Source organism: Oryctolagus cuniculus, chromosome 3 (assembly GCF_051225735.1).
Source record: "Oryctolagus cuniculus isolate XC-2025 breed Fujian yellow rabbit chromosome 3, ASM5122573v1, whole genome shotgun sequence".
Lineage (NCBI taxonomy): Eukaryota > Metazoa > Chordata > Mammalia > Lagomorpha > Leporidae > Oryctolagus > Oryctolagus cuniculus.
In genome coordinates, this window is record NC_142869.1 from 162,159,676 (window position 1) to 162,231,764 (window position 72,089).

A 72,089-nucleotide genomic window follows, 5' to 3' on the forward strand; every position below is an offset into this window, starting at 1 on the left:
GACTTCAGAGAGCCTAGGAGAATATTTTTACTCAAATAGATATATACATTTAGTGTATTCCCAATCAGCATTCAAGCAGGATTTTTCCGAAGTAATTAAAAGCTTATAGCATTTATGTGAAATAATTTGTAAAGTGGAGAAGAAAGTTGCAGGATTTAATCTCCCTTATTTAAAACTAAACAAAAGCTGCAGTAATCAAGACCATTAGCATTGAAAAAAAGATAAAGCTTTACATCAACAGAACAGAGAGGATTCAGATCGACCAACACATAAATAATCAGTTGACTCTTGGCAAAGGTGACAAGACCACTGCATTAAAAACATTTTTCAACAAATATTGAAGTATTAATTCAATATCTGAATACAGAAAATTAAGAAACCAAAAATTTAAAGGTTTGGATACATTACAAACTCTCAAACTCTGAAATTCAAGGAAAAAAAAAAACATGAGAAAGCATTGACTATTTGGGGTATATAAACCTTTATTGGAACCCCAAAATCTAGATTCAGAAATGTGTTAAAATTAATCCATTAAAAGTAATGTGACATAAATCTCAAATATTATAAGTAACAAAAGATATAAAAATAGACAAATGAAAGGTGATAGGTTACCAACAGTGGAAACCTATGTAAAATGTAATTTTAATTCTTATTTTATTTTGTAACAATATTGAAGCATATTTAAAGTCAAGAAAATTATGTAATATAACTGCATAATGTCAATTCTGACAAATAAAAAAATGCTTGTAGATCCTAATGCTTTAATCCAGCCTTGACATCTATCTCCTGGACAAATTTTGGTGCCAAAGAATTGGTGTTTCTGGTCTATTACTGGTATTATTTATTTACTAAATATTTACTAGAATGTCCATGTTTGTGATAACCTATCATTGCTCATTTACTTGAATAACAACAAGTATAAAATTCTTGAATCATATTTTAATTATACAGAAACTTCTAATAATTGTGCCTTTGGATTCAGGCAATAAGGATTACTACTGAGAAATCTGAGACCAACCAAAATTCTGCAGTTTTTATGTTATATGCTCTTACTAGCCCCAGACCATCTTATTATATATTTGTTTATATTTCCCAGGTGAATTTTTGTGAGATACAAATTTGAATCTTCCCAGAAATCTTTTACCTAGTCTCTCTGTATTTGAAAATTCACAACCTTACCAAGGTGGACTCTTTATTTTAAAGACAGAGTCAGAGAGAGAGAGAGAGAGAGAGAGAGAGAGAAAGGGGGAAAGAGATCTTCCATCACTTTTCATTCCCCAAATGAGCAGGCTGAGCCTAGCCTAAGCCAGGAGCCAGGAGCCTCCTCTGGGTCTCCCACGTGGGTGCAGGTGTCCAAGGACTTGTGCCAACCTCTGCTGCCTTCCCGGGTATATCAGCAGGGAGCTGGATCAGAAGTGGAGCAGCTGGGACTTGAACCAGCACCACATGGGATGTCATGCAGGTGCTGCAAGCCATGGCTTTAACCTACTTCTCCACAGTGTCAGCCACAAGGTAGACTCTTAAAGATAGATAGATTGACACAGAGAGATGAGTGGTAAAGAAAGATATGATAGATCACAGATAGATATGAGGGAGGGGAGAGGAAGGAAGGATGTATGGATGGAGGAGGGGGAGGGAAGGGGGAGGGAGGGAGGAAGGAGGGAAGGAAGGAAGTTTCACAATCTCACTTGCCACTACGGTGAAGATATGCAAATTTATTTCTGATGCTTGTATTTGTCATTTATGTCAGGAAAGAAATGACAGTTGGCATTATTTTGTTAGTGTTCAAGATAGCATATCAGTGGCAATGAGACAAGACATATTTCCCAATAAGAAAAGACAATGTTGTCTCTATTCAGGAATGCCAGCAACTCTAATACTATATATTTGATTATTTCATTTATGCCTGAAAGTCTGTAACTTTCAGAATTATTTTTTTCTGTAGATAAAGAGGGGGGAAGTGGAGATTATTTTAATCATATTGGACTTTCTTAATAAAATATCATAGGTAACTAAATAGAAATTAATCTTATCAGTCATCAGCCATCAGCTTGGCTGAGTTCTAGAGGGCTCTTTTTCTGCCATTCACATAATCAGCCTCTTGCGGTGTACTCATGAAAGAGAGAGAGAGAGCGAGAGAGAGATAGAGGGAGAGAGGGAGAGAGGGAGGGAGGGAGAGAGGGAATTCTTGTGTCTCTTCATATAAGGTCATCTCACAATGAAATCTTGCAACAATACTGGCCTTGTCTAAAACAATTATTTCCCAAAATCCCCACCTCCAATACATACATTAATTTACAGGTTAAGGTTTCAATGCATGAATTTTTAGGGGGTCCAATAGAGGCTGTAACAGGGCTAGTTGCCTTTGTCTTATTAGTATTTGCAGGGATTTCTTGGAGGTGGCGGCAGGAAGATCCTCTCTAACTTTGACACACTGCATGCTTTGCACTCTGTCTCACCAATTTTTAGTAAAAATCATATTGAAGAATACCACTCGTATAGTGTACTTCACAAATTACCATGGTATCATTTGATAGTTTCTAATAAATATATATGTCATACGAACACCACCTACTGATCAATTTCTTACTTCTTTTACTCCTCTGGTAGATAATTGACTGAGACATCTATTGACTGATGACTGGTGCTTAAAATTTTGAGTTTTACATTTGGACAATGGTGTTGTGATATCCATTTAAATAATGTTGGCTTTAATTCTTGTGCAATTAAGTTATTTAGAGGACTGGGATCCTTTCAAGACTTGCTTGAAGATTTGTCAGGGTCCAAAGATGCTGTTAGAATGGAGATAATTTACTCACTGTTGTTCAGTAATCTCAGATCCTACATACTTTGTGAGGCAAGAGGCCTTTCCATTCTGTGTGGTGCAAAAAAGGATTCTTCCCAGCTCTGTGTAAGCTCTGAGAATTGACCAGATGACACCTGATGTCCCTTTTATGGCTAACAAGGTATGATCCAGGAGCCAAGGTTTTCTCTAACGACTGAGTGACAATTAAAATTATTATCCTTTGTTTAGTGGCTTTTTACTAGATTTTACACATTTTCTAATCCTGACTGATTGTGTCAGATATTGCCATTCTTGACAAGTTCTCTGAGGTTTACACGGAAGTAATTCGTGGAGATCTGAACTATCATCAATCAAACTTTGGAACTTACACTGGTGTGCAGACCTAATTTCCCATAGTCCTTGTAACTAAGATGAGAGTCCAAAGAAACCAGGGCTGCTTGAACTCAAAAAAGAATGCATGATTAGAGACATCTGTACACAGAATGCAAATATTCCGCAGATAACCCTCATCAAATATTCAGCAGACAAATGATCAGTGCATATATGTGGGTCAGTATATTACCTTGGGCTGGAGAAAGAACCCTCAGAGAGATTTAGAAAAACTAGTGCACAGCTCTCAAACAGGATTGAGAATCTAGTTTTACACTACCAATTTAATTTATTCCTTTCCAACCATAGTGTCCCAATAACACTGTCTAAAACATTAAATATAATATTTAAAAGAAGTATTGAAATTATACATTCTCTTGGTCTGAATATTATAAGGAAAGATTCAGTGTTTTACAGTTCAGTGTGACTAGTTGTAGGAATGTTAGACAGAGTAGCATTCCAAAAAATTCCATTCTGTACTTAAATGTTGAGCATTCTTATCATGAATGGATATTGAATTGTAATGCATGATTTCTCCTGCATTTATTAATATGATCATCCTTCCTATTTATTCCCCTAAAATGACATATAATAATCAATGAATTTCAGGTATTAAACTATTATGCAAACCTGGAATGAAAATTCCACTTGATTATGGGTGAATTTTGTCTGCAAATATTTTGTTCATGTTTGTATAAATGCCTATGAGTGATATTAATTTGTTTTCTTGTGATGTCTTTGGCTCTATTATCAGGATAATAGCAGCTTCCTTCCTTGAATTTCTGAATGATTGTGTGAAAGAACAATTTCTTCTTTAAATATGTGGAAAAAATCACCAGTAAAGTCATATAGACTGAGCTTTTTATTTGACAGAATATTTTTTTTTATCTTTTATTTAATGAATATAAATTTCCAAAGTACGACTCATGGGTTACAATGGCTTTCCTGAAAAGCCCATGAGAGTATTTCAGGCATGGAAAGCCAAGACACTCTGGCAAAAAGATCTCTGTGAGTGAGATCCCAGTGGAAAGAACAGGTCTTCAAAGAGGGAGGTGCCTTTCTCTGAAGGGAGGAGAGAACCTCCACTTTGACTATGACCTTGTCTAAACAAGATAAGAATCGGAGAACTCAAGGGGCTTCCATAGCCTTGGAAACTCATGACTGGTGCATGGGGAGATTATTGATGCCATAAACAGGAGTGTCAATTTGTAAAGTCAACAACAGGAGTCACTGTGCACTTACTCCTCATGTAGGATCTCTGTCCTTAATGTGCTATTTGACAGAATATTTTTAATTACTGCTACAATTTCTTTCCTTGCAACTGGTCTATATGGATTTTCTATTTCTTTTAATCAGTTTTGGTAATAAATAACATTCTTGGAATTTTTCTGTCTTATAATTGCTTAATTAAGACCCAAAGTTGAATGTGGCATTTCTGTAAAATTATTTTAATCTGTGTGTGTTAGGTAATTAGATCTCCTTTTCATTCGTGATTGTTGTAGCATGTTTTCTCTCTAGTTTTCTTGTTTAGTCTAACTAAACATTTGTCAATTCCCTTGAAATTGTTTATGGGGAATACAATGGTTATATTTGTATATGATTTGCAATTGTCTGTGTAGAAAAATCCACCTCTTTTCCATTACTTGGACATTTACTGCTGCATCTGATTTTTGGCTTTGGAAGAATTAGAATGTGGAGACTAAATTCTCTCAAGGAACATTTCTTCAATCATTGCAGTTTTGCAGCTGATATAGTTCATCTTGTGCTTAACTGTTGAAACTAAACTTTATGTCAGTTTGAGATATCTCATGATGAATAAACCTCTATTCTATTCATAATTGAATAAAAACCTTAAATGATATTAATTTTTACAAGTAAATGAAATGCAAGGCATGTAACAATATATGGTATATAAACATGTAATCAACATAAAACTTCAGCTATGTCAGGTCTTTGTTTAATCTTGCCTCATTGATTTGAGCTCTCTTTTAAAATCCTTTTCTTCTCCTTCCTACTGAAATTGATTTCCTTTTCTCTTCCTTCCCTATTCCTATTCCTTCTCTTTCCATCATATTTCTTACCTTTAATATCTTTCTTCATTTCCTTTTCCTAACCCTGACTTAGAAGCCAAGTAATGCTTGACATATATATATATATATATATATATATATGTATATATAGAATGCATGAATTCAAATCTGATTTTATATATATATATGTAAATATAAAAGGTTTTTGAACAAAAATAAAAGTCATTAAAAAAATCAAATGAAAGGTCAGTATAGTAGGCTGAGCCTCCACTTATGGCACCCTCATTCCATGTGGGCACCAGTTCATGTCCCAATTGCTCCTTTTCCAATTCAGCTACCTGCTAATGTGCCTGGGAAAGCAGTAGAAAATGGCCCAAGCACATGGGCCCCTGTGCCCATGTGGGAGACCCAGAAGAACTTCATGGTGTCAGATCAGCTCAGGTCCGTCTGTTGTGGCCATCTGAGGGGTGAACCTATGGATGGAAAACCTTTCTCTCCATCTGTTACTCTAAATATTGGAGTGATATTGCAGATGGGGAAAGAGACTATTTAATAGTCAGTAAATGATATTTTAGAATTTATCATTTTTTTTGACAGGCAGAGTGGACAGTGTGAGAAAGAGAGACAGAGAGAAAGGTCTTCCTTTGCCATTGGTTCACCCTCCAATGGCCGCCGCGGCTGGCACACCGTGCCTATCCGAAGGCAGGAGCCAGGTGCTTATCCTGGTCTCCCATGGGGTGCAGGGCCCATCTCTTGGGCCGTCCTCCACTGCACTCCCTGGCCAACGCAGAGAGCTGGCCTGGAAGAGGGGCAACCGGGACAGAAAATATTATTCCTTTAAGTAGAATTTTCACCACTTGCTCTTTTATCTAATCTCAATTAATTCGTTTTTTCTAATTGACTAGATATATTCAAGAAAACATTTTCTAAAATAACAGGCCTTTCTATGGTAGAGTCTTCTCTTCATTTCTCTCTGAATTGCACATTGCTTTCTTATGACGAGTTATTTTAAATTATCAAAAATATCATTTTTATCCTCCATCACTAGTGTGATCCTTGAAAATTTTCAACTTGAATTTGCAAGTTATCTATAGTTTTTTTTTTTTTTTTTTTTTTTTTTTTGACAGGCAGAGTTAGACAGTGAGAGAGAGAGACAGAGAGAAAGGAAAGCTATAGATTTTGTTACAACAAATCTGGAAATTATTTCAGTTGATAATAAAAGAAAAACCCTGGAGCTAGAACTATTGCAAACGTGGTTTGTGGTACAGCAGGCATGCATCTCACATGGGCAATTGTTCTAGTTCCAACTGCTCTAGCTCTGGTCCATTTCCCTAATGGACTGGGAAAAGCAGAGGAAGATAGCAAAAGTGTTTGGGTTTGTGCCACCTTGTGGAAGATCCAGTTGAAGATCATGGCTCTTGGCTTCTGCCTGGCCCAGGCCTGACCATTGTAATCATCTGGAGAGTGAACCTGTGGATGGAAGATCTCTCTCTCTCTGTCTCTCGTTCTCTTTCTGTAATTCTATAAAGTCAATATTTTTTTTAAAAAATCTTTAAAAATGAAGAAAGATTTCAAATAGGCTGCCACTAAAAGAATTAGAAAACCAAGAACTACCAAAGCCCAAGGTTACTGTAAGGAAATAAATTACAATGATCAATAATAAATATATGAGCAAAATAAATTAAGTAGAGACTAGAAAAACAGTAAAAAAATCAGCAAAACAAATAATCTGATCTTTGAAGATAAATAGAACTGACAAAACCTTAGCTGGAACAAGAATAAATAAAATCAGAGGTGCAAATGTAAACATTACAACTTATAACAAAAAATATAAAAGACTACAAAAGATTAAAAAATATGTTATAAAAATAATAAACCAATAAATTGGAAAACCTAAAATGAAGAGATACACATGTTTGCATAGCATAAACTAAGATTAAATAAAATAAATATGTTTACTACTTAAGAAACTTAAAATTGTTTTCCAATTAGTCTGGTAACATTGTAGCTTACTGCCAGCAATATGTGAGTTCCAATTATTCTTTTGTTTTAAAGATTTACTTATTTATTTGAAAGGAAGAGTTATAGAGTCAGAGAGATCTTCCATCCGCTGGTTCACTCCCCAAATGACTGCAATGGCAGAATTGGGCTGATGAGAAGCTAGGAACCAGGAGCTTCTTCCAGGTCTCCCATGCAGGTGTAGGGGCCCAAGGACTTGGGTCATCTTCTACTGCTTTCTCAGGCCATTGGCAGAGAGCTGGATCAGAGGCGGAGCAGCCAGGACTCAAACCAGTGCCCATATGGGATGCCGCCACTGCAGGTGGTGGCTTTACCCACTATGCCACAGTGCTGGCTCTTGATCCGATCAGTTTTTTAGATACTAACTATTAAAGCAGTGGCACCTCATTGTGGTTTCAGTTGAAATTCCCAAATAACTAACATTGAACATGTTTTCTGCCATTTTCAACCACAGTTTAACTTCCTTCATGAAGTCTCTGGTCAAAAAATTTACCCATTTTGAAGTAACATCTTTGCTTTCTTATTGATCTTTTGAGAGTTTGTTAAATATTCTGGATATGAATGTTTTGAAAATTTTTCTTCGAACTCTGTGTCTCACCATTTCATTTTCTCTACTTTAATGTAGATTTCATTGAATTGCTCATGGTTTTTGGAGCCTTGAATTTGATAACATTTTGCTTACAATTTTTTTTTTTTTTTTTTTTTTTTTTTGCTATTCTTATCTGTGCTTGATTCAGGTGAAAGTTTCTTCCGTAAAATAAAGTGGAAGAGGAAGATCTAGTGTTCATATACATCCTAAAATATGTCAAATGATTGTTGTGGCTACTCTGAAAAGACATGCTGGAACCCGGTCAAAATTTTTCTTCAGATGTTAAGTGTGGTGATCATGAACAATACACAAAAAGAACTTATATAAAGCTTTACAGTTTATATAATTGAGGCTATCTAGAAACAAAGAGGTAGGTATTCCCAGATGGTCAGAAAATGGTTTGAGAGAACAAAGAAAGGATTCAGGATTTTGGTTTGAGAAGTGATTTGAACAGTTTGAATCTCTTGCCAGCTTTCACCAAAGAAAACAATATATAGATTTTTCTCTTCAGTTTTTTTCACATTTTCATTAATATAAAGAGAACAGATTTAATGTAGTTCATAGACACATCAATCCTCTTCCTCCCACCCTCTTCCTTCCTTCCTCCTCCTCTTCTCTCCTACCTTCCTTCCTTAGAAAACATATCTGCTAAGCTACTTTATAGTTAGGGTCGGCACCATGGCTTACTTGGTTAATCCTCCGCTTCCAGTGCCGGCATCCCGTATGGGCACAAGGTTCTAGTCCCAGTTGCTCCTCTTCCAGTCCAGCTCTCCGCTGCGGCCTGGGAGGGCAGTGGAGGATGGCCCAAGTGCTTGGGCCCCTGCACCCGCATGGGGGACCAGGAAGAAGCACCTGGCCCCTGACTTTGGATAGGTACAGCGCTGGCTGTAGCAGCCATTTGGGGAGTGAACCAACTGATGGAAGACTTTTCTCTCTTTCTCTCTGTCTTTCTCTCTCACTGTCTATATCTCTACCTGTCAAATAAAAAAAAAAAGAAAGAAAGAAAGAAAGAAAGAAAGAAAGAAAGAAAGAAAGAAAGAAAAAAGTTACTTTATAGTTAAAGGCTTAATGCCCCAGTAAATAAGGAATTCAACAAGAACAAAGTTAAAAGACCACTGCTCAGCAGAAATATAGATAAGAACTATAAATAATAAATCAAAAATATCAGTTTCACTCATGCAGTAATGTTTTATACTCTATATATTAACTAACACAAATCAGAGAAAATGTGATATGTGTGTTTATAAGTCTAGGTTGTTTCACTAAGCATAATCCTTAAGACTTTATGCAGAGGTAAGCTAGCAAGGAAAGGAAGAGATGAGTCTTACAAGGTGACAGTAGGGGCCAGCATTGTTGCCACACCGTCATCCCGTATTAGCTCTGGTTCATGTCCCAGCTGCTCCGTTTCCTATTCAACTCCCTGCCAAAGACCTGAGAGAAGCACCCAAAGACGATGCAAGTGCTTGTGCCAACGTGGAGAGCTCTGCACCAACGTGGGAGATCTGCAAGAAACTACTGGCTCCTGGTTTCAATCTGGCACCGTTCTGACTGTTGCAACCATCTGGGGAGTAAAGCAGTGAATGGAAAAGATCTCTCTGTCTCTTTCCTCCCCCCTCCCCCCCTCTGTTTTCCTCTCTTTTTGTAACTGTGACTCTCAAATAAATAAATAAAATATTTTTTAAAAAGCTGCCAGCAAACAGACATCAAAAAATAATGCCTTGCCAGAGCCGCAGCTCAATAGGCTAATCCTCCGCCTGCAGTGCCGGCACCCTGGGTTCTAGTCCCAGTCGGGGCACCAGATTCTGTCCCGGTTGCTCCTCTTCCAATCCAGGTCTCTGCTGTGGCCCGGGAGTGCAGTGGAGGATGGGCCCAAGTCTTTGGGCCCTGCACCAGCATGGGAGACCAGGAGAAGCACCTGGCTCCTGGCTTCGGATCAGAGCAGCGTGCTGGCTGCAATGTGCTAGCCTTAGCAGCCACTTGGGGAGGTGAACCAACTGAAAAAGGAAGACCTTTTTCTCTGTTTCTCTCTCTCACTGTCCACTCTGCCTGTCAAAAAAAAAAAAAAAAAGCCTTACTATCAAATGCACTTTTTCAGATGAACATTAAATTAATTGTAATTATGGTAAGGTATACAACTTTCAGTTTTTGGCTATATTGATAAATATTTTAGCATTTAATATTTTCATCACAGATCGTTATATGAATACATGTTGTATATAAATATATATATATATATATATATTATATGAAATACTCTCCTTCTTTGTTTCACAATTGCATATGTAGTTGGTACACTTGAAGTTGTCACATTGAGTGTCCGTGCGTATTTATCCATTCTTTTTTCTCCAAAGCCAAGAAAATATTTCAGGTAGTAAAGTGGGGGCAAATGAAAGTCTAGTTTTTCATTCTCTATCTCTTAATAATTCACTACTTGTTACTCAGTTCATCATTTCACATATATTGTCCTCTTTGTGTGTTGAAATCAAGAGGATTATTCTCATAGTAGTTAATATTACTTAGACCCAATTTAAACTGTGTGGATATTCTGTATTTATCTCTGTTTCTTCATTCCAAGAACAGGGCAAATACATTATTTTACTATAATTTTTATAATATAAATTTTATTTTGATAATAGTGATCAGTAAATGTAAACAAATTTGGTGGACAGTAGACAAGTAAATTATTTTACTATCAGAAAGTTTTTAAAATCATGGAAGGTAAATCAAGGAAACTTAAAGAAAACTTCAAGAATTTTCATCATGAGTCCACTACAAAAATGTTAACCATCCAGCCTTAGCTTACACTGCATCATCGATGGACTACAGTGTTTGAAAGACTTAGATTTCAGCTGTTTCCAGCACAAAGAAAAAAATCTTGCATTTTTTCCATTTACTACAAATAGATCACAGAACATTCACAGAAATAAAGATTTCATATACACTTTAAATGGAGCTTTAAACCTTCTTCCTTTTGGAAAATTAAGGGTGTAAATATTATATAAGTACAAAATGAGTACCTGTGAAATAGATAGATTAAAATTTCATTTCAGCCCTTCATGTGAAAAACATGCATACAGAGTAACTGGTGCAAATGATGTGTTATTTTTCTAATGATTTGTGATTCCAAGGCTTCATTGACTTCCTGCTATCTAATGGTACCACTTTCTTACATAACCCACCTACCATAATAATGTCAGTAATAATTATGCCCCACTGGCTTGTCTTACAATGCTCTATGCAGTCTTTCATTATACTTCTTGCTGAGCTTTTTACCCCAGCATTTCAGATTTCACACTGCCTTTATTTAAGGTCACTGAAGCATATGAGCAAAAAATATCACTTCCTTTGAAAATAGCTTTTTGAAGCCACTAAAAAATCCAAAATTTCTCCCTCATTTTTGGAAGATAAAGAAATTTAAAACTCAATGCTATTAGCATAATTCTTCTAATGAAAGACTTGTCCATAAAACACATAGCTGTTTGAAGGATTACCCAGAACTTTGCAAAATACTGCTTAGAGTAAATATTATCTTTCCACATGGTTAAAATAGCACTACACAGAACACAGTAGAAAGGCTTACAATATTTGCACAGCAATAAAAATATATTGTAGGTATTTCTTGATACAAAGAGAACAGATTAAATCTAGTCCATAGTTATAATTCTAAGAATATAACAATATCCCCTTAACACCATCCGATCTCAAATCTAGCTTTGGGGATTTATATATTTATATTCTTTTTTGAACCAACAAAAATGCTGTCTACTAGGACAAAGTACAATTTCCCCTATTGTTGATTTCCAGGTTCAGTCTATTTAGTACAGAAAAGATCCTTTTCAGGATTTATAATGTTTTTGAATTTTTAATATTTGTTTTTAAGTCTACATATGATCTACCCTGAAGAATGTTCCATAGGAAGAATGCGAATGTTGCAGCTGTTAAATGGAATGCTCTTTAAATGTCTGTTAGGTCCCTGTAGTCTGGAGTGCAGTTTTGAACATTTAATGATGCCTTGAAAAATTCTGTGACCATTCCGAGTCACAGTCCATTTTCTTCTCTCTCTCAGGATCTAAAAACCATTAATTTAGCTTTTCTCTATGGATTTTCTAAACACTTCTTATAAATGGAATTTAATGTTTGTAGGTAATATGTAATCCAGTGAGCCTGGCTTCTTACTTCACTTGTCTCCGGGTCCAAAAAAAAAAAAAAAAAAAAAAATCCAACTCCAAAATACTCCACTGATGTATCCATATCTCCCACATATAACTACTACAGATCTTCATCAAACCAACCTAATTGCTTATCCATTTTATTGCTAGGTTAGTTTCTTTATTATCTTATTGTTTTATATCAGATTTTCTAACACTTTTCAAAGGTAGTGAGAGACAGGGAGGGAAGGAAGGAAAGAAGAGAATGGACAGGAAATCAATGAATGCTCATATTGGTTTTCCATTGGGCCATCGTCATGAGTTACACTGACCTACACACAGTAAATGATAAAAATGTGTCATGTGTGTGTGCTTCATACATTTATGAAGAAATGAGTGAATGAATGATAGGAGGAAGGATCGCATGTAGGACTGGAAAGAGATATCCAAGTTTACTACCCGGTACATTGTTATCACAGTGATTTTTCTTGATATGCACATGCATCATTTTTAACTGACATAAATATTTATAAACACTTACGGTACACTGTGTCATGTTTGATATATGTATACATGTGAGAGTACTTCACATAGTTCATGCAAAATGGAAGTTAAATAAATTTATTTTGATGGAAACAATTTAGGTGTGAGCATTATGGCATAGTGGGTAAAGCACATCCCATTTGGCCACTGGTCCCTGTCCCAGTTGTTCCTCTTCTGATCCATCTCCTTGCTAAAGGCGTGGGATAAGCAGCAGAAGATGGCCTAAGTGTTTGGACACCTACCATCCACATGGGAGACCTGGATGAAGCTCGTGGCCCCTGGCTTCAGCCTGGCCTGTTCCTGGCTATTGAATTCATCTGGGGAATGAATCAACAGATGGAAGATCTCTCTCCATTCTCTCTCTCTCTCTCTGTCTCTCCCTGTCTCTGTAACTCCAATTTTAAAATAAAGAAATAAATCTTAAAAAAAAATTAAAACCCATAGTATTTTATATGTATTTATTTTAATGTATTGATCTTTACTTTTAAATGGCACATAAAATTACACATATTTCCATACATGTATATATTGTTTCATGCCCATGAACCTTTTTGAAGTCCCTTTGTATTTATGATTGTATGCATAATGGCTTTGGAAAGACATTTGGCAAGCCTAATATTTTCATTTTTTATTTGTATGAAATGGGCAAGATAATTAACATCTCAGAGTCTAATTTACCTTGAATGAAAAAAAGGATTTTATATATTTATATATGCATATATATTTATATACACACATATATATGTGTGTGAGAGATTTGGTGAGTTAAGATACAGGAATGATGGTGTCAATTTCTGAGTGCCCGTTTCTCTGATAATCGCTTGATGTAACTCATTTAATCTCCATTGCATCCCTATGAGTTACTGTCTTCTCTATGTGAGTGTGAGAAGACAGCTGCCTAGGATTATGCAGGAAGTAAAAGATAGGATTAGAGCACAAGCCAGAGTCACGGATTAACTACACAATTACAAAACGTCCTATTGCAAATTCACCATGCTATTAGGCCTGACTTCCGGACAATCGTGCATACTGGGACGAATGTACTGATTTTTCAATAAAGTCCCCTGCTGAGACTATAAGAAATGATTCACTAGTGGGTTGTGTGACTGCCTTCACCTCTTTATCTTGGATGAGAGTTACTACACTAACACTTTGCTATACTTCTCTTAGGTTATCATATGGAACCAATATTATTATTCATGCACTGCAAAGGCCACAATACTTGTACATAATAGTATGAAAATAAATTGAAGTTTTCTGGGCAGAATGTTAGCAAATAATGTTGTTCCCGTTTATTTTCTGCAGAATAAAAGAATGCATTATTTCAAATTTAAAATCTATTACTTTTGAAATGTAATTGTACTATTTACAGATCTCCCTGTTGTTGATATTTATTGAAGGACTTTAAAAAGGCTATATTTCTATAAGTAATAAGGAAATTCTATAATGCTATGCAGGAATGGGCTGATTCCTGCTGAATCTCAGACCATTCTCTGGGTGACCTTGAACAAACTCAGTCCTTCTCCACCACCAATCCCTCACTTGCAGTTTTCAAGAACAACTGAACAATATCCTGGGGATGAAATATCCTGAGAGCAGGAAGAATTGCTGAAGAGGTCAGACTTGGTTCCTCTCTTGGTGGCAGGATTTCATTTAAAGTCTTCCCAGTGTATCGCAAGGCCCCTGAGGCGTGTAACCCAGAGTAGGCTGCCTTTCGGGGCCCCTCAGCTGTGATGTAAGTGGGCTATACACAGTCAGGTCTCCATATGCCCCAGGAAAGCGTTGTCGATCCTAAGGGAACTGACCCACAATGGATCCTAGTCTATTTTGTCCCTTTGCCTACCTGTGAGTAATAAACCTGCTTCATGTAATTTTTCCATGTGAATATGTTCTGCTCATTGGACACAGACAAGTAAGTAGCCAGGGCATGATGAGCCTGCTTCCCACTGAGGATCTCCCTGAGATTAGAAGCAGGTTTTTCTGTTGGACTTTCTTTTAATTACACATATTTGATGAATTGTCTTAGCTTGCTTTCATTATGTTTATTTTTAAACTGTATGAGCAAAAATTCAGTAGTCTGTCCACACATATTCCTTGACTGGACACAGATGTGTAATGTAAAGCAATGCTTACTCCAAATTCACTTCATTTCAACAGACAATGTGAATGCAGAGGGGGACGGAATCTAATAATAATAATAATAATAATAATAGAAATAAGGATGCTATTAAAAAAGTTCTACAGAATGCCAAAAATGCTAATCTCAAGCCATCCTGGTTTCTCATTTCATTATATGACAGATATGAGAATCTCTCCCCAGTCTTTACTTAATTCAAGGCTTGATCTGCAAAATAATTAGTTTTGCTATTTTTCCATGAGATATTTCAATAAAACCAAAAGTACTTGAGAAAAAGTAATTAAAACTTTTGAATTCATACGTCATTTATAGAATAAGTAGTTGAATTCCTGTCTTTAACTCTGAAGTCACATCACTGCTAAACATAACCTCTGTTTCAATGAGATTATGTTACAAAAATTTTCTTTCAAACTACAGTTCTGTAAAACAAGAATAGTTTTTCTCTTGTTCTTGTAATATACCCATGTGGGGACACACGGAAGAACTCAGAATAATGGAACTGCCACTGTCTTGAACCTATTTTGTTGTTCTTGTTATTTATATGTTATTTAGTTCTGCTCTGATTTTCATTATTTCTTTCCTTTTGAGTTTGAGTTTGGTTTGTTCTTATTTTTCTAGTCCTTGAGATGCTTAGGTAAGTTCTTCATTTGACATCTTTCCCTTTGATGTAGGCACTTGTTCTTATGAACTCCCCTGTAAGTATTGCTTTTGCTGCATCCAAATTTTTTTGTAAATTATTTTCAATTTTACTGTTTTAAACATTTTGAATTCCTTCTTTATTGTTTAATTATTCATTGTTCATTCAAGAGTATGTTGTTCCATCTCCATGTTTTTGGATCATCTTATTGGGTCTTTTGTTGATTTCTAGCTTTATCTATTGTAGTCATCAAAGAGAGATGATATGAATTAAATTTTTTGAAACATTTTTTTATTACCTGATATTATATATCTTAAAGAATCTATCATGTACTAATGAATGTTTATTCTGAAGCTACTGGGATCATCTGTAAATGTCTATTGAGTATTTGGCTTTTATTATACTTTAATTTTAATATTAATATTTCTTTGATGATTTTTATCCAGTAACTATCCATTGACAGTGGTGTTCAAGTCATTACTCCATTATTGTATTGTATTGTATCTCTTTCTATGGGTCAAATAATGCTTATTTTGTAAAAAAAAAAATGAGTGCTTTGGATTAGATAAATTTACCACCATCATATCTTCTTGAATATCTTCTTGATCCTTTGATCATTATATAGTGAACTTATTTGTCTCTATTTACAGTTTTTGTATTAAAGTCAATGTTATCTGATGAAAGTATAGCTGCTCATGTTGGCATATGGTTTTTATAATATGCAAAGTGGTTTCAGGCCCTTTCATTTTCGGTTGGTTTGGCTTTATTCTGAAAGTGGATTTCTTACAGAAAATATGTTGGATTTTGTTTCTGATATACATCAGGGAGTCTATATATTTTAACTGGCTAATTTAGACCATGCATATTTAAAGCTATTTGATAAGTACTGCTTAGGTTAAGTTTAAATAATTTTAAATAGCATACCCAAAATATCTTGTGGTCTGTCTACTGTTTCTGCTTGTATTGGGAAGTCTTTACTCTTCCTTTATTTATTAAATATTGCTGCAATTGATATATTTTTTCTGGATTATCAGTGCTTTTCTTCAGAATTTTGAATGTACTATTCCATTCTCTTTTGGACTGTAAGATTACTGTTGAAAAATCTACCAATGACATGAAGCAGGGAGTTGCTTTAAAAGTGCCCCTGTGCTTTTTCTTGCAAATTTTAGAATTTTCTAATATGGTTGCACTTTTTTATTTGAGAGTTAGCGAGACAGAAAGAGTGAGCGGTCATCTTCTGCTTCAATCCTCAAATGTCCACAATGGCCAGAGCTGGGCTGTAATAAAGCCAGGGGCCAGGGGCCATCATCATGGCACAGCTTAAGATGCCACTTGCAATGCATCATCCTCTATCAGACATCTGGTGTCCTTCCCTCCATTCCACTTCCAATCCATCTTTCTGCTAATTTACCTGGGAAGTCAGCTGATAATGGCTCAAATCCTTGGGCCTCTGCCACCCATCTGGGAGACTCAGACAGAGTTCCTGTTTCCTGGCTTTGGACTGGCCCAGTCCTGGCTATTGCGTCATCTTTTGATTTGTTTTGAACCCCAATCCTCTGGCCAGAAAATCAATCTAGGTCACTCACATGGTGGCAGGGACCCAATATCAGCTACCTCCCTTTGTGTGCAAGACTCTGTAACTAGAAGCTGGAGCTCAGAGCTAAACCCAGGTACTCTGATACAGGATACAGGCATCCCAATCAAGAGCTTAATGGTCAGGTAATTACCTTTTGCTCAATCTCTCTTAAAATATAGCTTTTATGGACTAAAAGCTTTTCCTTGATGATATGTCTTTGGGTGTCATTTTGGTAGGCTATTTTGTCTTTATTCCCATTTGGGTACTCATTTTCAGTTTCTCTATATGTGTTTCCATTGTTATTAATGGCAATGGTGGCAGGTTTGGAGGGCTTCTTTAAGTAACAACTGGGATATGGAGTCCCAGTAATAGTGGTCAGTTTGTGGCCATGGCAGCACATCCAGGGTAGGTGTGCATAGCTGTCTGCACCCATCAAAGCATGAGCAGTCTTGGGAAGGTGGGACAGATTCTGGACCAAGTAGGTAAAACTACCCAAACTACCCCTGTCCATTGAATCCAGGTCACTCTTTCTTTTGGAACCATGGTAGGATCACCCCAAGTCCATGATGCCATGCAGTGCCCTAAAAGAAAGGAAAGAATATAGGGTGATAGTCTCTAGTCTACAACATCAAATTTCCAGTTCTAAGGTCCTTGGATTAGACCCCTCCACTGCTAAATCAAACTACCTGCCCAGGTAGTACAGGACACTGCTTGAGCTAATGTGGTGAAGTCACTGTCGTTACTTGATCTACTTGGATTTGGGAGGCTGTATGATTTTTCCTAGTGTGGAGAAATGCTGGAGATTTGTCCCCTAGGGCAGCATCAGGTCATCAAGATGGCATTGCACTGCCACAGCCTGTGGGGCAACACAACATGACTTCCTTCTCTGGAGCAAAGGTAGTGTTTGACTGGATAGCTCCCCTCACAGGGCTTCAATCCAGTGATGACTACAGAGCCTTTCTGGACCTAAGATTGCTGATGTCCACTATCCCTGAGGATGGGGTCTGCTGCAGTCCTCACATTTACCAGTTCTCCTGCAATGGGGATACTCCCAGTCATGGGACCAGCGTTTCAGCTTGTTCCTCTCTTTAGGCTGGCATCATAGGCTTCTATAGGGTTCCCTGTCACCCTTGTTGAGTTCCAGTTTTCTCTCTTGGGCACTCACCTTGGAATGCAGTGAGTTATTTACTTATGATTGTGGCTCTTCTCTGTGGAGGAGGAAAGAAATGCTAGACAGTTCCATTTGGGCATCTTTTTTTATTTTACTAATTTTTCATATAAACAGTTTGATCCAGATATGCATCATAAAATTTGAATCAAGCAATATGCTGCAGACTGAAAACAAATCAAAATAACAAAAAGGAGCAAATTTATTGGACGATTAAATTATTAGTGCCAGCTACAAAATGAGTGAGTGGAGTTTGTGAATGTGTATATGTGTATGCTGGTGTGCAAGCCGAAGAGAGTGAACCTTTCACCAGGTTTTGGACTTTGTCAGTTCTAGAGAAAACTAAAATTAATATATTCATAATTTCATTTTCCACAACCCTTAAAGTACTAATAGGATGCATTTTATAACTCATTTTGGTCATGTTTGTATTCACCAAGACAATACCTGCTAGTCTAATACAAATACACAATAGCAGATTCCCTGCCTTCCCAATAGGCAGCAATGCAGTGGAATTTCAATTAGTCAAGTGACAGTCAGCTGCAACCCCAGAAGAATGACATCAAACCATGTCAAGCATGATGTCCTTATTTTGGTCTGGAAAACTTAATCACGAATTCCATTCAGTTGTCTGGCTATTTTAATATCAGTGTGGATGCTGTTTTATTTGTGAATTCTGAAAATACATTTTTCTTCCTTTGGATATCTCAGTGACCTTGCATTTGTAAGTGTGATTCAAATAGCTCACGGATCATCTGGAAAAGAGAGAGAAAGAGGCAGCAGACAAAAAAAAAAAAAAAAGCTGCCTCATGCCAGCAACCTTGAGAGTCTTCAGAGGAAGAAGTCTCCTTTCATTTCCTACTTAACAACTGTGGCATTCGTTTTATTACAAGTGTGATCTAATTCATCTGGTGGTTCCTGCTCTAACCCAATCTATGCCTGAAATACGAAATTAATAAGGAGAGTGGAAGGGATTAAATAAACCTTAGATGAATACAATTTGAGAAATTTCAAAGAGGAATTTATTTTTCTCTTTCTCCAGGGAGGCATGGTTGATTTGCTGACTTTGATATTTTTAAAAATGACATGTGCTTGGGCCGGCGCCACGGCTCACTAGGCTAATCCTCCGCCTAGCGGCGCTGGCACACCAGGTTCTAGTCCCGGTCAGGGCACCGGATTCTGTCCTGGTTGCCCCTCTTCCAGGCCAGCTCTCTGCTGTGGCCAGGGAGTGCAGTGGAAGATGGCCCAAGTGCTTGGGCCCTGCACCCCATGGGAGACCAGGATAAGTTCCTGGCTCCTGCCTTTGGATCAGCGCGGTGCACCAGCTGCGCTGGCCATTGGAGGGTGAACCAATGGCACAAGGAAGACCTTTGTCTCTCTCTCTCACTGTCCACTCTGCCTGTCCAAAAAAAAAAAAAAAAAAAAAGAAAAAATGACATGTGCTCTGCCTTCATTTTGAATCTATTTTTTTGAAAAAGAAAATAAATTTTATTTTTCTTCTTGATCTATTTTTAGATTGCTAAATTGTTTCTAAATGAAGTAAGTGTTGCATTGATGTTTAAACATATTGTGCTCCCTCTACTATTCCGCAACTAATTTTGATGAAATTATATTTATCATTATATTACCTTAAGATAGAAATACATATGTGAATATGTAACTAAATAACTAACTTATTTTATGATATACTTCTAATAAGATAATCATACTTCTATCCTTTCCTCCCTGTATCTCTCCCTTCCTTCTTTCTTTTCTATAATTTTTGTAATGAAATAATTTTAATTTACTTTATAATCACAGGCTTAATGTCCCATTAACTATAATGTTCAGTAAGAAAAAGTAGAAAGACCATTGTTCCACAGGAAAATAAAAAGGGCTAAAAGCAGTATTCTTTATCTTTTCTTGAAGATATATTGATTTATTTGAAGAGCAGAGTTACAAAGGACAGGCAGAGGCAGAGAGACAGAAGTCTTCCATCTGCTAGTTTACTCCCCATATGGCTACAATGGCCAGGGCTGAGCCAGACCAAAGCCAGGATCCAAGAGCCAGGAGTTTCATCTGACTCTCCCATATGAGTGCATAGACCTAGGAACTTAGACCATCCTTTGCTGCTTTCCCAGGTCATTAGCAGGGAGCAGGATTGGAAGTGGAGCAGCCAGGACTCAAACCAGCATCCATTTAGGATGTTGGCATCGCAGGAGGAGGCTTAACACCTTGCACTAGCACTGGCCCCAACAGTATTTCTGAAGGCTATAATTACAGTAGGCTATGTAGTTATATAGTAGATTATATAATTATAGGACTTAAAGTTATCAAAGATTGGAGATAATTTTTCTGACGTATTTATTGATGTTTGCCTCAGTCCTAGTAAAAAACATCAGGCACTAGATTGACTGTACCAGATATTTATTACATCAATGGGATAAGCACAATAAAAATAAACATCTTAAAATATATTATTTTCAGTTTAACAAAATATTTACCCTTAAAATAGAGTTACCCTTAAGATCATTTACCCTTGAATAGACTAAGCCAATACTACTGAAAATTTCTCCTGTGGAAATTTTCTTCTAATAATCTATTCTAATAATTTTCTTATAATAATTACAACTCATAAATAGAAAGTGCATTTACAAAAAGCTTTTTGAAAATACAGTCTGCCTCTATAACACATTGTCCAGAAATAATGATTCTTTATCTTCATGGTCACTATTTCTAGATAATCTCTAAATAATCCTGAAAACTCATTGGCTCTTCAGTAAAACAGAAAGATATCATCAAAATATTTTGTTTGCCTACCTCAGTAGAGGTACATGAGCTGCTTTTTAAAACTGTATGAAATAAAAAGCAATTTTCATAAACTAGTTATACTATTATAAAATATATAAATTATGTACATTCATAAATAATTATGGATTATTTTATAGAAAATTGTGCCCCATTAGAATTTTGTTTGGCTAACAACAACAATCAAATGTGCTCAGTGCTGTATAGTGAGTAGGAGTTTTCTCCATCACACCAGAACAGGATGGATTTCTGGCACAATGCAACAAATGAGATAAGCAGTATTTTCTATATGGCTCTGTAAAAAGTTTATATATAATTATTTATGTTACTTATATTATTTTAATATTTTGAATATTCTTTGAGTTTCATCTAAAATCATATAATATGTGCTTAAATCCATTTTAAATTATTTTATGGAAGCAATAGAAAGGCTGTCAATATTTTTTAGCTTTAATATTATGTGTTTGTGTTGGATGTACATATGTATTTTTAAAGCAAGATTTCTTTGACTTCTGTGCCAGGAAGCCATCATGAATATTTAATTTTCTCTTGTTACTGGAAAATAACCCTTTCTATGAATGTTGGATTTATTTTCTACTTATAAAACTGAACTCTTCCTAGCAAGGCAGCATACTTAATAGTGATTTTATTGTCATTTTGTATTATCATATTTTGCACAGTATTTAAGAGAAACTGATCAAAGGAATTTTAAACCAAGTGTTCCTATCTGCCTCTCAGGATATCCTGGAGTAATCACTCACAGAACTTTTGACATGTCCATGTCAAATAATGTATATTAAACTATTTAAAATTTACCTTTATGAAAAAATTCATATGTTAAAAATTAATAGAATATTTGTTTCTGAAGATTTTAGTCCCTTCAGGATACTGTTAACATTCTCAAAGACAAGAAATATGCCATTTTTACTCTTATTCTGCTATTATTTGTACACGTATATCTCCACAACAGTTTTGTCTATTTTTTAACTACATGAAACAGCTCTACTGTGTCTGAGTATATGAGTGTATTAATTGCTTTACTTTGTTACTTAGCAAAATTACATTTTTATGGGAAAATTCTTCTGATGTGTTTAGCATTTCTTTATATTTTGTTTCTATTGTGATATTAATATAAATATATCAAATTTAATGTAGTTGATAGAAACAGTTCTTAGAATATAACATTTCCTTTCCTCTCTCCTCTCTCTCTCTTTATTAAGATTTCTTTATTTGTGTGAAAGTCAGAGTTACTGAGAGGCAGAGGCAGAGAGAGAGAGGAGAGAGAAAAAGAGAGAGAGAGAGAGAAAAGAAAGATAGGGAGAAGGAATGAGGGTGGGAGGGAATGAGGGGGATAGAAGGAAGGAGGGAGGCAGGGAATATCATTATGTTATTATATTTGTGTCTACAAACCACACTGAATCTGTTAAAAACTAATTAAAAATTAAAATAAAAATAATCAGAGTTATATATAGAGAGAAACATACATGATAGACAGAGACTGAGAGAGAGAGAGAGAGAGAGAGAGAGAGAGAGGGAGAGAGAGGGAGATCTTCCTTGTATTGGTTCACTCTGCAAATGGAGTCCATGGCCAGGGCTGGATCAGTCCAAAACCAGTAACCAGGAGCTCCATCTAGGTGCCCCAGGTGCATGGCAGGGACTCAAGTACTTGGGCCATCTTCTGCTTTTTCCCCAGGCGCATTAGCAGTTAGCTGAATCAGAAACAGTACAGTAGGAACCCAAACTAGCACTCTGACATGGGATGCCACTCTCAGAGGTGGCAGCTCAACCCGCTGTGCCACAATGCGGGTTCTTCCTAATGCTTCTCAAAATCATCCCTCTTCTATTCTATTGTAAGGGTTGGTTTGTCTTTTGACAGATCTTTTGAAATTCATATACAGTTTAGAATCAACTCATTATTTTAACAAAAACCTGCTGGTCTTGTGGGAATTGAATTGAGATTACGTTGTTTATATTAATTTGGAGAGAACTTACAATTTAATGGTACTGAATCTTTTGACTCTTGAGAAAGCTATATCTTTCCATTGATAAAGGTAATTTTTAACTTTCTTGGTAATATTTTGTAGTTTAAGCATATAGATCTACCCATATTTCATCAGATTTATCTCTCATATTTGATGCAGTTTTGGTGTTTTAAATTTGTTTATTGCTAGTATATTATAGGAAAACAGTTCATTCTTTTTAAAGATTTTTTTATTTATTTATTTGACAGGTAGAGATACAGACAGTGAGAGGGAGAGACAGAGAGAAAAGTCTTCCTTCCATTGGTTCACCCCACAAATGGCCACTATGGCCAGAGCTACGCTGATCCGAAGCCAGGAACCAGGTGCTTCTTCCTGGTCTCCCATGGGGGTGCAGGGGCCCAAGCACTTGGGCCATCCTCCACTGCCCTCCAGGGTCACAGCAGAGAGCTGGACTGGAAGAGGAGCAACCGGGACTAGAACCCAGGGCTCATATGGGATTCCAGTGCCGCAAGCGGAGGATTAGCCAAGTGAGCCACGGCGCCGGCTCCCAGTTGATTTTTTTTAGATGCTGATTTTTTCGTCTCCAATCTTGTTAAACTCACTTATTTCTGTAAACTTTTTTTGGTAGTTTCCTTCATTTATCTTATTGTGGACCAAAGGTTTTCAAATCTTTTAGTGCCTCAAAGTAATATGTTACCGAATTTAGTAAATGTTGCAGATTTGTGGCAGTGTCAATACATTCTCTGCAAGACATTCTGGAATGACAGCATACACATTTAATATATAAATTAATGTACATATCTGTGTTCCAATAAAAGTTTAAAAGGACAACTAGAAGCTAGCCTCAAAAGTTGGTATTGAAAGTGCCAATTGGAAGTGATCATTGTTGTGAATACAGATTTAAATCTCCCTTCCCCCAAAAAATTATAAGGAATGCATATGACTTGTAAGTATATAAAACAAGGCCAAAGGACAAAAAATCAATATAAAATGAATTTGATTTATTTTAAAATTATTTAATTTTTATTAATAAAAAATATTTGATGTGCTTCATAGATTCTAAGAATTCTAAGAATGTAGTGATACTTCCCTTCCTCCTTCCTCTTTCCTTTTTTTCTTTTTTAATTTTTGTGATAGCATGTTTCTATTTATAACCACAGGCTTAGTGCTTCACTACATAAAGAGCTCAACCAGTAAATGTAGAAAGATCACTATTCAGGAGGAATACAGACAAGTAAATAAACTATAATCAAATCCACACACCAGTAATAAACACATGGGATTTCAAATTTTAATATATATATATATGCTATTTCCAGTAACACTACAAAGTTAAATATTTAGGCACAGTCATTATATAAAATGTACTCTAGATCTATATGCTTAAAACTGATTGCAGAAATAAGAAACAGTACACACAAGTGCAGTTAGATGTTTTTTGACATAGGCACACAGATAATTTAAATGACAATATTTAAGTTAAATTTAGACGCCTAAGAATAATTGTGTGTTAATTGAAGAGTTCAACCAATGGTATTAAGTAGAACAAAAAAATACTAAAACGAATAAAATAGTAAGTTGTTCCTCAACAGTCAGGACAAGGGCTGATCAAGTCATTGTTTCTCATAGTGTCCATTTCACTTCAACAGGTTTCCTTTTAGGTGCTCAGTTAGTTGTCATGGATCAGGGAGAACATGTATTTGTCCTTTTGGGGTGCAAACTGTTGACATCTTTACTTAGTATATACTAAGTTGATCTGTATATAAAGATAACTGAAAATGAATTTTGATGAAGAATGGGATTGGAGAAGGAGTGGGGGATGGAATGGTTGTGGGTGGGAGGGAGGTTTTAGGGGGAAAAACTGCTATAATCCAAAAGTTGTTCTTTGGAAATTTTTATATTTATTAAATAAAAGTTAAGAAAAAAACAAATGACAGTATTTTCAACAAATATTGTTAGTAAAATGGTGCAGTCTTATCTGTGGTGCAGTCTACGCCCTGGACAACATCCTATGCTCCAGCCCCCACTGCCATTGCTGGAAGCCAGGTGACCACATGGCCCAACCACAGGTGTTAACTCTACCTCTAATGGGATTACTGTTCCTACTTCCCTGACTGCCCCCTGCAAAGGTTTAACAGGACCTGTTGCTGAGCATGTGTCTCCCTTTCTCAAGCTCTTCTTAGCTCTCCTCCTCTCTCTCTTTTTCTATCCTCGCCCTTTCCCTCTGTTCTGTTAGGTTTCCCCCAATAAAAGCTCTTTCCCCTTACTCTGGTGTTTGGTGTGTTTTGTGGCAGCCTTACAAATATTACTGGGCAATTGGATGTCTATATATAAAAAAATGATGTCCTTCAACAAAGACCTTACACCTTTCACAAAAATTAACTTGAAACAGATTAGACCTATACATTAAATGTGATAGAAGATATTTCTACAATAAAACAGTAAAAAATCTAAATTTCATTGCTTTTGTTGATGATTTTTTAAGATATAATGAAAAAGTGCAACTCAGGAAAGAGGAATGTGTTCTGATTTAAAACATAAGTTGAATTGCGTTTTTCTTTGAAGTTTATCCAGTATTTTTCTTTTATCCTATTGTTCTTTCTCCTAAGCCTTAGATATTCCTTCACATTCAAGAAAGACCATCTGGATTTTTGACAGAGATTTTCTATGCTTATGTAAAATGGTTGGATTTCTCAGAAGAGCTCTCTCAGGAGCAAGGATGACAATTTGGAGCTCCTAGTGAGGCTGGGGAGGGATAAGAGACACAGGATTTCCGCTGGCAGCCTTCAGTTTGTGTAGAAGAGGCAGCAATTTGGTCCAGATATAGAATTCTAAAGTCCAACATAATGCATCATTACTAAACAGTGGTTTAAACTACCTTATGGGAAAACCATATTATTTCACTTTGTAAATTCACATGTTTGCTTCTTCTAGCTGAGAAGTCTGCATAATGGGACCTAATACAGCTGTTATGGACTCAGATTTTCCCTCAATCCCCTTATTTTTAATTTCTTGGATGGGGAACCTTTTATTTGCCAAATGCTATTTGGATAATTATAACACCACTCAGGGGCCATACAAAATTACCAACTTAAAATTTTTCCTGCTATAGATTTATTGAATTTCAAATCCCACCTGCAGTTGCCTTGGCAGGGTCAGACCAAAGATTTCCAGGGCCTTATACAGCCTGCAGACCAGATGTTCCTCACCCTTGCTAGAGCACCTGCTTATTTAAAACATATAGCATCCTATCCATTCACTGCTTTGCTCAATATCTATTTAGATAGCAACTACGATGAGCAGACCCTATTTTAAATGCAAAACAAAGGTAGATAGGAAATCCAAGGTCTTTTCTGTCATAGAATTTATAACTAGTGGTGGACACATAAGAAATCTTAAAGCAAGCAACCAAAAAAGTAGTTTATATGAAATATAATAATGACAGTAACGGACCTCTGAGGATGATGTGGTAGAGGGTATTTTGGATGTGCCACTGGAGCTGATTTTTCTATCCCTTCAACAAATATTTAGCGGGGGCCTCCTGTGAGCCTGTGACTGTTAGTGATACTGAAAATGCGTCAGTGAGAAATGACCATTGTGGACCCTAAATTATAGAGGAGGGAATAGAAAATAATGATGTGGATTAATATCATGTGTGAAAAAAGTAAAGATCAATGATAGGGGCTGGTATAGCCTATGAGGATCAGACATTGTAATTCATGGAAGGTATTGAGAGACAATGACATCTAAGCAATGTTTAAAGGATCACAAAATCCTCATTTTTTAATTTTATATGTTCCCTATGTTGTGGGCTATATAAATTTCCATTCCAGGCTCTTGCATTTTACTTAAAGAAGCATTCTAAGTACAGGCACAAACATGACATGAGGAAAATGCACACACACACACACATGTGGGCATTGTTTAGGGGAGAGTGGGCCAGGAAAGGATAAGATAGATCCCATACCCTGTTCATTCTGGGTCCACATGGAGAGAGAGTCATTGCCCCCTTCCTCTACCAGGCTTTAATGAGCTTAGAAAAGGGAAATGGTTACCTGATACTGCTCCCTGGTCCCAGGTAAGGGGAGGTACATCCTGAGGAAGGGGTCATCTGATTGATAGGTGGGTGGATAGATTACCTGGGATAGGAGACATGTAGCTTGTTCTACATCACCTATGTTTTATGAGTTATCGCAAAAGCCTTATTAAATATGACCTTACCCACAAATGCTGGCTGGTGATTCTACTTCATTTCTCCTCCCAGAGCAGCCCTTTTCAAAGAACTGACTGGAATTGGGATCTATGTAGCATTTTCCCCACCTGTTTGGTGGGGTGATTCCTGGAAAGGGTTGCACATTTTCCATGGCCTCTCAACGGAATTAAGCTTCAAGCATCCACCATGCTAGCTATGTGGTTAAAAGCATGTCTACATTGGCTTCCTCTCCTTTCTTGATTACTTTCCCACATTACAACTGTTCCCTGTGCTTCCCCCAAATTAGTCCTGCCATTTGATCCAGCAATTACAGTACTGTGTATATATATACATATATGCAAAAAATGAAATAATTAAATCCAGAGATAGTGGCATTCTCATGTTTATTGCAGCACTCTTCACCATAGCCAAAACATGGAAATTACCATGGTGCCCATCAACAAATGAATGGATAGAGAATCTGTGATATGTACATATACATTCAGACATGAAAAAGAAGGAAATCTTGTCATTTGCAGGTATGTGGATGTAACTTAACGGCATTGTATTAGGTAAAATATTCCAGGCACGGAAAGACAAGTGCCACATGTTCTTTCTCAGATGTGGAAGATTTCCGAGCATTAAATAGTGATTAGCAGAAGCTGGAATGGAGGAAGGAGGGGGGGATGGTGGAAAATGGAAGGATTAGTACCAAAATGCAGTCCGATAAAAGGGATAGCTTCTAGTGTTCCATGCACAATGGGGTGCTATAGATCACATTATCTATTACCTATTTCATGTGCGAATAAAAGAAGATAGAAGCTCAAAGCCTCCCAATATAATGTCAAGGGGAAGAAATGTTAAATATCCAGATTTGATCAACACATAATGTATACATTTACTGAAATATAACACTGTACCCCAAAATATGTACATTGTTAAATGTTAATAAAACTATAAAAATAGACAAATGAGACAATGTCAAGCTCAGAAGCCTCTGCACAGCAACTAAAATAATGAGTGAAGAGACAAGCCACAAATCAGAGAAAATGTTTGCAAATTATGTTTCTGACAAAGGATTCATAATTAGAATATATCAGGTATGCACCAAGGGATTAAACAATCAAGTTAAGAAATGGTAAAGGAGCCTGAATGGATAATTATCAAACTAAAGTCAAATGTGCAACAAATACACACAAAAAAATTCTCAATCTCTCTAGCAAAAAAGAAAATGCAAATCAAAACCTAATGTGATACCATCTCACCCCAGATCAAATGACTATTACCAAAAAGATAAAAGATAAATACTGGCTAGGAAAGAGGGATCCTAATAAACTTGGGTGGGCATGCAAATTAGTACAGCCTTTAGGAAGAACATTATGTAGGTTCCCCAAAAATAGAGTACCCTTATGACCTAGCTATCAATGTCTGGGTGTATACCTGAAGGAAATGAAAACAGCAGATGAAAGAGATACCTACACTCTCATATAGATTAAGCACTATTCACAATTACCAGTATATAGAATAAACATGGGTGTCCATGGATGAATGATTGATTGAAGAAAATGTAGTGTATGTACACAATGGATTATTATTTAGCCATAAAAGAATGAAATACTAACATTTGCAGCAACATGGATGGAACTAGAGATTATTATTTTAAATGAAATAAGCCATACATGGAAAAAGACTTCATGTTATTTCTTACTTGAGAGATTCATATACATATATATATATCACATATATAATATAATGCATCATATAATATATAATGTATTACATAGAGAGTCTGTATGAATTTAAAACAGTGATTACTGGGAGCTAATAAGTGTAGGAGGAGAGAAATTGTGTGAAGTTTGATAATGGGTACCAAAATGCAATCAGGTGAAGGTAAGGAGTGTGTTCTGCAGCTCTATCTGGTGACTACAGATCATGAAAATATCTTCTGTATGAATAACTAGAACAAAGAAGCTGTTTCCAAACACTAAGAAAAATAATGAAGTAAGAAGTCTAATTACCTGGTATGACCAGTTTACGCTGTGTATATGTGAATATGTGGCATAGCGGGTAAAGCTGCCTCCTGGTGCGCTGGCGTCCCATATGGATTCCAATTTGAGTCCCAGCTGCTCCACATCCAATCCAGCTCTCTGCTATGGCCTGGGAAAGCAGTAAAGGATGGCTCAAGTCCGTGGGAGACCCAGAAGAAGCTCCTAGCTTCTGGCTTTGGAACAGTGTAACTCCGACCATTACGGCCAACTGGGGAGTGAAGCCTATGGAAGAAATCGCTCTCTTTCTCTCTCTCTTTCTTTCTCTCTCTCTCTCTCTGCCTCTCCTTCTCTCTCTGTGCAATTCTGACTTTCAAATAAAAAAATAAATCTTTTAAGAAAATAGCACACTATACTCCATAAAAATGTGCAAGTGTACATACTAATCAAAAAAAAATAATTCCTCTTAAAATTTTTGTATATATGAAATAATGAATTGTGTAAAAATTTAATAGGCAAGTAAGTATTCAATGTGATATTGGCGTACTATGTGGTGTTTGATATTTGTACACATTGTGCAATATCAAATCAGGATAAGTTGCTTATTTTCTCAAATGCTTAACATTTGTTTAAGGTGAAAACATTCTTTAAATTTTGTAAAACTTTTTCATGAAAATTAAATCCTAACTAACTTGGTTTTAGCATCACACACCAAATAAATGTATCAAGTTTTCAATTAAAATAATAATTTAAATGGTCAAAATTATTTTATTTTTAAAATTTTTTAAAAATATTTTATTTATTTATTTGACAGGTAGAGTTATAGACAGTGAGGGCTATCCTCACTGTGGTCCACTGCCTTCCCAGACCACAGCAGAGAGTTGGACTGGAAGAGGAGCAATCGGGACTAGAACCCGGTGCCCATATAGAATGCCGGCACCGCAGGCGGAGGATTAACCCACTGTGCCATGGCGCCAGCCCTAAAATTGGTTTTAAAACAAATCGGTAGCATTTGGATCCTTGGCAAAGGTTCAGTTTTCACTTTTGGGAGACTCGAACTGTTAGATATATCATTCTGACATTCTGGCATGCAAAAGAGTCTGTGCAAGACTCTCAGTTGAGAACCTGAGCCTGTCTGACAGCCTCACAGAGGCCACAGCATATGTGGTAGAGCAATCAGGGGGACGTGTACAAGGGGCTCACATCATAGGTATAATAGGTTATGATTGAACATATGACACAAGGTCTTGTAGGCTCTTGCTGGTCTAGAAGAACTGAGGATTCTATTATGAGCAAAATGAGGATCCATTCGAGAGTTCAAAGCAGAGTTGTAGCATGCCCTGACTTAATCTATAAGGGAACTACTCTGGCTATTGATTCTAGGGCTAGAAAAGGTGGAGCATGAATACCAACTAGGAGGTAATTGCAATAATCTATGCTAGAAATGGTGGGATTTGGGCCAGGATAGATCATGGGCAATGATGAGAAACAGATTATGGACATATTTTGCAAGTAGAACTAATGGTGGTTTCCTGATTGATAGATTATGGAAAAACAGAGGGGTCAAAAATAAAGACTTGAGGATCTCTAATACAAGTGACTGAGAAGAGAGAACTGCTCAATGCTAAGGGATACCACTGGCTTTCACTGAAACCACCAGATCAATATCTGTACCCCTTGTGCTTGCTTTAGTACCAACAGGTTCCTCTATCAGCTGTGTGTAGCTATCCATTCCTTTTGTTTTACCCATTTTTTATTTGATTTTTTTATTGTGATAATTTTGTTAAGATTTCTGTATTGATGCTAGAAATCAATATGCTGTCTTGAATTGAAAGTCTGATTATATCTATTTAAAATGCAATTGATTGTGTTGGTAGATATGCAAATATGTAAACCCGACAAACTTGATACAGATTACAGTCTCAAGTGAATATTTTATAATTGTGTATTTTATAGTATGTAAATCATATTTCAATAAAGTTGATTAAAATAATCCAGAAATATAGATTACAGGCTTAATAGGGTAATTATTATTAGACCCTCATGGTATTGCCTTCTTCAGTAAGAATAATTTGAGTTGAAAATAAGCTTAGTAAGATAATTATCTTTTTCTGACTTCTTAAAAAGGCCAATGAAGAGTATCACAAAGCTCTCCTCCCTCTGAGAATTAATAAGAACTTTCTTTCTGAGGCTTGCACAAGGCTAGTAACTGAGAGTTTAGATGGTGCATGGCCACTCATCTGAAGCAACACTCAATTCCCAAGGCAACACAACCCAATGCAGTGTTTGGATTCAGGCAGGTAACACTGAATTACTTATGGGAAAACACACCTTATTGAATTAAATTTGAAGATTTTTCACTATGTATCAATAGAAAACAATTTCCATTAGTCAAAGTTTACCCTCTTTTCACAAAAATTAAATATCTTCCATGAGTCCTCCCCTCCCCCTCCGCCGTGGAAATGTAAATTTAGAAATACTTCATTTATCCACCAGAGGAGAAACAATTTGAAACGACTGTAGATAGCGCTGAGGGTGGGCAGGCTGCAGGAGAGGCACTCCCAGGTCATGGGTAGAGTGGGAGTCGCTCGGGCATTTTGGAGGGTGCTTTGACCATATCAAAACCTAGTCTTCTCGGACCCTGGACTCTCGGCCCTGCTGACCACTCACACGTGTGCTCCGAGGCGTCCTTGTACGAGGACGACTGCTCAGGCGCAGGTGTCATCCAAGCGCCCACCAGGCAGAGACTGCCCACATGGATCCTGACCCATTCCTACTCTGCAGTGCTGGGCAGGTGTGAAGAGATGACGCCAGCAAGTGCGAGGCCACGCATGGTAATGTAAGTCAAAAAAACAAAGTCGAGGAGCAATGTGGACAGCAGGATCCCAGTTGTCCGGCAGCAAGCAGCAGCCCTCTGCCCCATGTTTCTTGTCTTACGTGTGCTTTCCCTGCAAATGCACAGCCAGCCAGACGCACACCAAATGATAAGAGAGAGCAGGCAAGGCAGATTAGAGGCTGAGGGCCATTGGGTCATTATATGTGTCTAGTTTAAAAACTTACACAAGCCTAAGTTATTTTTGTAATAAAAAAATAAAGACTTTTTAAAAGACTATGTGCAGCCCAGGGTCCTCTGAGCGTGATTTCCCCCATGGGAAGACGCCCCCAGAGACCGGGGCTGGACAGGGAGGCTCCCGGGGACGGCACAGGGGTCCTGAGCTCTGCAATCAAGACTCTTGGCCTGCTCCACAAAGGGGTGACCTCGGGGGAGTCCCTTCACCAGTCCCCCCTCTCACCAGGGAAACGCACGTCCCCGTGGATGTGGCACGTGTGGGGTTCTCACAGCAAAAGAGGCCTCCCCAGTAGGGGAGGATCCAGAAGAGCAGCAGTTTAGGGGTCAGAAACCTGACTGTGGTGCTCGCCATTTTCCATCATGGTACTGGTGTGTGGCCTGCACCCCACCGGAAGGCCCACAGGGGCTGTTTCCTCCATTGCTCCCGCCTTCTCCACCACAGGCATCGAGCGATGCAGCCGCTGCTTCTCTCACCAGGGTGGGTTCTCAGAGTCCTCGGCCACATGCCAGTCCTTCCGACATTGGAAGCTACTGCTTGGATTTTACTTGAGTCCTTTTCTCCCTCAGATCCTTGTCACCTGCCTCAGCCTTAACTTTGCGCTCCCCCCAATACCCTGGGTCCCTTCCCTTGGTCCTGCCCTCAATGTGTGCTGGCCCTGCAAACTCCCACCCAGCTCCCACAGGGACGGGCATCTGCTGAGACTGCTGTTTAAAAACAGCATGCTCTTTGAGTCCAGGATCACCCACAGCAACAAGCATGGTGAGGACTGGGTCAGTGGTGGGGTAATTGGGGAATTGGGGTGGCAAGGGTGGAAACTGGCTGGGCTCTCCTAGGAGGCTTGTGCAGATTTAGGGTGGCAGTAATCCCTTGCCCACTCTCCTCTGCAGTTGGCTGGGTCGTGGCCATGGCTGTCCTTTTGAGAGAATTCAGATGCATCAGTTGGTAGTCAGGGTGGTCTCAAAGGTACCTAGGGTGCAAAACACTTGCACGCTATCTCCAGCAAGAACAAACAGACCTCCCTCCTTCCTTCAGAATCTCCAAACCTACCATGAGAACAGCAAGGGAGCTCTTCCTGATCTCACAGCTTATTATGAAAAGAGCCACCCATCCCACCCTTAGGGATGGCCCTTTGTTTCATCATGAACAGGCCAGACAGGATGGAGAAATGGAAATCAGGTCTTTTGATGGGTTTTGTCCCCACCTGGTAACTGAATGCCAATCTGTCAAGTTTTTTTTTTTTTTTTTTCTCTTGAAATTGTCCTTTTCATTTTGTCTATTATAAATCCATTCTTTCAAATTCATAACCCAGTCAGTATGATTTGGTCAGAGTTGATGCTGTCACAAGAAATGGAGACAATAAGTCAGATCCAACCAGGTACAATATGGTATCCTAATTTGAAGATATCAGAACTAAAATTGAGAAAAACAAGGGAGAGAACAACCTTTCATGGTAGCATATCAGCTCCTCAATCATCATTAGCCAACAGTCCCCAGAACCTCCCAGTTGCTTTTTAATCTAGGTTAAATTGGATTTCTTCTAATTACTATCGAAAAAGTACAATAGATACAAATGGTTCACTTGTCAAATAATTTTTGCAAAGTCTATAAATACACACACACACACACAATTTGGAAGATTCAGAACTCTTCTTATGAGTTTCAAATGATTTCATCCAAATATATTTAACCAAGAAAACTCATCAAACAACAGTTGATATCTTCTAGAGCACTGTCCTACATACCTCTTTCATAAAAATTATGCTAATTTTAAATGACCTTTTTAGTTTAACCAATAACAAGACAAATTTATAGAGTAGAGATTGTATTATTTCTTATTTAGATCTTTGGTAAAGCTTCCTGTGAAACTATCTAGGCTTTGACAAGATGGAGGATAAAGATTGGATAAAATGTATTAAAATATGATTAAACAGGATGCATAAGTTCTCATGTTCTACATCACAGTGGGATGACTACAGTTCATGACAGGTTATTATATATTTTACAAAGAACTAAGAGAGAAAAGTGCTAAAGTTCCCAGCACAAAAGAATGATAATTGTTGAGGAGATAGAAATGCAAATTGCCCTGTTTTGATCATTATGCATTGTATACATGTACAAAATTATCACACGGTTCCCTGTAATTAATAGTTATGTATAATCACTATATGTCAGTTTAAAAATGCAGATTTAATTTTCACAGTTTTTAAGCACAAATTAAATATATATAGTAGACGAAAAATTATCCAGAATTTTTATTTCTTCTAAGTTAATCTTGGCATTTTTTATTTTTGAAAAAGCTTGAGTCATTTAATCTAACTTGCCAAAGTTATAGACATTCTCTTATTTTTCCTTTTGTGTCTATGAGACCTGAAATGATGCCCTCTGTTTTAACATTGTTATTAGCCATTTTATGTGTTCTTTTTTTCTAGCATTAATTTCAGTAGTCTTTTTAAGAAGTTATGTCTTGATTTCTTTAGTTTTCCATATCATTTTAAGTGACAGTTGTATTATTAAGTTATTGATCTTACTCTTACTTTGTGTATTTCATCTCTTCTCCTTTGGATTAAATTTGTTCTTCCACATTCTAAGTTCTTGAAGGGAAGCAAAGATTATTGATTTTGAGACAGGATATGAATGATACAAGATCAAGTCCCTACACACCCAACCACATGGTCATCTCCTACCTCTAACTGTATCCATCTCTAGTCACAGAACTCTCCACTCCACCCCAAACCAATCAAGAACAAAAGATTCCCTGCTGTCCCATGGGCATGCCTCGAATTGCCCAGTACCATGGCTATATGAGTTTCCTATGGTGGTGACAGTGAGCGATACCACCATCTTCAGTGTGTTACATGCAAAAGAAACAACCGCACCTTCACAGAAATCCATGCCTATTGCACACTGAAATACTGTTCTTCAAGGGAAATAAGCCAGAGACCAACGGTGTATCCATACCTCTGCAACTTAACAAAAATACCTGTCCAACTCACATTGCAGACCCTAATGGTGGAACCTCTTCCCACCTTGCTGTCCCCCTTGTACTACAGGATAAGCCCCCAATAACATTGTCTGGGTCAATTTATATTACAAGTAGTTCAAGGACCTTGAGGCAATATTAATCTACCCCATTTTTCTCTTCTAATATAAGAATGTAATTCTACACATTTTTATAAAACCACTGTTTATTTGTGTCAATGTTTCATGTTCATTTAGCTCAAAATAATTTAAAGTTTAATAAGGAATCAGTTAATTCCCCCTTAAGAATTTATTTAGACCCATCTGTTATTTTAATTGACAAATATATGGGTGATTTTCCAAGTTTTTTTTTCTGGTTATTGATGTTTTAGAATTAATTCTGTTCCAACATATAATTTGCTTTGTATGATTTCTCTTATTAACTATATTAAGGTTTCTTTTTTGGTCCAAAATATGATCTATCTTGTGGAATTTCTACATACACTGGAGGGCTACTCTTACATGGTGTGTTTTTAAATGTTAATTAAGTCAAATTTAGTGAGAATGCTGATTAGGCCATCCAAATACTGCTTTTGTGTTTAATTGTTATGTCATTTACTGATTTTTTTTCAGTTATGGAGCATGGAAGTATCCCAAATATAATTTGCACATTGTTTTGTTTCTCCTTTCAGTTCCAACATTTTTTTGTCATGCACTTGAATGTCCTATTGTAAAATACAGTCTCATTTAGAATTGATATGTCTTTATCATTACATACTGTCCTTCTTTATCTCTGATAATTTTTCTTGTTCTGAAGGCTACTTTAGTTTTCTGTCAATGAGTATTTTTGCATGGCACATCTTTCTCCACTCCCTACTTTACATCTTTCTGCGCCTTTAAATTTAATCTGTGTTTTCTTAGCAGCCCATAGGAGGATTTTGGCCTTGTTTTATATTTTACTTAATCTACCTATCTCTGTCATTTGATTGGTGCATGGAGACTTTACAGAATTGTAATGAAGAAGTTAGAACGTAACACATTTTTGAATGTTTTCAATATGCTCTGCTTTTATTTATTTTATCCTATTTTACCACATCCACAGAATAATTTAACATTTTTCTGTTTACATTCCATTCCATTTTTGTTTAATTATGGATAACTTTTTTAAAAATTTAAATTCTTAAAGTTAGTTACACATTATATATATATTTTAACTTATAAAGCCGTTCTGTAAGTACTATTATAGTGATGGACATGTAGTCGTTCTTAAAATGACACAGTATTCCTCATTTTTTTACCCTTTGTTACTGTTGCTTAGATTTTCTCTGTGCCAGAAGTACACAGTACATTGCTGTTACTCTCAGTTATACTTCTAGATCAAGAAAATAAATATTATTTTATCATAATTTGTTTAGTGTTCAGTGTTTGTGTGTATAAATTCAAATTCTGTGTAGTATAACATTCTTCTGTGTAAAAATAATCTTCCTTTAAAATTTTATAGTATAAATCTAAGGTAAATTATCAATTTTGTTTCATAAAGTCTATCTTTCAGATCTTTTTTTTTTTTTTTTTTGGACAGGCAGAGTGCACAGTAAGAGAGAGAGACAGAGAGAAAGGTCTTCCTTTGCCATTGGTTCACCCTCCAATGGCCCCCGCGGCTGGCGTGCTGCAGCCAGCGCACTGTGCTGATCCGATGGCAGGAGCCAGGTGCTTCTCCTGGTCTCCCATGGGGTGCAGGGCCCAAGCACTTGGGCCATCCTCCACTGCACTCCTGGGCCACAGCAGAGGGCTGGCCCAGAAGAGGGGCAACCAGGACAGAATCCGGCACCCCGACCGGGACTAGAACCTGGTGTGCCGGCGCTGCAAGGTGGAGGATTACCCTAGTGAGCCATGGTGCCGGCCTTTCAGATCTATTTTTAAAATCATAGTTTTGCTGAATAAAGAATTCTAGCAGAATTTTGATTGTTTTTGGTACTTTAATCAGCGACTCCATTACTTATGCTAGCATAGTTTCTGACAAGAAGTCAGCTGCCTTTTTACTACTGTATCAGTCCTTGAAACACATCTTTCATTTTCAGACAGATTGGGGACATATTTGCTTTTTCTTTTTAAGTATTTAAACAAATATCTTATGGCCAGATGGGTGTGTGGGTTTCATTCTCTTAGTGATCTCTTAGCTTGATGATGTTGTCATTTGCTCTTGGGATAGGATAGAAACAGGATTCAGCAAACGCAGTCCCTCCTGACCTGAAGTGTCTCCACCTACTGTCCCAAGCCAATCAGAAGCTGGGAGCAGCAAGACTCAAACCACAAAAGACCCCCCCGACCTCCCTGTTAGGGACTTCCTCAATGGGCATGCTTGCGGAGAATATCCCAGAGTGACCCACATGTGACCTTCTTGTTTAGCAGTAGTGAACAAACTACTAATTGTGACCTACGATTTTGAACATATCATGGGTGAAAAATACACCACCACCAGAACAGAGCATTGAGCTGGATGCAAATCAGTGTTTAGCATGATAAAGAACACTAGCCAGAACTGCAGGCCAGGGGCAGATCAAAGTGCCATGTGTGACAGAGGAACCACTGTGACTCCTCAACCCCATAAAAGCATCTGCACAGCTCCCAGCAGAGACCCATTTAGTAGAACCTCTTTCTGCCATGCTGTCTCTGCAAGTATTGGTCCCCACTAAACCTTTCCCAGCTTGTACATTGATCTCTTGTCAATTTGCAAGTGAGCCAAAATCTCCCAGGGTTGCTAACATTGTCAGTCATTAAAAATCAGGCATTTGTTTCTGCAAATATTTCTTCCCTGTGCTGTCCTTTTCTTTCTTTTTGGGATTCCAACTGTTCATATATTAAAATATTTGCAGTTTTTTTCATAGCTCTTATAAATTCTGTTCTTTTTTATTTTTTGTTCACTCTTGGTTATCTCTAAGTTTTTCTAAGTTTTAGCTATCTCCAAGATCACTAATTCTTCCCACAGCTGTGCTGGGCCTACTAAGGAGCTATCTTGAAAGCATTCCTTACTCTTGACAATGTATTTATTTTGTTTAGTTTATAATATTTGAATTTGGTTCCTTCTTATAGTTTCCAGCTCTCTGATGAAATTTCACATTTGAACTTGCACACTTGCTGGATAACTTTTAACATAACAAAGTGATGTAAATGCCCTTGTTCTTCCAAAGTATATGTCATATTTGAATCTGGTACTGTGAACTAATGTGTTACCATACTGTGGTTTATTCTTTCCTTTGCATGGGCTCTGTAATTTCTTATTGACCGCTGAACATTTTCTCTGACACTGGAAATCAAGATACACAGTATACTGCTTAGAAATGAATGCATCTTAACTTCAGCTATGCCCTTAATGTGGTGAGTTATTTAAAGACTAGCTTGTCCGGGAAGCTTTCTGAAGGTTTATTTCCTTTTTTTTTTTTTTTTTTTTTTTTTTTTGACAGGCAGAGTGGACAGTGAGAGAGAGAGACAGAGAGAAAGGTCTTCCTTTGCCGTTGGTTCACCCTCCAATGGCCGCCATGGCCGGCTCGCTGTGGCCAGCACATCGTGGCCAGCGCATCGCGCTGATCCGAAGGCAGGAGCCAGGTGCTTCTCCTGGTCTCCCATGGCTGCAGGGCCCAAGCACTTGGGCCATCCTCCACTGCACTCCAGGGCCACATCAGAGAGCTTGCCTGGAAAAGGGGCAACTGGGACATAATCCGGCACCCCGACCAGGACTAGAACCCGGTGTGCCGGCGCCGCAAGGCGGAGGATTAGCCTATTGAGCAGTGGCGCCGGCCTGAAGGTTTATTTCATTCTCAGCTCTGTATCTTCACTTTCAGTAGCAGATCAGATATAGTTTAAATACCCTTTTGTTTTTGCAACTTACAAAAATATTCTGGTATGACTTGTTACTCACCATGATTTAGACTGATGTCCTAGACTGGGAATGTGCTGTTTCTCTGACTTATCACCAGTCTACTGGGCCCCTTGGGCTTGACAGTTGACTTCATATGCTTCTGGCCTTCCACGCCTATAGTTATGTATCTTTTCTCCCCCCCAGAGACAGACTATTTTATCTGTCTGCTTCTCTCAGTGCAATGGTGTGCGGGCCAGCCGCACCAGTCGAAAGGAACCTAAGGGAGGGAGAGGGACTGAAAAGAGGGACAAGAGATCGCAGAGAATGGAGCCAAGACAACAAGGCTGATCAAGACTCATTTATTCCAATGTCTCAGTGGTATTTATACATAACCAGCACAAAGAAGCCAAAGAAGCACAAAAGATAACAACATGCATAAGCAACTTATCAGGGCTCTGGTAACACAGATAATTTTAACAGAGCGTTCTTGATTAACATCCTCCTTCAGGATGGGAGTACGTGACTTTCTTATCCCAAGAACTCCACAAGCCAAGACTGGCCTTGATTTGTCCAAGGGCTGTCTGCACAATGGGTTTCCACCAGTTTTCTAAGTAAGTGTGTCCATTTTTATCTCCATTTCCTCCACAGATTTTTGTCTTTTGTTTCATAGCTGAGACGGGGGACAACTTCCTGAGTCGAGCTCCAAACCCCTCTCCCCATGGCCATGGGTTTTCTCTATCAGGCTTTTACCACAAGGGACTGGTTCTCCAATTTTACTACATTTTTGAGTGTGTCAGAGCGCCTAGTGAAGTCTGAATGTTAAAATCCCATTTATCTTTTTTTAAAGATTTATTTATTTATTCTAGAAGCAGAATTACAGACAGAGAGAGGGAGACAGAGAGAAGTCTTCCATCCACTGATTCACTCCCCAAATGGCCGCAATGTTCAGAGCTGGTCCAATCCAAAGCCAGGAGCCAGGAATGTCATCCAGATCTTCCACGCAGGTACAGAGGCCCAAGCACATGGGCCATCTTCCACTGCTTTCCCAGGCCATAAGCAGAGAGCTGGATTGGAAAAGGAGCAGCTGGAAGGTGAACTGCTGCCAGTATGTGATGCTAGTGCCACACAGGAAGGCTTAGCTTACCATGCCACAGCACTGGCCCCAACCCCATTTATCTTAACAGGAGGAAAAATAGGGGCTAGACTACCTAGATACTAAATTTAATTGTCTGATTTCTTATAAAGTGCTTTCCTCATGGATGCCACTGATAACACATTCTTGAAAGACATGGAGAAAAAGGTATTCTACTACACTGTTGATTGAAATGTAAAGTAGCTCAACCATTATGAAAGAAAGGATGGAGTTGTTTTCAAAAATCTGAAAATTGATCTGCCATATGAGCCAGTCAGCCAACTGCTGAAAATTTATCCAAAGGAAATCAAATAAGCATATGAAAGTAATCTTTACCTCCATGTTTGTGGCAGCTCAATTCACAATCGCTAAGATATGGAATAAGCAAAGATGTCCATCAACTAATGACTACATAAAGGAAATGGGGTGCATATACATGATGGAATATTACTCTGTCATAAAAAGAATGAAATCCATGGAGCTGGCTCTGTGGCATAGTTGGCAAAGCAGCCACTTGTGGTGCTGGCATCCTATATGGGCACCAGTTTGGATCCCGCTGCTCCACTCCTGATCCAGCTCTCATGATGTGAGAAAGCAGTAGAAGATGGCCTAAGTCCTTGGGCCCCTGCACCCTGCCCCTCCACCCCGCCACCGTGGGAGACCCAGAAGAAGCTCCTGGCTCCTGGCTTCAGATTGGTGCAGCTCCAGCCATTGCGTCCAGTTGGGGAATGAACCAATGGAGGAAAGACCGCTCTCTCTCTCTCTCTCTCTCTCTCTCTCTCTGCCTCTTCTTCTCTTTCTGTGCAACTCTGACTTTCAAATAAGTACATAATTCTTTTTAAAAAATGAAATCTTGTCTTTGAAAGAAATAGATGCAATAGGAAATCATTATGCTTAGTGACATAAGCCAGACTCAGAAAGACAAATATTATATATGTCCTTTGATTTGCAACCAATATATATAGCATACAAAAATGCAATGAATAGGACAGAAATTGACATCTTGAGATTTGATTGTTGTTTATAGTTCTTGTCTACACTCATGTGAAATAGTAGTCTTTCTATTTTCTACTTGATGATGAATTCTTTAATTAGTGGAGGATTAAGCCTGTCTATAAAGCAAACCAAAGTGTGTTATTGTCATTTTTTTTAAAAAAAGAAAAGAAAGCAAGAAAGGGGTAAGGATGGTAGGGAGTATCATTATGGGCTTAAAATTGCATATATATATATATTAAATACATGAAATCTGTTTTCTTTATATAAATGAAAAGAAATTTTAAACAAAGAGTTAAAATTAAAGCTTTAATTAGTACAGTTTTGTCTTGTATTTTGAAATCTTAAATTGTAATGCCTCTAGTTTTTTTTTTTTTTTTCTTTCCAAAGTCATTTGGGTTATTTGGGAGCCTATGTAATTTCATATAAATTTTAGATTTTTTTCTAATTTTGTAAAAAATTTCATGTGAATTTCATTAAGTATTACTTTGAATCTGTATATCATTTTGGGTACCTTAATAATATTCATTTTTTTCAACTTACAAATATGAGATATCTTTCATTAAAAAAAAAGCAAAGAACAACTTCTAGGACCTTAGGCATGTTCATAAACTAAATAATCATTGGGCTGATAGGAGCTATGCAAAAATCAGTGTATCATGTTATAAAGAACTTTATTTCTGATTTTTGTATAAAGAGCTTGTTAAGTATTAAGCCAGGACTGTAAGCTTCCTAGTTCTCTAAGAGCACTTCAGCATGCTTAGTTGCTTGTCATCTGTCTCACAGTGGATGATCTAATTACTCAAAATACACACATATTTTTAAACAGTCTTTTTAAAAATTGCTAATTAAAAGATGAATTGTAGAAAGCTAATTCTTTATCCTTTACTGAAAAGGAAGAACTCTTTCCAATGCTTTTCAAAAAGATCACAAAGGTATGTCTTGATATATAATTTGCCATAATGATACAGGAAGGATAAATACTTAACACTTGAAAGAAATGAATTCAGGGTTGCTGGATTGGAACAAAATTTTGAATAAGATATTGTGCTACATTTAGTTGCTCTTTCCCATTGAGGAACAAATGTGCACTTCCAATTAATAATTATAGTAGCCATCTCAGTACTTTTTAGATAAAAACTCTCCCCTACTTAACAAATTCACTGAGATAAAATGAATTCTGTTCAGGGCTGAATGCTGCATAAAGAGGAGTTGAATTGATTATAACACAGAAATAGCATGTTTTAGAAACCATTTTTGTTTATTATACTTTCAAAGAGTAAGTTTTCCTGTAAAAACTTACATTACTTAGGTTAATATGCTGGGTGAGGGAGGGAATTAGGAAAAAATAAATTTGACAAAATAATAATTTTGTTATTCATATTTACAGTTTTAAAAAATATTTGATTACTCTGATACTTTTGTAAAGTTTAAGGTTTTATAAAAATTAAGCAGTCAATTCATGAGTAAAATTTATTAGGTATCAGACAGTGAGTTAGTGACATTATAGGCACTATCCCATTTATGTAGGAAGTGCAATATTAATATAAAAATAACTTGTTATGACAATGGAGCAATAACTTGGACAATAAGTAGGTTGGAAGATAGAGCTTGAGAAAATCAGCATGTTTTAGATGCTTAAAGAATTTATTTTTCTTCTATTTACATAAAACATGAATTTGGGGAAAATTTTATGCATAAATAACTTGATAAATTCTCATTTTGAATAAATAATGAACCTATATGCCTAACTTTCATACAAGTAATATTTAAACAATTAAGTACTTGATTTAAACCATGTTGTCTTTTTAAAAGTGAAATAAATCAGATCTATTCCAGTTTCCTGCTAATGCATATCCTGGTAGGCATTTCATGATGCCTCAATTAACTGAACTCCTGCCACCCATGTCGGAGACTTGTATTTAGTTCCTGTCTCCTGATTTCAGCCTGGCCTAACCCAAGCTGTTGCAGGTATTTTGGGGGAGAGAACCAGCTTAAGGAAGGTCTCTGTGTCTGTCTCTACCTGTTTGTGTCTCTCTTTCAATAAATATACAATTAAATTATAATATATTTAAATAGAGACATACATGTTTAGTGTAGATGTAATTTTATTTAAATAATGAGCTTTGCAATCTAGCTAATGAATTATTTTGTTTTGTAAAATATAATTGTAAACTTAATTTAAATTATATCAGTTATCTTATTTTTAAAAATGTGGATTTTTAGGCAACACATGCATAGCATGGCAGTTTTCATGTCTTCAATAATCATATTAATGCATAAAGTTTCACCCAGATTTGTTAGTCTATTAGTAAATGTGCAACATTTTAACGTAGATTGTAAATTGTTTTTGTTAGCACCATTTAATTTCTAAAACTATATAAACTCAAAACTTGAAATATGTCTAACATAAAACAGGAAATTGCTTTAACAATAGACATGCTGTGTGAGTAGGAGAACAAAAAGATTGTTAAAGATATATTCAAATTGATTTACAGATACACTAGGCTTAATCATCCTGTCCAATTCGAGAAAGAAATTGTATACAGACATTTTCCTCTCTCTCTCTTTTTTTTTTTTTTCTGACAAGCAGAGTTAGACAGTGAGAGAGAGAGAGAGAGAGACAGAGAGAAAGGTCTTCCTTTTTCCGTTGGTTCACTCCCCAAGTGGCCACTAGGTCCAGCGCGTTGCGCCTATCTGAAGCCAGGAGCCAGGAGACCTCCTGGTCTCCCATGCAGGTGTAGGACCCAAAGACCTGGGCCATCCTCCACTGCACTCCCAGGCCACAGCAGAGAGCTGGACTGGAAGAGGAGCAACCGGGACAGAATCCGGCGCCCCAACTGGACTAGAACCCGGGGTGCCCACACCGCAGGTGGAGGATTAGCCTAGTGAGCCGTGGCACCAACCCCCTCTCTTTCAATCCCTTGGATACCAGAAGCATTCTATATTTCGGTATATAAATTTTTCCTAATTTTCCCCCTTTATTTAATTAGCAATTGAGATTGAGAAAAACGCCTGAAAGTTCATGTAGAAAAACAAAATGAATATAATTTTAATTTCCTAATGAAATTAATGAAATCATATCAGCATGTTAACCAAAATTTCATACTTCTAGATTAGCCAATAAAATAATCAAATAGAAAATGAAATAATATATGATCCAATGTTAACTCCCCAGAGCCTGGAAGTAATGCTAGTTTCAGGGAAAAGTATAGGTCTTGAAGCCAAAAGACAAGTTTGAGAAATGTTTTTGTCACTCTGGTTTTCCTTATTGATGAGCTTTAAATTTGTCTTCTTATTTATATACTCATGGAACTCATCATCCAGTACCTTTGTAATAGTTGCCTATAGCTGCTCAGGAACCTGGAAGTGTGTTAGTCTGGTGGTGGACCCCAGGACTGTTCTGATGGCTACATGTGCAAAACGCATTTGCAAATTAAAAACGGGACCGTGGCGCCTCGCCCAAGACCATCTGCCCACGAACAGACGGGTCTTCCCACGGAGGAAGCTGCAGAACTGCCCTCGGGTGATGCCGAAGCTCCCGAGGTGGCAGCAGCGTCACAGGTGATACGACACGAGTATCATGTCTTATATTCCGGTAGCTTCCAAGTGCCTGTGCTGTACTTCAGGGCGAGCTTTTTAGGGGGGTGGCCTTTGACCCTGGAGGACGTTTGGGAAGGAGTCCACGAGTGCTACAGGACGCGGCTGCTGCAGGGCCTATGGGACACCAATACTTGGCCAACCCTTTTTTGTACTTCATCCTTGCAAGACAAATGAATCCATGACTCTGGTGTTAAAGAATCCTCAGAAAATCAATAGGAACATCAACTACATCGCCTCGTGGCTGAGCGTCGTGGGGCCGGTGGTGGGGCTGAACCTACTTCTGAGTTACGCCCAGGCCGCCTCTCAGGACATGTGACATGTGGACATGAAGGTAGGAAGAGAAACCTGGGCCTCGTGCTGTGCTCCAAGCTCACAGTGCGTCTGCTACGCTCGCTGGCCCCACCACACACTGCGTTGGCTCTCAGCCTCACTGGGCAGGCCATTGGCGTGTTTGTCAGTTTTCCAGTCAGCGCCCAGATCCACCCCTTAGGAAGCACTTACCTTTGTCATCAAAGTAGCCCTCGCCCAGCCACCGGGCGGGGGATACTCTGCCTTCAGTGCAGATGTTCCCAAAATAAGCCCTGCCCAGACAAGCTTCTTTCCTTCTTGTCTTTTGCTCCTGTCCTCCAGATTCTTCTACTGGGCTTAGAAATTGCACGAGTAGAATGCCAGGAGTTTCCTCACTCAGCCTGGTGTTGCTGGGACCGGTACTGTGAGACAGTCCTTCTCCCCAGGGACTTCTTTATCCCTTCGAAGTGAATGTCTGCAGCAGCTGATGTCTGATACACTGGATGTTTAGGAGGAATGTACCCAAGACACAAATCAATAGAAGTAGGGGGAAAAATGAATCTAACTGCACAATCCTCAGATGACTGATGTCATTAGGGCACTCGCAGGTCATGGTTTTCTGGGCCACTTCACATCCCTTTTCCTAATGTGGATGATGGTGGAGAAATGTCTTTGTGTTATCATTGCAATGGACAATGTATGAAAATTAAAAGAGGATTTACATAGCTCTGAAAAAAATAGTTGCCTATAGCTAATGAGATGAAGTATGTAAAACAATGCACAAAAGTGACACACAAAAATGGAGCTCGTTTATGGTATTGTACAAATGAGTTAACAAGGCTGGAGCAGCAGCTCAATAGACTAATCCTCCGCCTGCGGTGCCGGCACCCCGGGTTCTAGTCCTGATCGGGGCACCGGATTCTGTCCCAGTTGCTCCTCTTCCAGTCCAGCTCTCTGCTGTGGCCTGGGAGTGCAGTGGAGGATGGCCCAAGTGCTTGAGCCCTGCACCCCAAGCGAGACCAGGAGAAGCACCTGACTCCTGCCTTCAGATCAGCACAGTGTGCCGGCCACGGCGGCCATTGGAGGGTGAACCAACAGCAAAGGAAGACCTTTCTCTCTATCTCTCTCACTGTCCACTCTGCCTGTAAAACAAACAAACAAACAAACAAAAACAAACAAAAAAAACAAATGAGTTAACAAAACTTTTATTGTACTTATAGTTAATTCATTGTTTGGGGTGGGTGTTTGATCTATTAGTTCAGATATTGGTTAGGATGTTCAAACCTCACATATAAGTCCCTGGGTTCTCTCTGTAGCTCCAGCTCTTTACTGCAGGTTTCCATTAATGCAGACCCTGGGGAGCAGTAGTGATGGCTCAAGGTATTGGGTTCCTGCCTCTCTTTTGAAAGGCATGGTTTAAGTTCCATTATCCTGGCTTTGGTGCAGACACTGTGGTCTTTTGTGGAGTGAACTAGTGAGTAGTAGCTCTCTCTTTCCTTGTCTCTTGGACTCTGCTTTCAAACAAATATAAAATAAGTCTGTTTAAAAAAAACAAAAGGAATGGTTATAAATTCAGCTAGTGAACATTTCCCTATAAGTAATGCCTGCATAATAATTAGCTTTTATGTTGCACTAATGGGAAAATGGTAAGATGGGATGACTTAATATTCTTACAATACTTTCACATTAATTGAGAATAGACTCAGCAAATGAAATAAAACTAGAAGTACTTAAAAAGATTTTAAATGGGAACATCCCCAGAGAAAATTGGAAAAGAGTGTGCATTTTTGAAGTATAGGTTCTGTTGTGGTTTTAAAGTATTTTTCTCAAATGCAAGATGGCTAAATAGGGGAAAGATGTGGTGATTTTCAGAATGGGAAGATAACAGAAGAAAAGTAGAGAGACTGAATTACCAGGGGACAATTGGGGAGAAGTTTGCCGTGGAAATTCTAGAGCATTCTACAGAATACACCATGCAGCAGGGTAGACAGTACAAACACAGCAGCAAGCAAGGACAACACTGTGACTCCTGCAGCAGGGAGCAGGATCAGATTTCATGGTCTTGGAGCAAAGTGAGAGGACTCTGTGGCAACCCAAATCACTGGTGACATTGTCTGAGGGAGAACCTTGAGACGACACTGATTTTGAAGACAGCCTGGAGTACTAATGGGGGACAGGTGCCCACCTGGCCTCAAGAAGGAATAGCACAATACTATCTGCCTATCCCCCAACAAGGTACACAGAACCAAGCAGGGAAGAAGCACTATCTTAATAAAGTGAGCAGAGGTTGCTGCAGCTCATGGGCAGGTGACACTAGGGCATTTCATTGGTAGGATAATTCCTAATCCCTGCTGACTATGAATCTGGCCTACAATGTAGGCAAGGGGTGAGGTGCCCACTTGGTCATGAGGCATTCACTTTCCTTCATTTTATCATTGGTTCCTGTACTCAAATTGCTAAGGTAGAGCATCAACAGGCAGCTGACTCGGAATGCCTTGGCTCTTTCTGTGACTGGGCAGACTTGGGAGGCTGAGAGTGGATCCCCTGCTCCCTGTGACTGTGGGAGCCTTGTATGCTATGACTTTGAGAATTTTGCAAATACAATAGGATATGGAATGCAACCAGGTCTCTGGGTAATCACTGTGTGTTGCTTTAGGGGCTCAGAATTCCCTGGGTGACTGGGATAGATCATTGTAGAGGATTTCATGCCTACACAGATGATCACACAGATCCTTTTTGTGGTCCAAGTGCCTGGATGGGTGGAGTGCATAGTCACTGTGGGCTCAACCTGGGCATTCAATCAACTTGACAGAAAGGAGGTGAGTCTGTGATCATGCCAGCTGACCTGATCATACCCCTTCCACCAGACAATGAAGGAAATCAACCATGTCCAACTTGGGTGTCACCCTGAACTTCCCTCCCACACTCAAGCACTGACTTGAGTTCTCTGGCCCCATCCAGCAGACACCTCAGGATATCCACTGAAGTAACAGATACTTGGCTAAGCCACAGAGACATATTTAAAAGATAAAAGCCATCAGGGGAGAAAACCAACAAATGTTTCCACGAGTGCCTAAAAATAAATATAGAAATATAAGAAACATGGACAAAGGAAGGAGACAATATAATGTTCCAAATAAAATGCAATAACATTTCAATATTGAAATGTGAAGGCAAACTGATGAATTAAATGCCTGAAAAATAATTCAAAAGAATGATTACAAGATAACTTAGAAGCAATGAGAAATGATACATGAGTTAAAGAAATTCATACATGACATGGATGAAAACTTCTGCTACTAGATAGAGATAATGAAGAGAAATCAAACTGAAATACTAGAAATGAAGAATGAAATATGTAGGATTAAAAATATAGTGAAAGCCTTAACAATAAGTTAGTGAAGCAGAAGAAAAATGACCAAGCTAAAAGATAAATTCTTGGATATATCTCAGCCAGACCAAACAAGAAGAAGGATTGATTTCTGGTGTTTCTATTCTGTTCCATTGGTCTATCCATCTGTTTCTGTACCAGTACCATGCTGTTTTGATTATAACTGCCCTGTAGTATGTCCTGAAATTTGGTACTGTGATGCCTCCGCCTTTGTTTTTGTTGTACAGGATTGCTTTAGCTATTTGAGGTCTCCTGTGCCTCCATATGAATTTCAGCATCATTTTTTCTAGATCTGAGAAGAATGTCTTTGGTATCCTGATTGGAATTGCATTGAATCTATAAATTGCTTTTGGGAGAATGGACATTTTGATAATTTTGATTCTTCCAATCCATGAGCATGGGAGATTTTTCCATTTTTTGGTATCCTCTTCTATTCAATCCAAACATCTACAGCCAACTTATATTTGATCAAGGATCCAAAACCAATTCCTAGAGCAAAGATTGTCTATTCAACAAATGGTGCTGGGAAAACTGAATTTCCACATGCAGAAGCATTAAGCCAGACCCGTACCTTACACCTTTCACAAAAATCCACGGAACATGGATTAAAGATCTAAATCTATGACCCAACACCATCAAATTACAAAAGAACATCAGAGAAAACTTGGAAGATATAGGTACCGGCAAAGACTTCATGGAAAATACCCCAGAAGCACAGGCAGTCAAAGCCAAAATTAACATTTTGATTGCATCAAATTGAGAAGTTTCTGTACTGCAAAAGAAACAGTCAGGAAAGTGAAGGGGCAATCAGCAGAATGGGAAAAAATATTTGCAAATTATGCAACCGACAAAGGATTAATAAACAGAATCTACAAAGAGATCAAGGAACTCCACAACAACAAATCAAACAACCCACTTAAGAGATGGGCCAAGGACCTCAATAGACATTTTTCAAAAGAGGAAATCCAAATGGCCAACAGACACATGAAAAAATGTTCAGGATCACTAGCCATCAGGGAAATGCAAATCAAAACCACAATGAGGTTTCATCTCACCCCGGATAGGATGGCTCACATACAGAAATCTACCAACAACAGATGCTGGCGAGGATGTGGGGAAAAATGGACTCTAACCCACAGTTGGTGGGAATGCAAACTAGTTAAGCCATTACGGAAGTCAGTTTGGAGATTGCTCAGAAACCTGAATATAACCCCAGCATACAACCCAGCTATCCCACTCCTTGGAATTTACCCAAAGGAAATGAAATTGGCAAACACAAAAGCTGTCTGCACATTAATGTTTATTGCAGCTCAATTCACAATAGTTAAGACCTGGAATCAACCTAAATGCCCATCCACAGTAGACTGGATAAAGAAATGATGGGACATGTACTCTATAGAATACTATACAGCAGTCAAAAACAATGAAATCCTGTCATTTGCAACAAGATGGAGGAATCTGGAAAACATTATGCTGAGTGAATTAAGCCAGTCCCAAAGGGACAAATATCATATGTTCTTCCTGATTGGCGAGAATTATCTGAGCACCAAAAATGAAACCTGTTGAAGTGAAATGGACACTATGAGAAACAGTGACTTTATCGGCCCTTTTCCTCACTGTTGATGTACAATGTAATACTTTACCCCTTTTAGTATTTTGTTTGTTCTAGTACTATTGGTTGAACTCTGTAATTAATACACAATTATTCTTAGGTGTTTAAATTTAACTTAAGTGTGATCCCTGTTAAATATAAGAGTGGGAATAAGAGAGGGAAGAGATGTACAGTCGGCACATGCTCAATCGGACTTAGCCCTAATGGTAGAGCTATAAACGTGCCAGGGGATTCCAATACAATCCCACTAAGATGGCATGTACCAATGCCATCTCACTAGTCCAAGTGATCAATTTCATTTCATAGTTTATCACACTGATATGTCTAAGATCCAAATGGATCACACAAACAAGACTAGTGTCTGCTAATACTAACTTAAAGAATCAAAAAGGGAGAGAATGATCCAACATGGGAAGCAGGATACACAGCAGACTCCTAGAATGGCAGATGTCCTAAACAGCACTCTGGCCTCAGAATCAGCCCTTAAGGTCTTCGATCTGGCTGATGAGCCCATGAGAATATTATAGGCATGGAAAGCCAAGACACCCTGGAAAAAAAAAAACAAAACCCTAAATGAAAGATCTCTGCAGGTGAGATCCCAGTGGAAAGAACAGGGCCATCAAAGAAGGAGGTACCTTTCTCTGAAGGGAGGAGAGAACTTCCACTTTGACTATGACCCTGTCAGAATAAGATCGAAGTTGGTGAACTCGAAAGAATTCCATAGCCTTGGCAGCTCAAGAGTAGAGCCTAGGGAGATTACTGACGCCATAAACAATAGTGTGAAATTGTTAAGTCAACAACAGGAGTCAGTGTGTACTTACTCTTCATGTGGGATCTGTCCTTAATGTGTTGTCCAATGTGAATTAATGCTATAACTAGTACTCAAACAGTATTTTACACTTTGTGTTTCTGTGTGGGTGCAAACTGATGAAATCTTTACTTAATATATACTGAATTGATCTTCTATATATAAAGATGATTTAAGATGAATCTTGATGTTAATGGAATTGGAGAGGGAGCGGGAAATGGGAGGGGTGCGAATGGGAGGGAAGTTATGTGGGGGGAAGCCATTGTAATCCATGAACTGTACTTTGGAAATTTATATTTACTAAATAAAAGTTAAAAAAAAAAGAAAACATATGGTCAATATCAAGACACAGTAGAGAAAATACGGAGAACCATTCAAGTTGCCATGGTATCATTGACATTTAATTTTATCTTGAAAATCGTGCAGATGTTTAACCGATACATGATTTATAGAATGGGGCAGAGGATGATTGTAAATGATGAAGTGGGCATGGTAATTAGAAAACTGACACTGGAAAACTCAGTAATACCTAAAGACTGGAAAGAGGCAGCCAGGTAAGGAACTAAGAAAAACAGAGAGAGCTGCATGGTCAGCATCCTTCATTCAGTAACAATCATAGATTCCAGAAAAGAAGGGCTGTTAACAGTTGAAGAGATTGTTATGAGAGAAGGTCTCAGAGGCAGAGACGGATCAGGCTTTGCACAACCTTGGAAGCTAATAAGAGGAGTTTGGGTTTTATTCTACATGCAAATGTAAAAATGAATGGGATGAATGGGGGTCAAAGTTTAGTGTTCATTAGAAAGCATGCAATACTAAGGGGAATACGTGTTGGGAGAAGCTGGGGAATCAGATGAGAAAGACACATGGCTTTTAGCCTACCATACTGGTCAGGACAGCAGAGTTTTTCCTGTGACTATGAATACCCCATTGGCTCACAAGTAGGCTTTCTTGTTCACTCACAAGTCATTTCTATCGCAGTCTGCCTTGGGTTTCTACTATGTACTGTCACCATCCACCAGCTAGGCTCAAGTTTGATGAAGCATTCAGGCATAGGGACATTGTCACTGTGTCACTGTTTCAGAGGGGGAAGAAAAGACTGCATATGGCATAGCTATTTTTAAAGTTTCTTCTAAGAAAGATCTGATGTTTATCACTACCAAAAAAGTACTGTGTTAGGTGTGTTAATTGGACTGACAGTGGTAATTATTTCTCAAAATACATCAAATGATCACATTGTATAACTTAAGTAAATGCAGTTTTTAATGTCAATTTTTTCAATAATGCTTAAAAATTCATTCTTAAGTTGCAGAGAAAGTACAGCTTTATTGCCAGGGATTTTTTTCTGCACATAAAATACCCTTTGATGGCCAAAGCTGACAGTACATTTTGTTATTTTTGTCCTCTCTGAGTTCTTTCTTTTTATTTTATTTTTTTTATTTTTTTGACAGGCAGAGTGGACAGTGAGAGAGAGAGACAGAGAGAAAGGTCTTCCTTTGCCATTGGTTCACCCTCCAATGGCCGCCGTGGCCGGCGCGCTGCGGCCGGCGCACCACACTGATCCGATGGCAGGAGCCAGGAGCCAGGTGCTTTTCCTGGTCTCCCATGGGGTGCAGGGCCCAAGCACCTGGGCCATCCTCCACTGCACTCCCGGGCCACAGCAGAGAGCTGGCCTGGAAGAGGGGCAACTGGGACAGAATCCGGCGCCCCGACCGGGACTAGAACCCGGTAACTCACATGCACTAAAATTTCTTGATAGTAAAGTAATGGTAATGTGATATCAAAGCAATAGGAGAGCATTCAACTGACTTGTCTTAGATATACATTGTCATTTGCTGTTGAAAGCATCACTCTTGGTAGTAGTTCCTTTTCCAGCAAAGCAGATAGAATTGCCCTAAATCTCTGACTCCTTCATTTCTAGTGTTTGTTTTGAAAAAGAATCATTATTTAAAATGTTAGGCTGTGAGAAGTCAAAGATTAAGAAATGGAACAAAACCAAGTAGGTTTGTGAGGATGATACTCATTGCTTTTATTTATCTTTCGGTATATTTATCTTTTGGTAATGAGCCGTGCAATGTGAGTATAGTCACAAATTATTTAATTGGGGTACTGTCCCATAGTTCACTTAGGTCCAAAAAGGTTAAAGCATAACTCTGGAAAGATGACTGAGGTAGAATAATGCATTTGAGACTTTTAAATAAAACATCATAGAAGTACTAACAATTTCACTAGTCACTGAAATATATTACTTGATGACACAAATAAGTCATTAAGTAAGTTATCATAGTCTGAATCTTGGTGCATTAATTCTATTACAACAAGCAATCATATATTTTCTCCAGAAAGATAATAAAGCAGAAATCATTACTTAATTCAGTGTTTTACTTACATGAAAATTTAAAATTAATTATGCGAAAAGAAAGTAAGGAAATCACATTTGTTAAACAATAGTAGAATACAAACTTTAAATCTGAAACTTTTATTTCTACTTAATAGATTGTCAATTAGCAATTAGTTGATTCTGTGGGTTTAATTGTATATGTGTAAAAAAAAACCAAATAGTTATAGAAGCTAAAGTATATTTCTCATGAAGCTAAACTATGCACAAGTGTTGATTCCAAATCTATTTAGCTCTTGACCACCCAACTTTCTATTGTAAATTATGTATCACATGAAGTCTGTGCAACTATAAAAAAGAATATAGGGCAAAAAGAGGGAAAGTTGTGTAATTCCTGTGCTTTTCTTCCAGTTACTGTGCATTATTTAAAGTGAATCGCTGGCTTCATTATTTTTGTGGGTCTTTTATACAGAAATAACTTAGAAGTGAGACCAACGCACTAGTTACGAAGTAATGCTTGAAATACTATTTTTGTTGAGACGATGGATTGTGTGAATTAGTTCCAGCTTCCCAAATGAATAAATTTCCATGTAATATAATACTTCTGTTATCTTTTTTTCCAGGGAGGTGCCCAGTGTTTCAACTGCTGCTAGTTTAAAACTATGTAAGTGATCTGCACTAGGATTTTCATTCTCAAAGCAAGCAAACCTTACCTAACCAAAATGAACTTCTTCATTTGCTGAAACCCCTGGAGAACAGAAATAAAATGCATGGAAGGAATGATTTGCTATTTTGACATACACTTTACCTAAGACCCAAAATGACTTAAGATCTGACAGGAAATAAAACCGTTTTGAAAAGTTGGATAATGAGACAAAATTGAATCAGATGACAAAACTTACAGGAAGTAACAATTCTGTAAATGGCCATTTATCACAATCAACTAAGTTTAATGATGAAGTCTAGGATACAAATAAAAAATACCAGTAAATAACAGAAAAATATTCTTATGCAATAAAGCATAATTTTTGCAAATAATTTCAAAAGTTCTTTTTCTTTCAAAACTTCAGGAAAGGAGTTGATCAGAAACAAAGTTCAATGATGTTAGCACTTAAAAGATAGCAGTTTCTTAATGTTTATTTTTCTGTTCAAGAACCCACAGATTTTAGAAAATAGAATTCAGTTTGCATTTTGTCCTATAGCTGACAGCAGTACAGTCTGTTCAAAGTTTACAAAACTTGTTTTCAGTCAATAAGATATTTTGTGCATGAAGTATAAGCCCACATAAATATATATTAAAGTATATATATATATACATATATATACTCACTATTTTGTTTAAAATGTAAATATTTCACTCATAGTCATGGAAATGCAGATAACATTTAAGAATTTCTACAGTAAATGAGACTTCTGTCTCACTAAAGGATTGTTTCTCTAAACATTAACTTATACCTTTCTAGGAAGTGTATAAGCCAATTTGACAAAATAGAATTAATAATGAAAAATTATTATAATCAAGATAATGAGAAAGTATCAAAATTTCATTACATGTAAAATCACTGGCCACCAAAGTCATAAGGACTATGTTCATGAATTTCAAGAAGAAAAAGGAAAAGGGAAGTAGGACAAAAATAGGAAGAGGAAGAGAAGAGGTGGAGGAGGAATGTGAGGAAGGAGAGGAGGAAGTAGGATTCAAATTTTCAGAAGACAAAATTGTGAACCAAACACAAATGCTGGATAAAGCAGTGTATATGTGGCAAAGGGCATGATGATTTCTTCAACTAAGAGGTAATTCAAATTAAGGAGTGGGTCTCTATGCATTGATGGAGTTATTCATGGTGATTTTCTGAGAAGGAGGTAGTATGAGTGCAAGGAAGAGCCATAGGATAGCATCTTCTTAGTGAGAATTGAGGACTTGGCGTCAATAAGACCAGCCTCCAGCTAGAATCTACATACCTATCAGGGATTAATCTTCTATCTTATCATTGTGAAGAAAAACCTCTGATCTATTGATATTATCTCCTTAAGAATTATTCCAACACTGACTGAACAAAAAAAGAGTCATCTCTCATGAAAGTTTGAATTTTCATAAATTAAAAATATGGTAAAATGAAGATGTTTCAATTGACATCTTTAGTTGTATAAATGATCAGACCACTGTTTGTTGATCATTATTTTGATTTATCTTGAATTGTCTGCATAGAAAATTCACACAACACAACTATAATCCTGATGTGATGCCTATTAAGGGAAACCCAACTCAACCTAACACATCAGTTAGCAGTGCTTTGCAAAGGACACGTTGCTTACTAGGCTGGATGCAATGCAGGGTAATTAAAGGAGAATATTGAGGCAGAAAAATTCACTTCCAACAACAATCATTCATGATGTAAGTCATACATGACATGGGAATTTAGAATGAAAATGAAATTTAAGTTCTGGAATTTCAACTTTGAAAGAACACAGTTTTGAACTGAATACAAATATCTATCAATGCTAAATTTAAAGAAACTATATCTAGGTTGGAGGGATATTCTGAAGAATATTTAATCCATTATTTTTTAAGTTAGTACTATAATATTCATATTGGAAAAATACAGAAGCTTGGGTATTGTAATTCAGCATTTTTTGATTAGTATCTGCTTGCTACACACACCATCCTCATTATACCCTAGTAAATACACACATTCACTTGGTGTACCATACACAATGACCTTCACATGCCAGATGTGCTGAATGGTTTTTGTGAATTATGCTTTGTTATGCAGACATGAAAGTACATGGAGGATTAGAGTGGGTCTTGCTGCTAGAAGTATTATTAAAAAAAAAGCTTTGAAGTTGAACTATGTGTTACAATATGGTCTAGATGGAGATTCTAAGGATCAATATCTTCATGACCTTAGTATCAGGAATACTTGTGCATTTCCCAATTATTAATTTAGTTTCCTATTTGGATCTTGTACATCATATATCTGATGACTTTTTTTCTTATCATTGATTTAAAGGAAGATTATTGTTTATTAGTTGGTAGATACAAAGTCATCATAGAATGCATTTTGTATAAGTCTCAATTCTGGCTTCCTGTGATGTTTCAACCTGTATTTGTTCCCTTTCTACTTCATTTCATCTACATGTAGTACATAATTTCTTGCTTTATTTTACATACATTATGTTTACATTAAACACTTTTGTAAGTCTTCTTCTATCAGCAACATTATTCAACTAAAATAAGAGAGGTAAAAAAGTCAACTTTCCCAAAAAACAAATTTTCATTTCTTTTCCTTTTTAATTAACCAAAGATTTGAGGATGGAGTTTACAATAATGACCAAATATTCAGTATAGAACATATCAGTAGAAAAAGCAAAAAGTACATTTTCCTTCTTTATCTGGAAAATCCCTTTGATTAATAACAAGTACTTTATTTAGCAATTTGATATATTATTACCTTACCTATTACAAAAACTCATTCAAAAACATACTTAGTTGAGAGATTTCCATTATTTTATACAAAGCAAACTAACTAGTCAGTCTTTCAGGCATTTGAAGCACCTTTGAAATCTGATTTCCACTCAGTATAATCACATTAAAAGAAAACTTGTAGATTCAATTGGCATTAAGACTAGACTCATCTTTAACAATAAAGACACCATTCAATGAAAACTCAAATCTTTTCTTCTATGAAAAGCCCTGATCAAACCCCTAGGGGCCTTTGGTTTGCTTTTCTTCATTTTGAGTACACACAAAGACAGACTGTACATTTCTTCTGCAATTGACTTGATTTTTTTAAAACACTGTGTTCTACAAAATGCTGATGTATCAATCTTTGCTGCTGTTACGACATTTAGTGGAGGAAAGACTTTGAAATAAATATTAGAAATGAAGAAAAGACTTGCATGGGGCCCAGTACTCCTTGGGGCGTGTTGATATGACTAACTTTCTACTATCATCAGTGCTATCTTAATCTCATTTCCTAAAAGGAGTTAAAACATCTGTTCAACAGCATAATTTTAAGATATATTTTCAAGAAAAAAGCATGAAGGTAATAATATATCAAATTGCTAAATAAAGTACTTGTGATTAATCAAAGGGATTTTCCAGATAAAGAAGGAAAATGTACTTTATAGCAATAATCCATCAAGTAGCCCTAAGGTCTAGATAGTGTAATAAATTGTCATTTGGTAGCATGGAATATCTCCACTAAGCCACCAGAGCACCATTTATAAATTTTATTAGGCTAGAAGACATATTCAGAACTGGTTAATCTCATGCAATGAAAGTATTTATTGTATATCTCTACAACTTTAAACTTCTCTAGCTTGACCCTGTGAAGCTGATAGGAAACTTCTGCTACATAAGGGAAGTGTGCCAGTAGTTCAATGAATTTTTGCCAAGGAGAATTGAAAGATATACTTTATAAATTTATGCCTGGTTCGCTTGCCATACAGTAAGTCCTAACACACACAGTTTTTTTTTAATTTGTGACTTTATAATTCTTTACAAAAGAAAGTTCTTGTAGATAGGAAGCATGACCTTGCTAAGGTTATTTTCTCACCTTGCATTTTCCTTGGTAAAATTAATTAATTGTACCACTCTGAGATAAAATATCTTAAAGACAAATTCTGAAATAGTGCCATCACCATCACAATACAGCTATGACTCTCTAACATTACTGTTTTAAACACCTAGAGTTAAGAAGCAGGCCACCACCTGGTGCTGAGCATGATATGACAGAGAGGAACAAACTAGTTGTGTTCCAACCAGCACTGAAACAAGTTGTGTTTACCAAAGAATCTTTTGTTTTTGTCACAGAATTTTACTTGTTCTGTTTCACTTATTTCTGTCAATAATATTTAACCAAGTGGATAAAAATTCTGTAAAAGATATATCTAAAAGTTTAGGGAGTTCCCCGGCGCCACGGCTCACTAGGCTAATCCTCCGCCTTGCGGCACCAGCACACTGGGTTCTATTCCCAGTCGGGGCACCGGATTCTGTCCTGGTTGCCCCTCTTCCTGGCCAGCTAGCTCTATGCTGTGGCCCAGGAGTGCAGTGGAGGATGGCCCAAGTTCTTGGGCCCTACACTCCATGGGAGATCAGGATAAGCACCTGGCTCCTGCCTTCGGATAGGCATGGTGCACAGGCTGCAGCACGCTGGCCGTGGTGGCCATTGGAGGGTGAACCAATGGCAAAGGAAGACCTTTCTCTCTGTCTCTCTCTCTCTCACTGTCCACTCTGCCTGTCAAAAAAAAAAAAAAAAGTTTAGGGAGTTGACTTACCAAAAAAATTAGAATACCATATTGATATTTGGTGTTAAGCATTACAAATATTTACTCTTAAGATATTATAAATTTAAGGTCATACATAGAGATAATGTAAAGAAAACAAAAGCAGGAAATGAAAGAGGAGCTCAAAATTCAGTGAATAACTGTTTTGAAAATGCAGAGTTTTGCAGTGGAGCCAAGATCAGCAATTCACCTCAACTCTTTAAATTGACACAAATTTCTCAAAGCCATATTGGTAAGATGAAAAAATTCTGAAAAATATGATACTACTCTGAAAGTTTCACTTGGCTGTGGTCATAAAATGCACAAAGTCAGTATCTTAAAATGACAGGAATTTATTCTTTGACTATTGTGGAAGCAGAAAGCCTGCATCAAGTATCAACAGGCAAAATCAGGATTTCAGGATAGCCATGGTCCCTTGGGAGGCTCTAGGGCGCATCCATCCTTATTCTCTCCAGCTCCAGGTGGCTGCTGGTCTCCCTTGATTTACAGCCACAGAACCTCAGTCTCCACCACTATCTTCCTCACATTCTCTCCTCTCACCTCTATGATCTATCCATTAGCCCCTCTCTCCTGAGCACCTTTGTGATGGCATACCTAACCTGTGTGATAATCCAGCATTGTCCTCCCATCACAAGAGCTGCATGGCAATTGCATTAGCAAAGATCCTTTTCCCAAATGAAGGAGAATTTACAAGGCAGGTGTTGTGGCACAGTGGGCTAAGTCACCATGTTGGATGCCTGCTCCAGTCCCAGCTACTCTAATTCTGATCTAGTCTCCTGTTACTGTGTCTGGGAAAACAACTGATGACTCAAGCAGTTAGATCCCTACAATTCACCTGGGAGATCTGGATGGAGATCTGGGCTCCTGATTTTGTCTTGGGCCAGCCTGGTGGTCACAGGGATTTGGTGAGTATTTCTCTCCGTGGGTAGAAAATCAATCAATCTCTCTCTCTCTCTCAGTTTCTCTCTTTCTCTGTTTCTGTCTTTCCTTCTCTCTCTGCCACTCTGCCTGTCAAATAAATAAAGTATACAAATAAAAAATATTAGTGATGATAATAATAAAAAGGTAACATTTATATGTTTCAGGAATTATAACCTTATATACTCAAGGATCCATTTTTCAGGCTACAATAACTCTAAAGTTTTGAAAAAAGTCATTCAATTTCTCTTTTAAAAATGAATAAGAAGTAATTGTTAGAAATTGATGGAATCTGAAGGTAAATATGGTTATGAGAAATGAAGTTGAATGATTATATATCAAATTGAAGAAATGTCCCACAGTCTAAATAGCTCAGTATTACTGTTCCTCTCTGGCTAAGATGGAGTAAACACCAGCGCACAGGGCACTTATCAAATGTCCCAGACTTTCATAACTGGTTGCCCTCCAACATTCTAAGCTATCCCCCACTCCTGCCTCGCCTCCTGCCCTCAATCTATCTCAAAAGAGAAAACAGGTTTTTTTTTAAAAAATGCAAGGAAAAGAGACTCAAACATCACCCATCTTCTATCAGATTAATTTTAAGACTTAGCAAGTTCAATAAAATTATAATATAAATGTCATAATAGAAGGGAGAATGAGAGGGAAACAAAAGAAATTATGCCTGTGAATGGGATGAATACTGTTATTAAAAGATGAAGGTCCACATATCAAACCAAAAATTCAACAGCATCCTGCTTATATGATATTAATCTTAATAAAAAACTAAAAAAGTGATAAGAAATAAGTTAAATGCATGTTAAATATATAATAACCATCATTCCATTTGCATATCAGACATAAACAGAAAATATGACATACATAATCACTCTTTTAAGCAATAAACATTATAAAATGACTAAGAATAAATGTAATTAAATTTGTTAAATTTTATTAAAATTGTGTGACATGTATTTGAAAACTATGTGTACAACAATACTGGCATTCTGCATATTGAAATTGAGTGGTAACAGCAATTGGGTACACATTTGATCATTGATCTTGACTATGGATAGTGACAGAAGAGAAGATAGTCTAATGTTTCAAATACTTCAATATTGTTAAGACTGATGTATAGATTCAGTGCAACCCAAAGCAAAATATTTTCATGATTTTTGATAGAAATTGACAGGCTGTTGCTAAATTCAAATGGGAATGCAAAATACGTTGAGTATCACAAAAAGAGGGCAAATTTGGAGAACTTCTACAACCTGTTTTCCATAAACACTAAGAGTAATATAAATAGTGCAATGTTGGCCAAAAGAAAGAGAAGTAGATTTATGGAAATAAACAGAATCTAGAAGTAGAATCATGCATAAGAGAGTGAACTGATTATTTTTTTACAAATGCACCGACATAATGTAATAGAGAAAAGAATAGTGTGGCATTCAATTACAAACTGTGCCGAAACAATTGAATATCCCTGTGAAAGAAAATGCATCCTGAATCCCTTTCTCACAGTATATACACTTTAATTTGGGAGAAGTACGATCTAAATATAAAATCCAATCTATAAAGCTTCTGTCAGAAAACATAAGAGAATGTCTTTGAGACTTTGTGTTAGGCAAATATTTATTTGTGAAAACATCATTATTTATTGTTAAATATCATACAGAAAGACCTGTTTAGAAAGGAAATGGTTGATGAGTAAGGAATTAGAATTGAAAATTTCTGCTCATCAAAGGGCACTATTAAGAAAATGAATAGGCAATCCAAAGAGCAGACTTTAGCTGTAGCTTTATCTGACAAAGTTCTTGCATTCAGAATATGTAGGAAACTATTTTACTTAAATATTATTAAATAATCCAATTAAAGCAGTGGATAAGTTACTTAAACAGACAAGTCACATGAGTTGCTAACACACCAATGAGAAAGTGTTCATTAGTTGTCGTTACATAAATATAAACTAAAACCATAGTGAAGCTCCTGGAATGTGCAAAACTCAAAAACACAGAAAACATAATACATCAGCAAGGATTTAAAGCAAGGAACTTTCTGATACATTAGTGATAGGAGTACAAATTTGTTGATCATTCTGAAAAATTCAGTCCTCTGATGTAGCAGTTCAAGTTGGACATGCTTATCCAAAAGAAATGAAAACATTTGCCCAACAAATTCTTAACCAGGAATGTCAGAGCAGTCTTATCCACAGCCGAAATTTGCAAAGTATACAAAAGCCATCAAAAAGTTGATAGAATATTTTTGGGATAGAATATTATTATTATTGTTTTACTAACGTTTTATGGACCTTACATATTTTTATTCCATATCCATCTCTAAACAGAATACAATAGCAAATAAATTATTTTCCATTGTGGCATCTGCTTAATGCCTTTTTCTTTTTTTTTTTTTTTAATTTATTTAATGAGCATAAATTTCCAAAGTACAGCTTATGGACCACAATAGCCTCCTCCCCCACCGTGTCTTCCCTCCCATCCACAACGCTCCCCTCTCCCACTCCCTCCCCCCTTCCCCTTCACATTACGATTAATTTTCAATTATCTTTATATACAGAAGATCAATTTAGCGTATGTTAAGTAAAGATTTCCACATTTTGCTCCCACACAGAAACACAAAGTGTAAAATACTATTTGAGTACTAGTTATAGCATTAATTAAACACCTAAGAGTAATTGTGTATTAATTACAGAGCTCAACCAATAGTTTTAAGTAGAATATAAAATGCATCTTTTGTATTGTTGTGGCTTCCCCCCGACCTCCCTCCCTCCCGTGGCCCTCCCCTCACCCACTTCCTCTCCCATCCCGCCCTTCATCACGTTTCATTTTCAGTTACCTTCATATACCGAAGATCGATTTAGTATATACTAAGCAGGGATTTCAACAGGTTGCACTCACACAACCGAACCAGGTATAGGGTATTGTTCGACTAGTAGTGTTGTTTTTGAGTTTCATAGATAAACATATTAAGGACAGAGATCCTGCGTGGGGAGCATGAACCCAGTGACTCCCGTTGTTGATTTAACAATTGTCACTCTTATTTATGACGTCAGCAATCACCCAAGACTCTTGCTATGAGCTGGCTAGGCTATGGAAGCCCCTTGAGTTCACCAACTCTGAATTTGTTTAGTCAAGGCCATATCACAGTGGAGGTTCCTTCCTCCCTTCAGAGAAAGGCGCCTCTCTCCTTGATGGCCTGATCCTTCTGCTGGGGTGTTGTTCACCAGGATCCTTCATTTAGATTGTTTTTTGCCACCGTGTCATGGCTTTCCATGCCTGCGAGACTCTCATGGACCTTTTAGTCAGATCCGAATGTCCCAAGGGTTGATTCTGAGGCAGGAGTGCTGTTTTGGGCATTTGCCATTCTATGAGTCTGCTGTGTGACCTGCTTCCCCCGCAGGATCATTCTCAACCCTTTTGATTCTATCTTTCATTATTTGCTTACACTGGTCTTATTTGTGTAATCTCTTCGACACTTACCCTATCTTTTGGATCAGTTGTGTATTTATATTTGTCACTTTACCAAGTGTGCTGGCATTGGTACCTGCCTCCTTGGTAAGATTGAGTTGAAATCCCCTGGCACATTTCCAGTTCCACCATTGGGGGTAGGTCTGAGTGAGTATGTGCCGTCCTATATATCTCCTCCCTCTCTTATTCCCACTCCCATGTTCCACAGAGATCAATTTCCTATTAATTTTTAAACGCTTAAGAATGGTTGTGCATTGATTGCAGAGTTCAACCAGTGGTCTTGTGTAGAGCATACCGAGCAACAACAACAACAACAAAAATACTAAAGGAACAAAATAGTAAGTTTTTCCTCAACAGTCTAGACAAGGGCTGCTCATGTCATTGTCTCTCATAGTGTCCATTTCACTTCAATGGGTATCATTTTAGGTGCTCGTTTAGTTGCCATCGATCAGGGAGAACATGTGATATTTATCCCTTTTGGACTGGCTTATTTCACTCAGCATGATGTTTTCCAGATTCCTCCAGTTTGTTGTGAATGCCCGGATTTCATTGTTTTTTACTGCTGTATAGTGTTCCATAGAGTACATATCCCATAGTTTCTTTATCCAGTCATCCGTTGATGGACATTTAGGTTGATTCCATGTCTTAGCTATTGTGAATTGAGCTGCAACAAATATTGAGGTGCAAATGGCTTTTTTCACCCCTTTAATTCCATTTGGGTATATTCCAAGGAGTGGGATGGCTGGGTCCTGTGGTAGTGCTATATTCAGGTTTCTGAGGACTCTCCAGACTGTCTTCCATAGTGGCTTTACCAGCTTGCATTCCCACCAACAGTGGATTAGTGTCCCCTTTTCTCCACATCCTCGCCAGCATCTGTTGTTGGTTGATTTCTGTATGTAAGCCAATCTAACCGGAGTGAGGTGGTATCTCATTGTGGTTTTGATCTGCATTTCCCTGATGGCTAGGGATCCTGAGCATTTTTTCATGTGCCTGTTGGCCATTTGGATTTCCTCTTTTGAAAAATGTCTGTTAAGGTCCTTGGCCCATTTTTTTATTGGGTTGTTTGTTTTGATTCTGTGGTGTTTTTTGATCATTTTGTAGATTCTAGTTGTTAATCCTTTATCTGTTGTGTGGTTTGCGAATAACGTCTCCCATTCTGTTGGTTGCCTCTTCGCTTTCCTGACTGTTTCCTTTGCTGTTAAGAAACTCTTCAATTTTAGGTAATCCCATTTGTTTATTTTATCTTTGATTACCCGTGCCTGTGGGGTCTTCTCCAGGAATTCTTCGCCTATTCCGATATCTTGAAGGGTTTCCCCTATGCTCTCAATTAGTTTCATGGTGTCGTGGCACATCTCTAGTTCTTTGATCCATGTTGAGTGGATTTTTGTATAAGGTGTAAGGTAGGGGTCTTGCTTCATACTGCAGCATGTGGACATCCAGTTTTCCCAGCACCATTTGTTGAAGAGGCTGTCCTTGTTCCAGGGGTTGGTTTTAGGTCCTTTGTCAAATATGAGTTGGTTATAGATGTATGGATTGATCTCTGGTGTTTCTATTCTGGTCCATTGGTCTGGGATAGAATATTATTAAATAGAGGAATAAACTGCAGCCACATGGATGACCCTTACCTACATCATGCTCAGTAAAACATGTATTTCATTAATAATTAAACTGATCTGTAATGATAGAGATCAGAACAACAATACTCTGAGGTAGGAGGAACTCTGGGTTTTCAGAGAACCACAAAGCAAACTTCTGTGGGTGAATAATGCTCTAAATCTTGAACCGGCTGATGGTCACCTGAGCATGAGTATTTGTCACTACTCATTAAACCACACCCTAATGTGATGCATTTTCTCACATACCACTTATACTATTTTAGGACACATAAAGTGGTTTTTAAGGTTCAATTATTTTGGACTGGAAATTCTTGAAAATTAACCATAACAAGACCAAAAGAAAAAGAACAAGGACAAGAAGAGGAGGGAGAGGGAGAGGGAGAGGGAGGAAAAGGAAAGAGGAATGAGAGTAGCAGCAGCAGCAGGAGCTGTAAGGAGAGCTGAAACAGCACCACTGCATGTACTTACACTATATCAAAAAATTCTGAATTGTAGCTTCAAAGTCGCTCCATGGTTCAGGGCATCAAGGTGATAGCATCAGCAGGAAGGGCACCCTGATGTGCAGTAATCAGAGGTGAGATGGTTCATTGCTAACATAGAACTGAAAAGTAGCTCTCAATAAATTTTTCCTAAATTGAAATGTTCGCTGTTATCACTGAAGACTTTATAAAAACCATGGCTATGGATTGAACAGAATCTAGCTTTTCAAAAGACACATGAACCTTTGGATTTCAGCTAACCTATTGTTTGTATAATCAAATATTGCTTATCTTATTGCTTTCACAAATACTCATTTTATCCACAATAAATGTTTACCTATTTATTGTGGATAAAATAATGGACTCTTTTACTAAAATCTGCACAGCAAGATACAGGCATTTGATGCAGCAGTTAAGACACTATCGTGGGACAACCAAATTCCATATTGGATAGCTGAGTTTAAGTCCTGACTCCACACCCAATTCCACCTCCATGTTAATGCAGACCCCTAGGATGTGGCTGGTGCTAGGTAAAGTATTTGGGTCGCTGCCACCCGTCTGGGAGACTTGAATGAAGTCCATCACTCCTTGCTTCTGCCTGGACCTGTTCCACGAGCTGTTGCAGGCTCTTAAGGGAGTGAACTAGTGGGTGGAAGATCTTGATTCATTTCTCTCTCTCTCTCTCTCTCTCTCTCTCTCCCACACACACATACACACACACACTTTAAACAAATATTTAAAAATTAAAAAGAAAAATAGTAACACAATTAAAGATGACTGAAGTGGGAGACAGAAGCAGTATTCTATATTTTGTTTGGGATTATTTTCCCTCTATTCATTTTTACAAGTGTATGAACCTTTTGGAACACCATGCCATGTTCCTTTCACCATTATTGTATTGTAACCAACTTCTTTATAGCTGGTGTAGAAGTCAATGGAGCTGAGATTTATTGAGGTGTGAGAACTATTTCTGAATGTCAAGATCTGATTATCATTACCTTGTTATCCAGCTTTAAATTTTCCTGTTTGTTTTTCTTTTACTTTTTTAAAGATAGTTTTATAATACTACTTTCACTTAAAACATTCACCTTCCTGTGTAAGCCACTAAGCTGTAAGTTATCAGGGACACATTTTTATCAATTATGTCCTCCAATAATACAATAGTAATTTTCTGGATGATTTTGCTATGTGCAATTTCAGTTACTCATGATCAACCACGGGTAATAGAAATATAAGGGTGAGTACCGTACAATAAGATGTTTTCACAGAGAGAAACCACAGTCACATAACTTTTGTTACAGTGTAATAGTATCATATTTTATTTATATAATTTATTACTACATCAAATTTATAAAGTATACTATATCATAGGTATCTATATATGGGGAAACACAGTATATATGCATGTTCTCTTACATTCTAAATGAACTAGTTTTTCTTAGAAGTTATAATGGAGAAACAAATAATAAATAACAGCATTCAATTGTGCAAATTCTGGAATAAATTACTCATTATTTCAATCAGTAAATACCTATTAATAGCTTAGTATGTGTACAGTTCTGTTCTATGTGTTCTGTATACATTTGGGGATAATATTAATAGATTCCTATCCTTATAGTTCTTTTATTTAAAGTTGTTTGAATCCATTTATTTGAGACAATGGGAGAAAAATCCCCCATCTGCTAGTTCACTGTCCAAATGTCTGCAGTGGAGGGAGCTGGGGCAAGGCCAAAATAGGAAGCCAGGAACTCAATCCAGGCTTCCCACGTGGGTGTCAGAAATGGAACCAGTAGAGCTGTTGTGCTGTCCCAGAGTCCTCACTGACAGGAAGCCGGATTCAGGTGCCAGAGCTGTGCCACAAGCCCAGGCATTCCAACAGGCACACTGGTGTCTTTCTTGATACTTCATCACTAGGCCAACCACCCACTCCCCTGGGGTTTATGTGCAAATCATCAAATTAGCCCATTTTTATCTTCTATGGTCTACACCAACAGTAAAGGATAACAAAAACTGGGAAAAAAGTCTGAGTGGGTCCAAAAATGTTTGCAAAACACATTTACTTAGTGTAACGACAAGATAGGGAAGTAAATAATGCTTGCAGAAATCCATAAACAATAAGGACTAAAACTCATACTAGTCAGCATTACTATTAAGCAATTGTATTTAACAATAAATCCAGGTCTTAGCTATTTTAAGGCTCTCAAATGCGTTTGTCCTTTGTTCTGTTGAATTCTTCATTTCATTTTGATTTCTTTTCAATATCACAATTTCATGTTCTACTAAATTCCTCATTTTTTTTTTTGATTCCTCCTTAAGATTTCATTTTCACAAGAGAGATTTTCTGTCCTGTCCAGTATGGATTTCTGTAGTTCATGAATTTGTTTTTGATAACTTCTAAATGTTCTCATCATACATTTTTTGAAATCTCTATCTTGCATTTCTTCTATCTCATCATCTTCATAATTTTGTATTGGAGTGTCATGTTCGTTTGGGGGTGTCATAATGTCTTCATGTCTTCCTTGTTCTTGTTTCCTCAGTTTCTGCATTTGTTGTTTGGCATTGTGGAGATATTCTTTGGTTTCTTTTTCTTTTTCTTTTTTTTTTTTCTCACTATAGTGGCTTTTCTTGTTATACTATGACTCTAGATTCAGTGGACTGTCTGCTTTTGGTGACTCTCTAGAGGCTTGTGGTGGGTGTGGCTGGAGAGCTCTGTTCAGTTCTTCAGGGTTAAGGGTGTGTCAAAGGTGACACACCCAGGTTTGGCATGGTAAATCTCTTTCACTCTCTCTTTTTTTTATTCAGAAGAGAAGTACCTCCACTCATTTGAGCTCTTCTCCTTGATAGCAATCAGTGCCTGAGCGCTAGCCCCAGTAGGTATAATATTCATCTGCTCTGTTCCAAGGACCACACAAAGGATCTGTGCAGTTCTCAGTGTAAGGTCAGAGTCCCCTGCAATGTCTCCCATCAGGTTGCCAAGGTTACCGAGTTTGTGGTCTCCCACCAAGAATACTCACATCTCAGCCACACTGTAAGTTCTCCCACACACCCTGTTTCTTTTTTTTTTTTTTTCCACACAGTCTCAGTTCATTAGCTCCACACATTCACTAGGACTTAACCTCCTGTTATTTCTCCCCACCAGAGTCAGGTTTTTCTGCTTGGCTGAGGGCAGGCACAGCCCTGAGCTGGCGCAACAGTTACCTATGTCCAATATGGCACCTGCTTTATTGTCTTGCTCACCTTTGTAAGGTGAGTAGAAAGAGAGAACTGTATCCATAATGGTCCCTTTTATTTTTTTTTTCTCTCCTCTAGTTAGGATGGTGAACTTTCTCCCACGGGGCTTCAAGCCTAACACAGTAGACTGGATAAAATAATTGTGGGATATGTACTCTATAGAATACTATACAGCAATAAAAAAAAAAAAAGGAAATCTGGTCATTTTCAACAAAATGGAGGAATCTGGAAAAAATCATGCTGAGTGAATTAAACCAGTTCCAAAGGGACAAATATCATATGTTCTCACTGATCGGTGACAATTAACCAAGCACCAAAAAGGAAACCTGTTGAACTGAAATGTACACTATGAGAAACAATGTCTTGATCAGACGTCCTGTCTAGCAACAACTTAATACTTTATCCCTTTTAGTATTTTTTTGTTCTACTTAATACTATTGGTTGAACTCTTTAATTAACACACAATTATTCTTAGGTGTTTAAATTTAACTAAAAAATGATCCTGTTAAATATGCGAGTGGGAATGAGAGGGAGGAGATGTACATTTCAGCACATGCTCAACCAGACTTAGCCCTAATGGTAGAGCTAGAAACTTGCCAGGGGATCCAATTCAATCCCATCAAGGTGGCATGTACCAATGCCATCTCACTAGTCAAGGTGAACAGTTTCAGTTCAGAAATGATCATAATGACAGGATTAAGTGTCAAAGGGATCACATAAACAAGACTAGTGTCTGCTAATACTAACTGATAGAATTAAAAAAGGGGAGAACAATCCAACTTGGGAAGCAGGATACACAGCAGACTCATAGAATGGCAAATGTCCTAAACAGCACTCTGGCCTTAGAATCAGCCCTTAAGGCATTCAGATCCAGCTAAAAAGCCCATGAGAGTATTTCAGGCATAGAAAGCCAAGACACTGTGAAAAAAAAAAAAATGACCTGAGTGAAAGATCTCTGTGAGTGAGATCCCAGTGGGAAGAATGGGCCATCAAAGAAGGAGGTACCTTTCTCTGAAGGGAGGAGAGAACTTCCACTTTGACTAGGGCCTTGTCTAAGTAAGATCAGAGTTGACAAAATCAAAAAGCTTCCATAGCCTTGGCAACTCATGACAAGAGCCTTGGGTGGTTACTGACACCATAAACAAGAGTGTCAATTGTTAAGTCAACAACAGGAGTCACTGTCCTTAATGTGTTGTACTATGTGAATTAATGGTATAACTAGTACTCAAACAGTACTTTACACTTTGTGTTTCTGTGTGGGTGCAAACTGTTGAAATCTTTATTTAGTATATACTAAGTTGATCTTCTGTATATAAAGATAATTGAAAATAAATCTTGATGCAAATGGGATGGGAGAGGGAGTGGGAGATGGGAGGGTTGCAGGTGGGAGGGAGGTTATGAGGGGGAAAAGCCAATATAATTCAAAAGCTGTACTTTGAAAATTTATATTTATTAAATAAAAGTTTAAAAAATAATGAATCCATTCACATTCTACTTTACTTATTTTGAAGCCTTTTTCATCTGATAGAGCTAAGTTGCCATTGCATAATTATTTTAAAAGATATTGCCTAGGGTCAGCATTGTGACTGAGTGTTAAGCCAGGTGTTGGACTCTAGTATCCTATAGCTAAGTGTTGATTAGTGTCCCAGCAGTTCCACTTCCTATCCAGCTCCCTGCTAATGCAACTGGGAAAGCAATAGGAGATGGCCCAAATGCGTGGCCCCTGCCATCTTTGTGGGAGACTAGGACGGTGGTCCTGGATCCTAGCACAGGCTTGGCCTGGCCTTGACTTGGCTATTGTAGCCATTTGTGAAGCGAACCAGCAGAGGAAAATTTTGTGTGTGTGTGCGTGTGCGTATGTGTGTGTGTGTTTCTGTTACTCAGGCTTTCAAATGAATAAATAAATCTTTTCCAAAAAAAGTTTTGCCTAAATATGAGAATAGAATAAAAAATACTATGGAAATTTGATATTATATGTGAGAACTTTGACTATTTAAAATAATACTTCCCAAATCACAATCTAAATAATATTGATCATGATCTAAAGAAAATTATGATATCATTGCTTGCTTAAAATGGTCTTATTTAAATATTTGATAATATGCTAATTATTCTTAAATATTTCTAATATATGCAGACTTCTAAGTTAATAAACAGAAAAACAGACAGAGTTGTTTTGCGTCCAAAGCCAAACCATTCAGGAAGACAATACCTGCATCTTATAGCTGAGTACCTGGCTTGGATTCCCAGCTCCAAATTCTGATTCCAGCTTCATGCTAATGCATACTCTGAGCAGGTATATGACCTCACTGCATTCATTTTCTTAGAAAGAATTTTCTGGGAAGCAAATGTGTTTCATAATCTAGTAGGAATGAATTTTTCATGGTCACGTGTCTTCTTTGCCTTCAGTCCGCAAAACACCATGGCCCCTGTTTTTTCTCACAAGTGTAGCAAACAAAACCTCTCTAGGGGGGACCCACTATTTTAGAAGCATTTCCAAGACACCAATCTCTTTTCACTGTGAAATAGTTTAATAACCTCTAATCCCATGTGCACTCCTGAGGCTGCCCATGTTTTCAGTACCTAAAGTAAATTGAACCTGACATATACACATATATGCATTTCTATCCCATGGATATTGGACATTCAGTGATTATGAGCAATGATAGCTGGAGGCGTTTAATGTGCTTGTACATGATGTGGACTCTTGCTACATGAATGGACAATGCATTGTCTGCTTGGATGCTATGAAAAGCAGAAGGGAGGCAGTAGTGATGGCCCTAACAATTGAGTTCCTGCCACTCAAATGAGAAATCTGGACTGGATCCCTAGATCCTGACCTCAGCTCCCTGCTGTTATAGACATTTGGGGTGAACTAACAGAAGCTCTCTTTCTTTCTTTCATTCTCTTTCTTGCTCTGTCTTCTACCTCTCAAATAAGCAAAAAATGGAAGAGAATGGGAAGTTTTTGGTTTTTTATTTTGTTTTGTTTTTCTTTCATCTGTATTTTAAAATTATTTTTTAATTTAGCTTTTAACACAATCAATATAGCTTGTAGATAAATATTCTAGCTTGCCCTAATTCAATAATATTAATAAATAACAAAGTCACCTTATATGCTTCAGTTTCCTACCTTTTCCTGAGCATTTAGCCTTATTTCCTTATGTCAGTATATTTTTCTTGTCCCTCCTACCAGTTGTAATGCTTGAAAATTCCGTAACATATATTCTGATACAATTACACACCACGTAAACTTCTCACTCAACAACAGGCCATGTATAAATTTATAGAACTAGAAGAAAATAATGGAGCAGAAAAGCTATCTTCCCAGTGGCATTTGGCCATAGCCACTGTGATGCTTTACTCACATACGTGTGATGCTGGTATAAAGCCCTGAGGGTGAGAGTATAGCAAATACTTGCATAATTGTATGCAGACATAATGATGATAATGGAAAATGACTATGTTACTGTTTTATGTGTTTGCTATACTATGCTTCTCATCATTACTTTGAAGTATATTCCTTCTCCTAATAAAAATATTTACTATAAAACAGTGTGCCACTTATGCCAGCAGTAACCTTATAAATCTTGTGTTTGTGTAAGTATTCTATGATGTTTACACAAGGACAGAATTACCTAAGGCTGCATATCTCAGAACTTTGTTAAATGACAGGTGACCATACCAATTATAAGAACTCTCAATCGATATTGATAAAAATACAAAATAGAACAGCACTTTGGAGAAAAAGTTTTCAAATTCTTATAAAGTTAAGAGAGTCACCACACCACCCAGTGATTATGTTCCCAGGCTTTTACCCAGCTAATCCAACAAAACTTGCAAGTGAATGTTAATAGCAGTTTTATCTATAATCACCAAATTTGGAAGCAATCAGGATGTCAACATTGAGTATAAAAATCAACTACTACGTTCATATTATAAAATATTAAAATATACAAAGTATTAGCCCATAAAACACCATGAATGACTGTAAAATGCATTTTATAAAATGAATGAATCCATACCAAAAATGCTGAAATTATATATTTTCAATAATATGACA

At 37.5% G+C, this 72,089-nt stretch overlaps 1 pseudogene; it reads left to right on the forward strand.

Annotated features, from left to right (window-relative positions):
- Positions 1 to 32,398: 32,398 nt before the first annotated feature.
- Positions 32,399 to 44,936, forward strand: LOC100355933 (ubiquitin-like-conjugating enzyme ATG10; annotated as a pseudogene).
- The last annotated feature ends 27,153 nt before the right edge of the window (positions 44,937 to 72,089 follow it).